This window comes from Symsagittifera roscoffensis, chromosome 7 (assembly GCF_963678635.1).
Source record: "Symsagittifera roscoffensis chromosome 7, txSymRosc1.1, whole genome shotgun sequence".
Lineage (NCBI taxonomy): Eukaryota > Metazoa > Xenacoelomorpha > Acoela > Convolutidae > Symsagittifera > Symsagittifera roscoffensis.
Genome location: NC_087068.1, coordinates 52,574,861 through 52,646,949, shown reverse-complemented (window position 1 = coordinate 52,646,949; position 72,089 = coordinate 52,574,861).

Sequence of the window (72,089 nt, the reverse complement as noted above, 5' to 3'; positions counted from 1 at the left end):
AAGTGCGAATTCTCTGGTAACCAACTAACTTGGTTAAGGTATGACAATAATGAGGACGGTTACTCTCCTAAATTTTCAAAGATCGAGGCAATTCAATCACGCAAACCTCCGTGAAATCTGAAACAACCTCGCTTGTTCATGGGAACGTTAAATCATTTAAAAAGGTTTATACCCAATTTACATACCCATACTGTTCAATTTCGGGCATCTTTAAAGGCCTGTAACAAACAGTCGTTCATGTGGGGGAGGAGCAGAATAAAGCCTTTAAAAGCATAATCAATTTGATTGCCAAAATCCCTAGTCTTTATCTTTTTGATTAGTCAAAAGAACTCAAGGCTAAAATGTGACGCTATTCATTATGGCTTAGGAGCTTGCCTTGAACAAGAAATCGAACCGGGAGTTTGAGCCCCAACCGTTTTTGCTTCGAGTTATCTTAATAATGCGGAGGATAAAAATAGTACCAATGAACTGGAATTGTTGGCAATTGCTTAGGCCCGCGAACTTTTTTGGTACCTATCTGTTTGGTACTCGTTTTAAAGTGTTCACTGATCATGAAGCTATCATTTCGGCATTAAATGAAAATTATAATACTAAGTCGTATCAATCTCGTCTTGCCCGATGGGCAGATCGCTTATTACCGTTCGATTTCGAGATCATTCCTGTTCCCGGGGTCACGTTGGGGATAGTCGATTACTTATCTCGTTGTCCTACGTTTTCAGCTCATGAGCCCTCTAAATACGACGAACTCTTCGTTGTTAAATCTATTGAGGCTTTTCATCAGTCCCTCCCTTTCATTAACTCTTATGATTCATCTAAATTGAGGGATAAAGGTTGTCCGCCTTCGCAAGAGGGTGCTCAATTCTCGTCGCAGTATGATATTGCCAATTCAATACCGCGCCGCTAAGGGGCGATGAAAAGTTTGCTCAAAGTTTCAGCCAATCAAATCGCGTTATGCAAATAGGTTGTTTGAACTCTTTACCGAAACAGGGCATTGGTTTATGCTCACAAGAGATTAACCAATCAGAAACAGGTATGCATATTGATAATAGTAGACCAGTTTGCGTTTCCAAATTCATTGTCTCCGATCTGAATCTTTACGAAACAGTCATCAAATTCCATTTTTATCAATTGCAAATCTAAAATCTATCGTCATGAACCAACCGCCAGGAATTAATCAAACTACTACTGAGTTGAACTCTACTCTCACTCAACTCGACTCCAAGACTTGACTCAATTCGGCAGCCAAACAGGCTGATTTACTATTGTTCGTGGAATCATTTTCACTCAATTCTTCGAACTTCTATCGACCAAGTCCGCATCCGCCAATGAGATCTCGACACTTGAGCCGAAACTCTCGACTGGATCAGATACGTCAGCAAAATCGGACCCGAGAACGAGCTGCCAAACTGGGAAGGTTAACACTGTCGCAAGAGTTGGGGTTCTTGTCGTCAATGGAGGCAAACCTCTTCTTTCGTCTTCAAAGAAAGAAATTGTGGGGCTGCCTGGACTCTTTGATGCGGATTTTTGACAGAGTTGACGGAGGAAGACCGTTTTCTGGGCCCTATGAAACGAGCTATCATCAACAAGGACATCACATGATTCAATAAGCTCTGATCTTATAAGCTCCGATCAATAAGCTCGGAGCTCGAGCGGCAAACAAGTGGTCGCAGTTTAAGCGAAACCTTCCAACGGATGGGGGGTAAGGTCCTCAAGAAACTAGCAACCCGTCATTCGGACCTCGCTCATTCTCTCAAGTCGGGCCTTAAGCATAACACCCTTCGTTTTCCGACTATAGGAACGAATGTAACGCCTCCGGGGGCACAAATTAATCCCCGAAGATTACCAGCTCTGCAACCTCGTCGACCGTCAAAAACAAGTAAACTAGAAAATCTTCTAATGTCTGATCCTAACCGAGTTAAAGTCTATAGGAAAATTATAGATCGCCAATCGGGGAAACCTCTTTATAAGCCGGCTAAACTCAAGATTGTCCGTATTACCGATCAAACTCTTGTTACTGACAATGGGAAAGTTTATCGAAAAAAAAATGTTTGCCTCAAACCTAATTCTCGAGATACCATTTCAACTGCTCCGAACACTCTAGGAGATCGCCTTCAAGCCTTGAATCATACCTCTCATGGTGTAGTTAAGAGGCCAGCTACGCCGTCTTAGCCTGTGATGCTGGAACAACGGCCTAAAAATAAAAACTTATCTGCCTCGATGGTGGACCTTACGGTGGACTCCTCAAATGAGAGTTCGGTTGGATCAAATGGCGGCCTACAACTTGTGCAGGACTCTTCTCCCGTGGAGAAACGACAGAGGCTTCAGTAAGACTCACCTCCGGTTAAGTTTGCTCAACAGCCTAAGCCCACATCTCCGCGTCAAACTTCGACAAGTGCTACCCCCTCGTCACTTGCCATCTCTATCGCTAGACTTCCTAGCTCATCAACTTCGTCTCATCCGCAGACCACACATTGTGCCACTTCTTCACCTACTACCGCTACTTTCGACAAACTTCCTGGCCTCAGCCCTGCCAATCCGAGGATTATTATTTCTTCGCCGGAAACTGTGTCTTCACAGGGCCCTGTTCATCCCTCTCATTCCGCGTCCTCAGAGCCCTACTCATCTTATCCGTCGCTATCTCTTCCTGCTCAACCAGTGGTTGACGACTCAGAGACAGTCAGGACTTCACTTCGCAGTAAGAAGCCAACTAAGTTCTTTGGCAAACCCTTACGGCATTCCGTCAAATCGGTCGATGAGGATCAAATTTTGCCCTCTGAAAGGGTGCTCGGATCTTCGCCCTCGCCACGGAAACCCCTCATTCAGGACCGGTTTCAAACTGGATCTACAATGATGTCCTCTCCCTATCTCGCTCAGGTCAATGAAACTCCAGAAAAGAATTGACTAGATTACAAGTATCAAACTCTGCTAAACTCGCAAAATCATTTTCTCAGATATATTTTGTTTCTTTTGTTCTACTACACGGCAATTGTGTGAGATAGAAGGGCTATCAACTTATGCTCGTCTGGGTGCAGTTATTCTAATTTTTGGCTGTTCACCAAATTTTTTTGTCCCGCGGTGAATGTCGTGAGGCGGCCTTCAGTACCTCGTTTTTCAACTTATCCTTTTGCAGTCTTGCTGCAGATTAATGTTAATTTCACTAACCATGGTCATAATTCTAACCTATACAAATTACCACGATGTGCGTGTTATCTCTTTGCTATCTACATCGTTTGCTAGATGTTCTTTATTCTTTCTCATCCTCATTATTATTCTGGATAAAATTCTAAACTCAAGAATAAATTGAAACTAAGCAACTATACTGATTCAAGTAACTAAATATTTTATTCAAGAAGACTATTTACTTCCTGTTGAACAACGAAACTTTCACTCCAAAACCTCGGCAAATGTCAGAATCGATTGTAATCGATTAAAATGGATTGTATTGATTTGCCAAAAAAAAATTATTAACAATTTTTATAAGATTAATATTGAGTGTGATTTTGATTTTTGTGGAGACTCACCATGAAAATTTAATATAGGTTGTTATTATCCATAAAATTTCAGAGGGGGTAGATAAGAATTATTTTTGATTCAAAACATAAAACTATTTAAAAACGCCTGTGTAAAAAAATTGTTTTTTTTAGCTTTTTAAGTTTTTAAAGCCAATTCCAGCCAAAAAATTAGCAAATCTTGGCGTTAAAGAGGTTTCAGAAGAAATCAAGTGTGGTGGTCTTGAAATTGGTCAAAATATGTCCTTTGGTTTAAAATGTAGTTCCAATCTCTGCAGTTAACATCGTGTTCATTGTCGCTTCTTTCGTTTTTTCACTCGAACTATTTCTTTTCACAATGGATAAAGTATTAAAGAACCAGAAAGTATTCAGTTTCCTGTGAACTATTAACGGGGGGAGAGACATTCATCTGTTAGTTAACATTTTTTAAAATTTTTTATCTGAAACAATTGATAAAACCCTGTTAACCAAACAGAATATTCTCTACTTTATCCTCTTCAGTAAAAGCTAACAATACTAACACATTAAATTCCAACGCCCGAAATTCTCTTTTGAAAATCTAAAACTAAAACTTCTGGCACAAAATTTAAGTGCATAGTTAGCATATTCATTTCACAAATCCTAATTCTGTAACTTTTTTGTTTTTCAAGAAATTTTTTGATAACGAAAGCTCTGCTGTAAAACTAATGAGTTAGGACCGAAGTGTAACTCATAGAGTAATTTCGGATAGAGTACACCGTCTGCTCGTCACGCTATCTTATTTTCGGCCGGATAGATTCGTGCAACTTCTTAGTCTAATACCGATCCTAATCTTACTCTTATACTATCTAGTCTCAGGTTGTTTAACTAGTCTCTGCTAGGCTCAATAGATCTAGGGTATACTGGTTTATTGCGGCTGCTGAAGTACTCGGGAGAGTCCAACTAATTTCTAAGTTAAATTCAAATCTCTCTGGTGCTGAAATTACAAGTATTTCTAGCACTTACAAATAAGTGGATTGTTAGTTAGATGGATCATGATTGGTTAATATTAAATACTTTACATTGGTAAAATATCTAATTTATCCAATCATAAAATGTAGTTTAGATCAGGTTCCACCCATCCGGGTTTTACAGAGTTTTTTAGAATAGTTCTTCTGTAATTCGAAGGATGGATGATGGACGTTGGTATTTGGCGAACATCATATTTCTTTTCCGTTTTCTCTTGTTAGAGAAGTTCCAGCAAACGTTGTGTCTTCTTGTGACAACGACTGTGTCTCCGCAACAAACTCAAATCTGTTTTCAGAATGGTTGGCTATGTCAGGTTTTTCTGTTTCTCGTGGAGAACTTCTTTTGTGTCTGATCTTGTCTGGGAATGGCGTGGAGATTGTGCGTGGAGGGGATGCCTGGTTACTCGGATCTGTACGTATACTTGAACATCGAGGTGGTCATTGGTCTAGTTCAATGAAGTCCTTTTCTGCGAAGTCAAGTCGTACTCTAAATCCTTTGAGTTGTGATTGTGAGCGGCATATTGATTGTAGTTGGCCATTCTTTCTCGATTGTAGTGGGGTCGTTTTGTCTTTTGATGTTCGTCCTTGGTGTTGTATTCTGATCTATGTATTGCATAATGTAATTTACATTTTATAAAACTTTTATTAGTTTAATATTTTTTTATTATGATTTTAGTTAGTTGTTTTCACAAAAGCTTTTTGTTTAGTTCAGTTATTTTGAAGAGTTACTCACCCTTGAGTAGCTCTTATTAAAAATAGGAGTGTGTGTCACAAAGCGTGGATGTAGCGCGGTGGGTTAGGCCGGCTATAGCATGCTCAGGACGTCCTCTTCTGGTGGGTTAGGCCAGGAGTGGGAGTATGATTGCATGCGGTTTTTGTGAGAGGTCCTGTTATGTGACAACGTTTTATGTTGGGTTTTTTGTGGTTTTTCTTATGTCTTGTTGGTTGTGTCCTTTTTTCAAAAATCAAATTGTTTGTGGTATGGGTTTGTCCTTCGACTTTTTTGTGTTTTATTATTTCTTTCTTAGACTTTATAATAGTCTTCAAAAGAATAATTTATCCAGTTTTAAACTGGGTTAATCCAGTTTGGGTACCGTTGGTTTCCTTTTCTTAGTCATGCTGTTATTCTATGATTTGTGGTATTTAGTAAGCTGCGTTGGTTAGTGTTGTTTAGTGTATGATTCCTTTCCAACCGGGTTAAAGGAAAGTTTGAAACGTGTTATCTTGTGTTAGAGTTGTTGAGTGTGAAAGCTTGAAACTGAAATTCATTATTTTAAACAATTCTTTGTGGGCGAGCTGTGCGAGTGTGGATAGAATTTCTGTGCAAATGAATGGAAATATCAAAAGGTTAGTACTGCATTTTCGTTTTATCAATTTACTACATAGAATTTTTAATTTTACTGCTATTATTGGGAAAAATTAAGTTACAAATTTTCATCATGATTAGATTTACTGCTTGTGGGAAAAATTTAAAAATTAATTTACTGCATTGGTATTAAATTTATTTAATTTGTTGGTGCAAAAGATTAATAGAATTTTTAAATTGTTTGAAGAAGTTTTCGATTTTTTATTTTTCTTTTGTGAAATTTTTAGATGATCATTGGATGAACGCTAAAATGCTAAAGAAAACATGGATAAAGAATGGTGAGTTTCTAATATTTTAATTAGTTAGTAAGATGTATAATTCATACTTACCTGTTAGTCGTCGGGGAAAAAACCATGGGGGAAGATGTCGTGGATGAGATCTGAAGTTGTTAGTAATTTAGCTAAAATGCGGATGATATTTTTAGTTTGAAGCAGTGGCCAAAGCAATTGAAGTGCTTTAATGGTGGTTAGTTCCTCAGTGCGAACTGCAAATTCATAAAGTGTGTTTTGGATTAGATTATATAATTTGTGATTGAATTTAGTGTTATGGATGAATTCTAAAATGGGGATTTCTATAGGTTGTACAAACTCGTGTGGGATAAGGAAGTGTCGGGATTCTTCGGCGTTGAAGGTCTTGGTTATGTGGCAGAAGATATACATTTGGGTTATGGGATCATAATTTCGAAGAATACCATGAAGGTTAGTATCTTTAATGCAATATGTGAAGTTAAGAAAGAATGGTGAGGTGTATTTGGAATTGATGAATTGAAATCGATGGTGTGGTTGTCTGGAGGGAGTGTGTAGGTCAAAGTGATTTTGGATGAAACGATAATAGGTATATGTGTGAGTTTGTTTAGTGCGCAACATAATATCGTGTGAGCAGTGCAAATCTCTTTCATGTGGTGCAAGGAAATGAAAGGTTAGTGAAAATATTTGGAAGCGTTCTTTAAAACTTTCGTAGGCTTGCGTGTCTGTTAGTGCTTCTGAAATAATGTGGTCAAACTTGCGATCGAAGATATTTAGTGTAAATATATATGGTGTTTTAATGAAAAATTTCTCGGTGATTTGTGGGTTAGCAAAGCGATCGTCGTCTAAGAATTGATCTTGGTTAGTTCTGATGATGTTATGATCGTAATTTTCTGGTGTGTATTCATTAGCTCGGGGTGCAGTGTGTGTTTTTAGTGATTTTTTATATCCAATGTAAGTAAATTGTCTAGGTGTTAGTGGTGTAGTGAGTCGATATAGCATGTCCTTATTTCGTTCTATATCGATGTGAGTGTTAGATAAAGGTAAGCAAAGGGGATTAGTAAAATGATAATATGATGTCCAAGGGAGTGTAGGCATTAAAACGTATTCGTCTACAAAGTTACGTGTTTCGTTAGTGTCGTGAGGGGTGTTTAAGGTGTATTGTGGAAATGAGGGTAGGGTGATAGCTAAAAATTCTTTTGTGTTAGTGTGATTTGGATGATTTATATATTCACGGGCTGTTCCTGGTTTTGCTGGGAAAGGATGGTTGGGGAACTTTCTTTTAAAAGTGCGATAAGCTCTATTAGTGCTGAGTGAAGATTCAGTAGATGTGGATGATGGTGCTAATGATTCGGTATAAACTGAAGAGGGTGTAGGGGTAGGGGGGTTGGATGAATCTATTGTGGATGAAATTCGGTTTATGGTTGGGGTGTCAAGGTGGTAGGGTTGTTGTTGTAGGGTAATAAAATTATCTAGTTCTGGGGAGATTCGGGGGGTGTCTGGAGAATGAAATGATTGGTCGGAATGAAGTGAGGAGTAGGTTGGAGTGACTTGGGAAGCATAAGAGGGTGTAGAATTGATTGGGTCAGGGTTATTTGGTAGTATGGGTTGAAAAGGGGGTTGGGAAAAATTTGAGGGGTTGGTGTGAAAATTATTGGATGGAGATGGTTCAGAGTCGGCAAATTCATCGGGGGTTTCAATATTCGGGTTTTTGAGTTGTGAGATGGAGTATATAACTGAGATGTGTGAATTAGTATCGGAATTCATGCCTGATGTTACATTACTGGATGTGAAATCGGGCGGCGGAAAAGCAAAAATAGGTATTATTGGGATTGGAGTGGTGAGGTTGGTTGGGTGGGAATTTGATCGGTGTAAGGATCCAAGTTGTCGGCTCATCGTGGGCTAAAAAAATTATTATTTTGAGACTGAAAAGCGGTGGTATGGGGTTGTTCAATAATTTGTTCATAAGTATTATCATCTTGTGATTGGTGTGTCATTATATGTTGGATGGGACTTTGTGATATGGTTGGTCGAAAATTTGGATTATGTGTTATTGCTAAATTTCGAAAATTACGTGGGACTAGGGAAAATGGATGGTTATGTGGTAGGGGTGGTAACTGTGGTGCTGTTGGCGTTGTGTCTACATTGTTATGTTCTTCGTCGTATGTGTTCTGTCTGGTTGCTATTTTTGTGTTATATTCTTTTATTTGTGCATCTAAAAGAATTTTGTTTATAGATGTAGAAAAGATTCCAAAAAATCCTGCAAAGAGTATGCATGCTACGCTTGCTTGTGTGTTTACTTGTGTGTGTATGGCACATGTGTTGTAGATTCCTTTTAAAAGTGAGAAAAGAAATCCAATAAAGTTAAACATTGCGTATAAAATAGTCAATTTTTCTAAGATGTAGTAGGGCCATCCTAGAAAATCAAGAATCTCATTCTTGAGTGTTACAAAGCTAAAAATATTGATGGGTGAAATATCTTGGGGACGGTATTTTTCACCGTTTAGATATATATAATCTTTAATGTCTTTAAAATATCCGCTATAGTCTTGCGTATAGATGTCTGCAAATCCTGCGGTTTCGGCAAGTTTGCGTAAGTTTTGGTCAATTGATTGTCTTTGTATTGTGTCCATTTGTGCTAATAATTCTTGGAATTGTTGTGTTCTAATGTGATGTTGAATATCTGATTTTGAATATATTCCTATTGATTGTAAGTCTATATTTGGGTTTCGAGCAATAGCGCGAATGCTTACTGGTGAAAATTTTTTGAGTGATTGCATTAATGTGGGGTATGGGGTGAGAAGGTAATATTTATCTTCATCAGGGTTTAGTTGTACTACATTGTGGCTATTTTCTGATCCACATGGGACTGCGGTATCCCAGAAATAGGTTCTTCGTGAAAGTGTGTCAACGAAATGTACTTTATTCTTATAAAAGATAGGTATTCTTTTATAGCATCGTTTATCTTCAAAAACGTATAGTGGTGATACTTTTTTAGTACAAGTATAAAACCATAAGATGTTTCCTTCATAGTCTAAAAAATTTGATCTATTTCCTGATAGTAAATATCCTGCGTAGGGTATTTTTAATACTGCTAGTGCAAGTGATTGTAATATTTGTGTTCTTTCTAATTCACATAGTTGGTGTAGTGTTTCTAATTCAGAGAGTGACATTTCTTGAAAAATTCGGCTAATCGTGTAGTCTAATTTCATATCTAAGTGAATATCATAGCGGATATTACCGAAATATGTACTATTCATTAGTGATAGTTCTTGTAAACGTGTGCTTTGATCGTCTTGGGGCTTTAGACTGTATTGACCTGTATTTTTTTGAAAATGAACTGGTATATATGATGTTCCTTCATTTGGAGGATGACTTGTGGCGTATGGGTCGACTTTTATTTTTCCAGTGGTCATGTCGAATACTTTTTCGTATTCAACTAGTATTTCGGAGTATTGTGTTTTGTGAAGTGGGTTTTTATATTTACATGCAAGTTCTGTTTCTTGATATACTTGAAAACGTGTTAATTTATTTTCTATATTGTGAATATTTCTAGAATTAGAGCTTATTTTTCGTAATGGATTTACTTGTTCATATGGTATTGATTGTATAAAATATTTTTCGTGAAATTTTATCATTCGAGCGTGTATTTTTGCTACTTGAAATGTTGTACATGTGTCTTCGGGGAACCAAACAATTGTTGCTTGTGTTCGTGTTGTAGGGTCACAATAACCTTGATCATTTTTACAAGGTAATCTGATTCCTTGATAGATCATTGTGTTGTCTGATAAATCTCGTGTGAGTTGTATTTTTTCGAGTTGTATTTTCCAATCGAAAAACATTATCTCTTGGTATCCTTTATTTTTTGTGTCTGCTTTGCAGTTTGATGGGTTATTTATACCAATGTGTGGTATCCAATGTTTGTCGTGTATGTCGTAGGTTAATCGTCCGTGTGCGCCGTTATATGGGTATTTGTCATCTAGTTTTATATGTCCTTGGTATCTTTCAAGTTGTGATTGATGTACAGAGTCTGAAAAAACTTGAAAGTATACTAACTTTCTTTCTGAGTTTTTATTTTGTGTGATATTTAGTCTGAGTAACTCGTTTTTACAATCTTTGGGATTTAGGTGTAAAAGTCGTTCTATATTACTCTGGTAAAATGATTCATGGTCAAGTCGATTTTTATTTCCGTTCGAGACTTGTGAACAATGTACTTTCTTTTCGGAAAATGTTGCTGTGAATTTATATCCTGTAACTGTTGTTGCTCGGGCTTTGGAATAAAGTGTTGCTATTACATTTGTAGTTTCTATTGCTTGGGGTTCTGTTTCGCATTGTGATACTTGATTTATTGCATACTTGTGTAGTGTTTTTTGTTCGTTTTCTTCACAATCGTAATGTGTTACTAATAAATCTTGGGGTCCTGTGCGGGGAGAAGGGTTTATGTTTTGATTTGAGATTACTAGAAAAAGGAGTTGGAGAAAAATTAATAGTTTTAGAAAATACATGTGTATGATAATCCTGAGTATGGGTTATAAAATGTGATGTAACCAATTGTCTTTTTGGTATATCTGTCGTATTTATATATTACTTCAGTGGTTATAAATGGTGGTGGTAGTGATTGAGCTGTTATGTTTGGTGGATTTAATGGGTAGGGATGTTGAGTAATGTTGTTTAATTTAACTGTGATTTCAAACTTTAATTGTAAACTGTTTTGTTGGAGTATTTGTATATTGTGATCACGGATATCGTCGTGAATGTCTTGTCGATATTGTAATCTATTAAGTGCCCAGTTGTGAAGGCGATTACTTTCTAGATGTTGTCCAAATAATGGTGGAGGTGCTGTAAATGTATTCCAATCTAGTCTTAAAGGGATATTTGTTGATGATTGTTCTCAATATCTTGCGTCGAGATTATTTGGAAAATTTAAGTTATAAGGCGTCGGTGAAACTTGACTAATTGATGGTGTTGATGGTAGTGACAATGTTTCTGGTAGTGATGAGGATGTTGTATCTGTAGAAATGTCTATTGGGTCATTGATTAAATTTGGTTCACCTTGTGTGAATGATTGTGTTGTCCAATATGGTAGTCGTGATGTTTGGTTTGGGGGGTTAAAGGGATTCTCACGTATTTGTTCAGATGTTGGTGTTGAACCTAAGTAATCTGAGGGTAGGCTTGAAGTACTTCGTTGTGAAAGAAGTGTAGGGGTTTTTGGTAAGATACCGGTTGGATTTTCTGGAGTGCTTTGTGATGGTGATTGAGGTATTTCAAAGTGAACTCGGGAAGTGTGAAAATTTCTATTTCGTCGAGGATGTATAATTTGTCTATTTATTTCTGTTGTGTTTTGGTTCTGACTAGGATTTCGTATTCTACTTAGTTCTTGTGGTAGTGTTGGGTATAGGTTATATGTTGGTTCACTTAAAGGTGCTTGTCGTTGAACTGGTTCTAGTGGTTCAGATAAACGAGCGTGTCGTTCTTCAAAAGTGTATGGGTTATCTTGAAAGGAAATTCGTGTAGATGTTTGAGGGTTTTGAGTAGTTGAAGGTGTTGTTGGGTTATCTTGGGATGATGTCGGTGAAGACTGACTTTGTGACTGTTGGGTAGCAATTTTTGATAGGTTTTTGATTTACTATTTTAGTGAGAAAGTTTATGTTTATTATAATATTCTTCTAAAAAAAGAATTAGGAGGATTGTTGCTAGAGCGAATGTGATGATTGCTTTCTTTATACATTTGCATATGGTCAAAATGAGGGATGATAAAAATGTTATGAAATTTATAAATAATAAAAAAATATCAGTTCTACTGAAAATAGTTCGTATCATTTAGACAAGTTATATGAATCGTACCTGTGGATATAAGCAAGGGTTTTTGAAAATTGGAGAAATAGTTCGAATATAGTGTAGAAAATTTAAAAAAATATTACAAAAAATGATTAAGATTATTAGAAAAGATTCAAGGATATCAAAAAGAAATATTATAAAAGTTTTAAGTATCGTAAAAAATTGTTTGAGGTTTATGATAATTTTAGTGACTGTTTGATAGAAGAGCATTTAAGAAATGACTTCTTGATCGAATATTTTTTGTTGTTTGGGGCAATTTTCAAGTGTGGTCGGATTATTTATTAGTTTTTTGACAAGTGGGTTGAGTTTGGTAAAAAATTGTTGGGGGCAATTTTTGTGGTGATCGGGAGGTCGTCTTTTTCTTTATTTTTGTTTGTCAAATGATCCGGGGTATGGTGAGATTTTTGTACTTTAGGCTAATTAAAATGTTCGTTTTGTTACTTTAGGCTAATTTAACAGATTTGTTTTGGGGGTATTTGAGGTCTGAGTTGGGGAAATATTGTTGATCTTTGAGTTATTAGATAAGGGAGGGTTATGATATTATGGTGATATTTATTTTAGTTGTCAAGTTGGAGTGGTTTGCTTATTTTTGACCTGGAGGTCGTAAAGTTATAGTTATAGATATGCCTGGAGTTTTATATGATTCGTCTAATTGGTCTGAGTTTAAGTTAGAGAAGGTGACGGATTGGATGAATCCTATTGGTTTAAATTTGAACTAGAATTATTGCGTGTTTGTCAGCATGTTATTTTGGAAAATGAAAATTGAAAATGTTCCAAAGTTGCCAAGACTGAAATATAAAGCTAAAATTGCTTTTGAAATTCGACTTTTTTTAATATTTTAGATTGGGGGATGAATATTTTATAAATTTTACGTGGTTGATTTCTAAGTCGTGAAGACTTTCTATGTTCTGATTTGTCGATTTGTTCTTGGGGTATTATTTGTTCGGTCATTTTTCTATTTTTTCTTTCTTTTTGAGATGTTTTTTGGTCTAGGTTTTTTGTATTGTTTTTTGTGGTGGTTGATTTTGTGTTTTTATTTCCGAGGTGAATATCATTTTGTTCCTTTGTTGTGTTTTCCGTATGTGGGTCATTTTGAATAACTTTTAAACCTGTAAAAGAATATAATTGAGTTAGTTCGCGGAGTGCGTATTCTTTTGGATAATAAGGTAATAAGTTATTTCGGTGCTGAACGATTTCTTTTTTGTCTGAGTCGGTGATTTTATATGTGACATCAGTGGGTTTTGCAATTATTTGGTATGGTCCTTTACGAAGGGGTTGTAATTTTTTAGAAATTCCTTTTGAGTATTAAAATTGGGTATTAAAACAAATGTTCCAATTTTTAAATCGGAGGCTGGTGTAAAGCGTGAATTTATTTGTTCATTAATGTTTTGCCTTTGTAACAACTTTTTTGTTATTTTTTGATAAATTTCATTGTGTTTCTTATCTCTATTTAAAATCCATTCGGTGTGTGTACCGGAGGCTAATTTAAGAATTTGTGGGTGATGAAAATGATCTTCATCGTGTGTATGTAAAGGTAGGTTATAACAAATTGAGTCTTTATTTGGTTGACAATAACCTTGTGCGTTTTTATGAGAGTTTGCTGTAAACATTATTGGTTTGTGTGGCTTTTGATTAAAAACCATTTCATATGGTGACATTCCTAAAGTTGTTGTGATTTGTGAATTATATGCTAAGGGAAATAGTTTTACATCTGCTGACCATTCGTTATATCTTGTATCATTTCCATTGATGATACATCTAAGATATTCTTGTAATGAACGGTTCATACCTTCGACTAAGCCGTTTGTCCAAGGTGCGTGAGATGTACGTGGTTTGTGTTTAATGTTATATAAATGACATAGCGTGATGATTTCATTATTTATGAATTCTGTACCATTGTCTGTAACTAAAATTTCTGGTAGTCCAAATTTTGCTATCCAGTGTTCATAAAGCGTTGTGTAAGCATAATAAGCGTTACAATGTGGTACTGGGTTAAGTGCTACATAATGTGTAAATGCGTCAACAATTACCATAAAGTAGGAGTTTCCTTCTGATGAGGGTGAAATTGGTCCTTTAGTATCAAATGAGATACGGTGGTTAAAGTACAAACTTTGTCCTTTAAAATCTTGTTTTTGTGCTATTTGTTTTTGATTTGGGTAAGGTTTATTTAATTGACATACTATACAATCATTGCATAGTACTTTTATCCAAATTTGTGCATTTGGGAAATAAAAGTTTTGTATAAAATTTGAATATGTCTTTTCTGATCCAGAGTGTCCTTTAATATTTTGTGTATGTGAAATATTAAAAGCTATGAGAATCATATTTAAAGGGAGACAGGGAACTGTAAATTCATTTAATTTATACTCTAAAAGGTCTGTATTTTCGTTAATTGTTGTGTTATTAAATTTGCGAAAGTATCGGAGGAGTGTTTTGTTTCCTAGTATAGTTGAATCTGCCTTGATAGGTTTAGTTTTATATTTGTGCCATGATTTCAGTTGTCGAATTACTGGGTCAAGATTTTCATATTGTTTTAGTGTTAAAATTGTAATTGTTTCTGTTGGAGGGAGAAAAATGTTTTCAACCTCTAAATTAGATAAGGGTATTGTATCAAGTGGGTCATGGAGGTCAAAAACTTGATTTATTGTGTATTTTGAATCGTTTGTTTGTGGTCCTGATAAGTTTATTTTATCAGTTAAATTTTCTTTTTCAATTAGTGGAAAATGGTCTTTTTTAGGCGGGTGTTGTTTTATCCTTTTTTGTTGGGTGTTATTTTTTATCCATTGTGAATATGGGATTGGTTTAAAAGTTGATGTTCCAAGTAGATCAACTTCATAGTGATTATTTTGACAATCTAAATAAAGTGGGAAATGTTGTAAACTATTTATTTGTGATTGTTCAATATCAGTTTTTACTGCATATTTGCATTCCAATCGGGGTGATGTTTCATTTTCTGCAAGATAGAATTTTATATTTTTGGGTATTTCAACTGTGGTTTTACGTGTAAGTAATTCAGGTGGCGTATTTCGACTTAAGGTGTCTGGTAATGCAAGGTTTTTTCCTGCGGTCCAAACTATATGTAAGTTTGGGAATTTCATTAAAATTAGTTGAAATCTATAAACTCGGTGGTTTGGATTAGACTTTTGTGTAAAAAGAAAGATGATTGGTTTATGGTCTGTGAATAGAACTGTGGGATGTTTTGATCCAAGTATCAGAAATTCATATTCTGTTAGTGTATATATTATGGCTGTACATTCTCTCATTAGAGTTGAGAGTCGTAGCTCTGCTTGAGTGAATAATCGAGAATTTGCTGATATGAGGTTCATTTTATTTGTACCATTATGTGATTGTAATAATGCTGCGCCGATGCCAAAGTTCGAAGCATCGCACATTGCATAAAATGGTTGATTTGAATCTGGAATTGTGTTTGAAATTTGTTCAGTTAGAAGTTTTTTAATTTCTTCAAATCGTGCTTGATGTTCTGTATTCCATTCAAAATTATTTTGTTGTCTAAGTATATTATAGAATGGTCGTAGATATAATTGCATTTTGTAAACATATTTGCTTAAAAAGTTTAACATTCCAAGGAATTCTTGGATTTTCTTCTTATTTGTTGGTGGTTGGAGTTTTTGAATAGCGTCAATGCGTGATTTTAATGGAGTGATTGTTTTTCTTTCTATATTATGTCCTAAGAATTTAACTCTTGTCAAAAAGAAGTGTGATTTATCGGGGGCGGCCTTCAGATTTTCGTTCTGAAGTATTTGGTGATATTGTTCTAAAACATTGAACATTTCTTCTTTTATCTGTGATTGCATAAAAACATCGTCTAAATAGGTGATTGCGTTTTTCTTGAGTATTAGTGGTCGAAAAATTTTACTCATAAAAGCTGAAAATGCTGCTGGTCCTATGGATATTCCATAGAATAAGCGGTTGAATTCATATTGTTGGTTTCCAATAACAAATTGTGTTAAACGTCGTGATTGTTCATCTAGTGGCATTTGATTATATGCACTATTCATGTCGGCGGTGGTAAAGTATTTTCCGTTTATTTTTGTTAAAATAACTTGTATTGGTTCAATGGGCCAATTACATTTTGATTCATCTATGAGTGAGTTGAGATATCTAGCATCGAGAACGATTTTTAATGATTCTCCTTTAGCTAGAATGATAACAGGGTTGATAAATGTGTTGCCTTTTGGTTGTTCTTCTTTGTTTACTGGTGATATAATGTTGTATTGTTCTAAAATGTCGAGTAATCTGTTTACTTTATCGTGTAAGTGAATTGGTACTTTACTTGCTCTTTGTTTTTTGAAAACTGCGTCTGGTTTTAATGGGAGATGTAGTGATGAGCTGATTTTGCCAACATCAAATTTGGATGTTGCATAGACTGATGAATATTTAATTAGCTGTTTGGCTAATTTTTCAAATTCGTCTTGTGTTATTTGTGAATGTTGGAAATTAAACATTGTTAAAAATTTCTGTTGATTCTCTGTGTAGTTACTTATGTTGAATGTAGGTTTGAAATATGGGGTTTTTGTGAAATAATCCGTATTTCTTTTTTCGTTACTTATTATATTATTTATAGATAATTCTTCATTAAGGATTGTGGATTGGCAAATATCTAGTAATTGGAGTATATTATTTACACGGTATGCTTCTTCGTGTATTGGTGATATTGTAGCGTTGGTTTCGCAATAGCCAAAAAGTCCTAAAGGTAATGTTACTTGGTAAGGGGTATTGTTGTATACATGTAAGGAAATAATATCTGAATTCGAGTTTTTCAAATATTTTATTGATGAGATTGTGATTTTGAAAAATTTATGAATAGGTTTGAATTCAAAATCTGACATATAAAATTTTTGTTTGTTTTGTTTTTTATCATATTGGTGAACTTGTTTGATTGAAAAATTATAGATGTTACCTGATAGTGGTTTCAGGTGTTTTCTTTGTTGGTTATATATTGGGTAGAATTTTGAAAAGAATGGTGGTTGCTTATTTAATCTTTGAAAAAATGTTAGAGATGTGTCTTTTGTTTTTGTATATTTATCTTTGATTAATATTTTACTATTTAAGATGTTGATTGTTGGTATATATTTCGAGATAAATGGTATTCCAATGATATTGTGTTTAATATCAGTGATATGGAATATTTGTTTAAATTGTTTGGTTAAAATTTTGTTTTGCTCCATTGTTCTTGTGGGGAGAAGAAATAATTGAATTTTTCCGTAGTTTATCAATGTTGATCCTTGTGCTGTTGCTAGTTTGCTGGAAGTTTCAAGAGGTGTTAGCTTTGGGTGTAAGGTTTTTATTTCATTCCACGTGGGAATGTTTATTATATTTGATTCTGCTCCTGAATCAATTAAAAAATCAATTTCAAGATCTGGTGGTTGAAATTCTTTGTTTCTTGGACTTTCTAAGAGAAATGGTATTGTCCAAATTTTTTCTTTGGGTTGTTCTTTTTGTATATTTTGATAGATGTGATTTGTATTCAAGCATTTTGTTTTTTCATTTTCAGTGGGTTGATTTGTAGTGTTTATTCCATTAGTTTCTTGCGTCGTTGGTGTGGAATGTATGGGTTTTGTATAATAATTGTGAAGAAATTCTGATTGATTTTCATATATGTGTGATGAAAATGGTTGTTCATATATGACAGGTTCATAGTCATTTTCGACTTTTATCATATTGATGGAAAGAGTGTTTTCTGCGTCGCTTTCTGAATCTGATGATCCACAGTTTATTTGATTGAGTTGTAACGTATCAGTTACTGTATCATCAATACCTGGAGGGTCTGATGTTATTTCTGGATTAGATTGTACTTGATTTATTTGTCTTTGATGTTTAGGTGTACTACTTCTGTGGCGATTATTAGAATTATTATAGTGATTATTATTCCGGTGTGGTGATTGGGAATAATTTCTATAACGATTATTATAACTTGAGTGTCGATTTTGTGAATTATTTCGCGATCTATTTTGATAATTACCGTTTGATCTATTATATGAGTTATTTCTTGATCGATTGTTTGGATAATACTGATTTCGGTTGTTGGAATAGCTTCTATTTCGATTATTGGAATAGTTTCTATTTCTATTATATGATGAGTTTCGTGAATAATTGTTTGGATAATATCTATTTCTTGATTGGGAATTAGATCTAGAAACAAATTGTGTTGTGTTTAAATTAGATCTGGAGTAGTTATTTCTACTATTTGGTCTATTGTAGTGATTTTGTGACAAATTTTGTGTATTTCTTCGTTCTGGCGATCTTCCTCTATAACTTGAGTTATGTGGTGATTGGTTTCTTGTATAATTTGTATTGTTCGGGAGTGGTTTTCCTGAACTGTTGTTGCTGTATACATTTTTGTTCGGTAGATTTTGATCTTTCTTCATGTATTGATAGAATGATTTATTTGGTTCTTTGTATTTTTGAGGTTTATTTTGATTATCTTGCTGTTTTTGTCTACATTCAGAAATACTATGTCCGTATCGTCGGCAATAATTACACCATTTTTTGAAAGATGGTTTGCCTTTAAAGTTTTGGTGTTTTTCGTAAATATTGAGTATTTCAGTGATTTTTTCAACGAGGTCTGTATCTGATTCCTGTATATTGTTTATATTTGTGGAAGCTGTTTCAATTCTGTTAACGTATTGTAATTTCAGATTTTCCGTTTCTTCGAGTTTCATTGTGATTTCTGCTTGTTCTAGTTTGTCTACTAGTTTTCGAAAATCTAAATCGGGTTCTCGAATTGAAGAAGAATGGGATGCTCTCTTTTTTATTGCTATTTTCCTTAATTGTGGTGTTAAGGTCATCATTGAGATTTCTGTCATCTTTGTGTTTTTATAGTCATGTGTATTTAATGAATATGCTTTTCGAACTAGTGTTTCGATTCGTACTGCTAATTGCTTGATGGTTTCGTTTGGTAATCTGCGAATTTCATTACATAAAACTCTTTGTTGTTGTTTGTTTCTTTCGGAGTCAAACATTTTTGAAAATTCTTGTGTAAACCTTTTCCAGTTTGAATTTATTTCTAGAGGCAATACTGAAAACCATTTTTGGGCTGCGCCATCTAAAGTTGTTTGTATCAACGCTGTGCGTCGATGTATCCAGTTTTGATGTAGTGGCGTATTAATTGGTTCAAGTCCTATATTTAAAATCAAATTTGCTGTTACTGCATTTAAATAGTCTTCTACAGAATATTCAGGGTCTGTTCCTGTGAATACCATTAAAGGTTTATTTGATGTTATTGATGATCCACCCATAAGGTATGGATTCATTGTCATTTGTAATGATTCTGCTGCATTTGGCATTTGAGAAAAATTTGAAAGTTGATTTCTTGTTATTTCGTGTTGTTGAAGATAATATGGGAGTGGTATTTCATTTTGCATTTGTGTCGGTTGGTACGAGTGTGCAATCATTGAGTTTTGTTGCTGAATTGGTTGAAAAGATTGTGTATTAATTGGGTTTTGTTGCTGAATTGGTTGTGGATTTTGTGTATCTGTCGGTTGTGCAGAAAAAATTCTATGATTTGTATGTGGTTTCTGTACTCCTTGTCCACGATATTCTTGATTATATGGTGCAAATATATCTGGTTGTAAAAAATCATCATCTGAGGATAAGTAATCCATTTGATAAGATGTTTGTTTTTTGTTTTTTATTTTGCTGAAAAAATGGATAATTTTCACTACGATCCTGTGGAGGATGTAAATTTGTCTGGAAATTTACTGAATTAGGTGGTGCCATTGAGTTATCCCAGTTTCGAGATCTTGTATAATTACTGAAATTTTTTCGTGGTTGATAATTTGTTTTTGATGGATGTGTGTAATTATAATTATGGTCTGCAAAATTGTTTCTAGTGAACGTTTTGCGTGTTTTTGGCGGTACTGTCATAAGTCTGTATGTTTGGTAATCCATGTGTGAATATTTTGGGGCAACCGAAGGTTTAACGGTTGATTGTAAGGTTACCTGTGTTTGTGAAGGGTTTGTATGTCTTGGTGTTGTTAAGTTTGGACGTATTGGTGAAATACTTTGTTGTGTAGTTGTTGTGTATACTATTTCTTCATTTATGAAGTGTGATGGTGTCTGGATATCTTGATGAGTAAGATTCCTAGTTCCATTGAGGTTTTCATTGTGTGTGACTGTAGAGTTTAAACTATTATTTTGCATATCGGGTAAAAATGTATTATAATTTAATGGTGTTGCATCAATGGTTAATGGTGTTACTTTTACATAATCTCTTACATAAGATATTGTACTTATTGCTTGACTGGAGATTGATTGTGGAATATTTATGAATGCATGATGAGACCATTCGGGGTCCCAAACATAGTCTGATTGTTCTGTTATGGCAGTATCATCGTTTGAATTTTGAGGTCTAAAATTTTTTCTTGCGTGTGAAATTAAATCTATATTATGTGTGAAATAATCTATTATAAACCATGCCAAAATTTTTTGTAAGTCGTGTTTTGTATGTTGTGAAACTTCATCTTTCGTGAAATTTTCTTTAATGATATTTAGAAAACTAGAGAGTAGTGTGATTTCATGTCGTACTCTTATATGTTTCGATGTTTCTGTCGGTGAGACATTTGGGAGTGGGATTTCGTTTTCTAATATCGAGATATGACTGTATATTATTGCAAAAACTTCATTGGTGAATATGGAGTTTGCTCTTTGTGAGTTATGATATTGTATGCTTTTTATATATTCGGAGAATACTTTTGAAAATTCGAAATCAAGGTCGTCTGTTTGAACTATATATTTACTGTGATTTTGGTTTGGTGAGCTGAATTCTATGGAGTAGATTCCGTATTGTTGTGTTAGGTTACATATATCTTTTAGATAGCGATCGATAATTTGTCTTTTGATTTTTACATCTGGGAACTCTGTTTTACATGGACTGATTCCGGGTTCAAACAAATTTAAGAGTAAATTTTTGCAAAGTATATGCTGTCCTCTATCAGTGGTTGCATCTACTATAAAGGGGAAGATATCATCATCATCTGGACTTTCTTCACCTGGGGTGTGCGTTGAGCTCATTTTTTCGTTCGATGACTGTTAATATGTAATTATCAATGTGTCTAATTGGTTGATTCCAATTGTATAAATGTACTGGTTTGTGTTTATACTGCTTTTTTATTCTTCTTTTTCCTCTTTTTGATGAATTTGAAAATGTTTCTGAGTCAGAGAAATATAATTGATCGTGAATTGGGCAATTTTTATCTATGGATTCTTTTAGTTTATAAAGTTCGTCTAGACTGTTGGTTTCTGATTCTGAAAATGCGTTTCGGTTTTTTGAAAATCTTTTTCGTGTTATTTGTCTTTGTTTAGTTATTATTTTTCTCTTTAGTGTTTGTCGTTTTGTTCGAATGTATCAACTGTTTGTGTATGAGGTGTGATTACAAGGTCGTATTTTTTGTTATCTATTTCACAGTTGTGTAAAACGATTGTCTGTTTATTTCCTAGGTTTTTAAATGACATAAGGTTTAGGATGACGGGTGCAAAAGGTTGTTAAATGATTTCTATTTGCTTAAACTGTTAGTTCTTACGATTTTTTGGTTAGCTTAACCTGGGTCTATTTGTTCAGGGTTGGAGAGAAAAGTATATCTATTCCGAACAATGATTTTTTACTTTCTCGTGACTAGTATAAGCTAAGGTGTTAACTTACTTAATCTTACTTAGGGGTAGTGATTGTGTTCAAGGGTTGGAGAATAGTAAATCGATCCACAAGGTTCAGGTATAATTAGAACGCGAGTAGTTCGTTAGATACTATTTTAAACTTACTAAGTCTAAGATTTATCCTGGGTCTGGTAAGAGGGGGGATCAAGTGAAGGATGAATAACCGAAGTTCTTCACTGTTTATCCTAATTTGAATGATTAGTTTTGTTTTGAAAATTTCTATTAGTCCTGGATTTTTAGAAAGGGTTGGATAGTGAATCGACGTTTGAGGTCGTTAGACACTAGTTAAGTGGGTGGGGGAGAACAAAGTTGTTCTTTTTGATCCAAGGATAGGCCTTGATGATCAAGTTTTAAATTTAATTAAGTAGAAAATGATTTAAGATCCAAGGATAAGCCTTGATGATCTGATTTTAAATTTAAGTGAATTTAAGTTTTAAAATGATTTAAATTTGTGTAAGAAAAAGATTTAGTGTTTTTATGATATTAGTGAGCTTATGAATGCTGTTATGTTTAGGTGATGAAGCTGGAACAACAGGATGATTTATGATTACTAACCATTTATTGTCATGCTACTAATTTTTATTTTGATTTTTCAATAAATATTTTTCAAACATGTTTTGTATAGTACTGCAGAATTTAGGAAAACGATCTGAGATCTTTTTATCAATCGTTATTTTATATTAATAATTTTGTTTAGCGCCTGTAATGATTTTGAAGATTGATTTCAAAATTTTAGGTTTGCAAATGAAAATCTAAATTCATTGCTAGTAGTATTCTAAATACAAAAGTTTGTTCTGGCTTTTGCCGAACTATCATATAACTATAGGGTAAGTTTCTACTTTGTCGTATGTCGTCTCTGGTTCGAGGTCTTCTTCCAATTCCGGGTAGTTCTGTTGTCGTTCGGAATATTGGTTCTGATCTATTGAGTCGTAGAGACATTTCGATTAAGTTATCGTCGTATAACATTTTGTTAATGTTTTGTCTAATTTCTAATCTATTATTGGTTAATTCTAAGCTATTAAGGTCTTGTTCGAGACTTATGGTCGCACCAGATGAGTTAGGACCGAAGTGTAACTCATAGAGTAATTTCGGATAGGGTACACCGTCTGCTCGTCACGCTATCTTATTTTCGGCCGGATAGATTCGTGCAACTTCTTAGTCTAATACCGATCCTAATCTTACTCTTATACTATCTAGTCTCAGGTTGTTTAACTAGTCTCTGCTAGGCTCAATAGATCTAGGGTATACTGGTTTATTGCGGCTGCTGAAGTACTCGGGAGAGTCCAACTAATTTCTAAGTTAAATTCAAATCTCTCTGGTGCTGAAATTACAAGTAATTTCAGCACTTACAAATAAGTGGATTGTTAGTTAGATGGATCATGATTGGTTAATATTAAATACTTTACATTGGTAAAATATCTAATTTATCCAATCATAAAATGTAGTTTAGATCAGGTTCCACTAAGAGCACTGCAGTGAAAAATCTTTGGGAATCATTTCAGTTGAAATTAAAAGACCGAATTCAACTTTCAGTGACGATTTTAGAGCTTGAAGACCCTTGAAAATATGGAACTCTTTGTGCGATGTTTAAGCCTCCGGTTTTAAAATAAGAAGTTCTTGAATTTTTGATCAAAAATTCAGCCGAAATTTGGCAGCATTTGAGGTCCATTAAACGCAACAGATATTGTTTTCGCTAAAAGCAGCAAACAACTTGGAACAGCATCTAGTAGCGTTGTTAATAAGTTTAAAAGCAGGAATGAAAGATCAAACAAGATAATTCACATAATTGAAAAACTTCAGAAATATAACGCACCAAAAAACCCTAATGGGCCAAAAAGTGTTCACCAAGGCAACAACTTTTCTAAATGGTTTCACTTGACCGATAATACTGTATATAGTTGGCTAGGTGTTTTGGCTCTATGTATTGTTGTTTATTGGAGCTTACTGGGTATTTTGTTGCTTACCCGGGTTGACCTCCATACACTAAAAATGCTAATCATACAATTCCATATATCAATGTTTTTGCGCAAAATTTTTTTTGTGTATATAACCTAGTCCTGGATACACAAAAGTTGGATCTTTTTTCAGTTTCTCTGGAGTTTTTTTAAACGCTCAAAACACCTCCTTATTTTGTATGGCATGTTTACCCGCACTGACAGAAATGGTTTCCGGTCGATTTAAACTGATTTTAAATCGATTTCAAATCGATTTAAATCGATTAACCATGTACATTTTACGAACTCAAATGGATTTTAAATCAAATGAAATCGATTTTTTTTGAAAATTTTAAATCGATTTAAGTGTCTAAAAAATCGATTTAAATCGATTTGGATGGATTTTCCGACTCACTAAAATCCATCGGAATCTCACTTAAATCCATCAGAATCTCACTTAAATCCATTTTAAATCAATTTAAATCGACCTTTTTGAACTTTTGAAATCGATTTAAGTGTCTAAAAAGTTGATTTAAATCGATTTCGATGGATTTTTTGACACACTAAAATAGATTTGTTTTTGGTAACAAGGCGAAAAAAAACATACCCTTTGAAAAATTGATGGAATTTTTTATTCTCGATTTTTAAATGTACAATCATAAGCAGTTGTAGATAAATGGCTATACTTTAAATTAGATCCAATTGTCTAGCTCATTTTGTTGGCTTTTTCACTCAATTTCTTAATATTTATACTCCTTGCGGGTTCCGCAAAACGAAAATTATCCGAAAAATTAACGCAGAGAAAGTTTGCTTGCAATTTCCAAAATAGTTTGAGAAGCAGTTTCTACTTAAAATTTAGAACTTTTTCAAAGATTTATCTCTATCTTCCAGCGTCCAACGCGCTTTAATTTGTGCGCATATCAAAAATCCAGTTTGTTCTCGTAACGTTAGCCGTAATAGCAACTTAAATTGTGATAAACTTTTCATATTTCCAATTCAAAAGAAACCTCGTGTCAGCCTCCACGCTTGGTAGCTGAAATGTGTGGGCCCATCACAGTGAGGTTATTGTTCCGACCAATGAAAAACAATTTTTGGATTCTGGTGGATTTTACCGTTTTTTTTTGTTTTCTGCGAAAAATCAACTACCACAAATTTTAAGTGACAAATGATTTGACTATTTGTCAGTTAGTCCTTGCAAAAGTTTGGCGAATATAGTACTGTTTTCAACAAAAACATAATGGAGGCCCCTGTCATAACGAACCTCTTTGTAAATTTCTCCAAAGATTTTCCATCTGGTTTGAGTGAGGAAAACGGAGGTAATCAGTCAATGCTCTATAGAAACATTAATTGATTTTATGTTAGTTTGTTACTTTCGGTAAGAAACGTTCTAAATTTACCTGGGTTTTGTTTACAATTTCAAATATGTAGTTTCATTTTATTTTACTGTTTGCAGTAAAGACAAATGTTCATATTCAAAAAAAAAAACGAAAACAGATGTCACTTTCTTGCTGACGCTGATTTTCAAACTGGGATTTAGATTAGGTAAACTGATTCAGCTTTTTTCCCATTTTTTTGGACCTTTTGTTAGGTTTTGCATTGTTTTTATTTTCTTATTCGTTCTGATGTTATAGATATTGCTCAAATTAGAAAATAACTTATTTAGTTGACTCTTTTACAATTTTTTTGCTTCTTCAATCCACATGACTGTGTTTGGATTGGACGCTATAAAACTTTGAATTCTTTAATCAATTAAGATTGAGTAGAATTAGAAGCAGGACATTCTAGGCGTCTTACTTTTGCTCAAACTTGTATCCTGTGTAAAGCTGATTTTATACTACAAGCAAACGGTATTTATCATAGTGGTGCAATTGGGACTGCCAGAAGCCAACAAGATGTTCAAGCACAGCGTTAAATTAATGATACCAGCCGAGAAGGTCGTGTGATGGTTTTCAAGTGTTGGGGTGAAAAAATGAACTTTGACCAACAATTTTATTTTACCTAAGCAACTTGAACGAGCATTAACTTTTCTGCAAATCCATAAAAAAATAATCTTATTTCCTTTAAATATACAAAAACTTTTTGCCCAATACTAAAATAAGATCCCATCGCTTCATGACAGGCTCGATTTGACGATTAGAAATTAAAAAGGGAATCAGGCATTGTACAGTTTGGCGTTTGAAGTCTGTGGGAAAAAATTCTTAATGAAACTACAAATTTAAATTCTTGTTCTATTTCAAGTAAATTGAACAATCAGAGAACAATGTTGACCCTGTGAATTTGATGAACCGCTTTTTAGGTCATTTTTTTCAAATGATAGAAATTTACTTAGAGTTTGAGCCCAAGAAAGACACAAAATTGGATATGTTTTTTAGGATATTCTCATTTATTTTCAAAACAACATGATTAGAAAAAAAGATGTAGGATTCCTTCCATTTACGATGTAGAAATTTTCCAGATGTAAGATACTTAAGATGTAAGTTTTCATTTAAGATGTAGAAGTTTTTTAAAGATTTATCTCTATGCTTGAAATGATGCGCGTATCCAGAGTCCAGGTTGTTCTCGTAACGTTAGCCATAATGAAATCTGAAATTATTATGAAAAAATAAAACTATAAAAAAACCTCATTTCAGCTTTTAAGCTTAGTAACCAAAAACTCTATGCCCATCTCAGTAAGGTGTTTCTTCCAATTTTGGAAATTGGGGGGAAATTTTGTGTTCGGGAATGTTATAACCTTTTCGTTTTTATTTGTTTTCCACTTGAATACCACAAATTATTGCAATGGGTCGAGTGATTAATATCTGGACTGAACGTCTGGACTATGTTTCAGAAATCTTTTGCTATAACTTGGATTAGATAATATCATTTTGAAAAAGAAACATATTTCACAATCAGTCAGTCTAAGCACAAGATGTTTAAGCACAGCGTTTAACTGAACGTCTCAGTCGGAAAGGTCATGTGGTCGAACTTGGTTTTCAGGAATTGTGATGAAAACACAAACAATCATCTCATGAAAGTGACATAACAAAATCTAATCTAAGCGTCATCAACTCACCTTTTTAGGAAACATGATTGAAAAAAAAATATTTTTCCTCAAAAAACTAAAACAAAAAGTACTATCTCAAGTCAAAGAAACTTTGCATCGTTTTTTTGAGGCAATTTAGTTAAACTATGCTCGAAAAAAAAATTGCGTCGTTCTGAACTTCATTAGGCGACGCTTTAGAAATAAGTGTTAGAAAAAAGACTGAAAATTGACTTTTTTATTTTTTTTTTAGTTTTCTTCAACGCCATAACAGGTAGCTCATTTGATTTTTTATATTTCCACCTATATACCAAGCTTCCTCTGTGTAGTTTTGATATTTATGATTACAAACAAAGAATTCTCCAATTTTAACTTCATTAAATTTAAGTTTTTTTTAAATTCTGAGTGAAGAAGCTGAAAAAAAACTTTCGATATGTTTTTGTCTTTTACCCTCCTTTCTCCCTCTCAGAAGTTCCAAGAACAAAATGAAGAAACAGATTTCTAATTTTTTTGTTTGATTCTTCAAAAAAAAATTTTGCAGTCGGATTAATCAAAACTACCTGCAAATGAATCGGCTCTTCACTCTTTTTGTGGACTTTGTGGGCTACTCTCTCTCTTAAATGAGGATTTTTTTTAAACAGTTTATAATTTTTTTTGTCCCCGCCTTTATTTTCAAATCATTACCCGGGTTGACAAAAAATGCTTATCATACAATTTTCATATATAAAGAAAATGCTTATCATAATCTTTCATACAATTTCATAGAGTAAGAGTGTTTGTACGAAAATAGCAAAAAAAGCATTTTTTTCACATTTTTTTCATACTATGAAATTGTATGACAAGCATTTTTTCCATAAATGAAAATTCAAAAAAGTTTTGTTTCTCGAAATTTTCGTGTTTCAACCGAAACACTAACCAAGAATTTTTGTCATGAGAAAACCCAGAGTGTAACTGGCAGTTGCCACGCAGATAAACTGCGTTTGGTGGTTTTAGCCATAAAAATTATTTATTAAATTTTCATATGGAAGTATTTACCAAAAAAGTAACTTTTTGAATATGTCTAGATAATTTTTAGCTTAAAAATTATGATTATTAAAAAAAAGGCCTGTTTTTTACAAATTTATTTTTATCTTAGCAAATGAAACAAAAGATAATAATCGTGTATACAAAAAAAAAACATTTTCATTTATATAAAAAAAAACATTTTCAAACTCATCCTGGACTACGTTATAATCACAAAAATGTCAAATTTTGCATGCAAATTTTTTTTCGTAAAAAGTTTATTTTAGCACAAATGCAAATTTGTAGCCAAAAAACAAATTAAAAATTTTCTACATCAAAATTTTATTTTTGTTTATGAAAAAAATGCATATCATATGAAATTTTTATGTTAAGCCTTTTTCTGACCGAAATAAAAATTATATTTTTGATTGTCAATACTTATTTAAATCAATTAAAAGTTACCGAGACAAGTTTTTTGGTGATTTTTGAAAATTTTATTTTTTCTATGACAAATTGACTATTTTATAATTTTCATACATGAAAATTGTATGATAAGCATTTTTTTCCGTAGACTTCATAAATGAAACTGTATGATAAGCATTTTTCTTCTATGGACGTAAACCCGGGTAAGTCAAACTGAATCAAACTTTTCGAACTCAATCAATCAAATGGTTTTTGACTAAAAATAATATCAAATACCGTTTTGAACTCAATGAATTAGTAAATTTGCAATCAATCAGGCAGTTTTTGACTTAAATTGTTATCAAGTACCCGACAATTTCATCAACACTTCGACATCAATAGCATTAGAATAATTAAAATGGGATCAGGCAGTGTAAAGTTTTGGGTTTGAAAGTAATGGTCATAATACACTGTACTGAATGATCTGCGTTATCCGACAAAAACATATACACAGTTAAATTTTAATTACAGTTAAATTACGGTTTTAAATTATACACAGTAATTAATTTTGATTTTCGAGAAAGTAAGAATTAACAAAATCTATCCAAAATTTTCCGTTTTTATCCTTCCATTTGTGTAATTAACTGGTTTTTGTTCAGTTCAGCGAGATTTGACCTAAAAATCTCTATTCAAATGTACAATAAGAGCATTATTCATTGAAATTTTTAGATCAAGTTCGATGATCCAACTGGTCCTCAGTTTTTCTCAATGGTTAACACAACTTGTACAAAAATTACAATTTCTTAGAAATTTTTCGTCTTTATAATCATAATAACAAATTTCGGACCATTGATAAAAATTGAGCAGTTTACTGCTAAAAATGACTAAAATTGGGGTTAATTATCGCTAAAAGTAAATTAGACTGGATGAAATTAAACAAAATCTTCTTCAAAACTAAAGTTTATCTCTTTGTTGCTTCTAAAACATCATTTTCATATTTTTTCAGAAAAAGTTTTTTCTAAGTTTTAAGAATATTCTTGCTTTCTGCATTGTTAAATGTTTGCGCTATTGAACTCACTTTGCGAGAAAAATTCGTCGGAACTAGGGAGTTTAGGAGGAAAATGGTATCAATTGAACGAACAATTTGCTGGCAGAGATTAAATTAGAACTGATAAAGTCTGAGTATTACTTTGTAGTTTTTACATGCTCTCCTTGAGGTTCCCTTGTTTACTTACTACATTGAACTGTGTAGGCAAAAGAACAACTAATTATCACTTTTCCAGCAAAGTTTTTATTGAATCGCTTTTCTTGATTTCAAGTTTTCTCAAAAATGTCTGAGTGAGAAAGAATCGGTGCTGGTGAAAACATTCAAAAGTACAAGTAAAAAGCGAGAACATAAGGCTGTAATTTTACGTTGAGCTTGATTATTGATAATCTGAAAACCATCTGAAGTAGAAATACGCAAGTGGGCCTGGTTCCTAACTTCTGCAACATCTAAAAACTTCTAAAGAACGCTTCTTAAAAAAAAAACGATTTAGAAAACGAAAATGAGATGCAAATTGTAACAAAAAAACCTTTGCGAAAGTTATTGAGCAAAAAATTTTATAGTTCTTCATAATTTTCTAATTGAAAAAAATTGAAGCTAATCAGAACAAAATCCTTACTGCGTGTCTGACTGAAACTTTTCATGTTAAAATTCATCTAATTAAGAGAACTTACATCTGGTTGCGCTAAGGTATCAGTTTGTTCAAAAATTTTCCGCAAGCTCTATTTTATTTTCTCTAGAAATTTTTCTTCATCATTTTTTTTCTTTTTTTTGCAAAATATTGAAATGTAGATCTTGAAAGCAAGTTTTCGATTTATGCTTCAAGTATCATCTTCCAAAAGATGTCGGAGTTGAGTTTACTTCACAAAAAATATTCTTGTTCTCAAAAATCTGAGTTTTCATATACATTTTTCTATTATATAAAATGATTTAAAAAACTTTCCATACATTACACTTTTATGTTGATTTATGTTTTTTTCTGAAGATATAATTTTAAGCTGAATTTTAATAAAATTATCTTAAAACTCCTAACGAATTAAATTTTCATATCTCAAAAAACTTTTTTCCTCAGTTTCTGGTTCATCTTCTATCTTCCAACTTCATCCAATTTGAACAAAATTCTACTTAAAAATTGAATTTTAGATGGAAAAATGAATAGTTTCAACGAAAAATCAACAATCCGAATTAGAATTTTTACCATAAAAGCTTCGCTAAAATGTTTTCAATGTTTTGCTTAGCCTGATAACTGTTTGTTGCTGTTTTAACTCTGAATTTTATATTGAAGTCAGTTTTTGGTTGAAAATGTTGTAAATTATTGAATTGAAGTTTTCAAAAATCTGCAAAAAATTTATGTTTTTAATATTTTCTAGGTCAGTTATCAATTTCCTTAATGAAATCGTCAAAAAATGTAGAAAACTTTATTTCTGGATAAATCAACCCCCATTATCTGCTTAAAATTACACTTCTCTGTGAACACTTTTACCAGAACTAAAAAAGGAAAATTTGTAAAGAGTAACTAGGCAAAACCTCCAAAATAGTCGATGTTTTGTAAATATCCAGTTTTTTATGATATTTCAACAAATATTTTAACACTCATTGGCGTATGTTACTCACTTTTACTACAACTTTATTGCAATCAAATCTCAGCAAACTTGCAACCAATGGAGTTTTTAGTGTAGATTAAATATTTTCGGATCGATTTCCATGGAAAGTTTCACAAAAAATTGAACTCGGTTGTTGCTGGTTATATCATCAATCAGAATTTATGAAAAAAAAAAACGAATGACAAATCAAGAACAGTGATAAAAACTTGTATTAATTTTAAGCGAAATTTTCAGATTCATCACAAATGTATAGACTTTTCAAATTCAGTAAAAGTTATTTTTCAAAGTAGTTTTTCCTATATGTTTATGTAAATTATATTAATTTTACTTTCTCTTGGAGTGTGTTTTGAGACTGCTGAGCACATAATTTATCATTATGTTCACAAAAATAATACTTTTTTATGATATGATTAGTGAGTTCCTTGCTGCTATATGTATAGAAGTTACAATTGGAAAACTTAAAAACGCCACAGTGTTTACGATGTTTTGAAGCATCTTTACGTGTGTATTCTCTGCCACATTCAAGACATGCAAATCTTTCGTATTCCATGACAGCATCCCAACCAGAAAATAAGAACTTGAGAAAAAATGGGCGCTTTAGAAAGTCCCAAGTTTTTAGAAAAGAAGAATTGAGTAGCCTCAAAAAAGTCATAAAAATAAATAAAAATAGTAATGTGATTTATTTAACCAATTGTTTTATTGGGAAAGAAAATCATAACCGACAAGCTATTGAGCCTAGCCGAAATAAAAATCAACCAACCTAACTATGGAGTTTTCAAAAGTTTTGCTACCAATCAATCACAATCGAGCATTACTTATAGGAACTTTTTATCTTTTTTGATATCAACGAATCAGAATCGAGCTTCAATGGTCCTGGAATTTTCAATAAGGTTAATGTGAAACAATCAGAATTGAGCCCTTCTTCTTATGGAAAATTCAACAATTTTGATATCCTTGGTAGATATCGAGCATTCTTTTACAGGTACTCTTTGTGTAAATAACCAATCAGAATGAAGTATTCACAGATTTCAAAATATTTTGTAGATCAGAACAAAACTAATTTTTTGAAACTTTGCAATCAATCAATTTTACTGGTTTTTTCTATCATAACTAACAGATACATATGACACCAAAACGAGAGAAATGAGATTTCTTCTCTGGTTTATACTATTTTCGTCTACATTTTTATCACTTTTTTTTCAGTATATTGTAATAAAAATAACCGGAAGTCTTTTAAATTTGGTGATCGATAAAAAGATTATCTGATAAATGTAAAGGTTTTATTGGTATCAAATTTAAAACTAAACTAAATGATGTTCCTTATCTTCCATTTTTGTTTCATGGGCATTTCTCATCCATTGTTTTGTTTTTTACTGATTGACCACTCAATTTGAGTTAACTCTTCTAAAAAAAATATTGTTGATAAATCTGGCAGGACTCTTCTTTTCTGAAATCTCCTCTCCATCTTCATCTTTTTAACAAAACTATTGAACTTTATGTTCTGTGTTTCTATACAAATAAAACTAACACAATTTCCATCAACGTCATCTGTCCACCACTCTTTCAGTTTTTTGTAGTAGTTCAACCTTAAAATTTGATAATATTTCATTTCAGACATTCAAAACGCTTTTGATAAAAAAATGATTTTCTCTGAAATAAACAAAGAAACTTGAAAAAGTCGAATGGTTGTATCATTTTCAATTTATTCTGAAAAAACAATCCCCATAAAATAATTTTTCTTTTTTTTAGAGTATGATTAGGTTTTATGAAGTTCATGTAACCAATCAGAACCTCAAAAAATTAGGCAAAATAAATTGATAGTAACCAGTGAAATTCAGAAATTCGAAAAACAATGATAATGTTTTCAACTAATCATACCTTTTTGTTTTTTATCTTGTGCAAATAAGACAAAGTTTACTTTTGTTTAAAAAAAAGGAAAATAAATAAATTTTTCAGGAATTTCCTACATAAATATTGGAAAATCAACAGATAATTGGCAAGTGCTTTATATCAATTTTGGTTAAATTGTATGTTTTGTTTGACTTTTCCTCAGATATCCTAGCTCTAAATGTATACTTCATTGAGAAAAAAGAGTTTTGAACCAATAATATTTTAATTACTAAAGGAACAAAACATCACAAAACATTACTGGGGTTTACAGTTATCAACAAGCATAAAATTCCCAAAAATTTGGGACAGTTCTTTGAATTCGTTCAAAGTATAGTTGACATAGGCAACTTATTTTATTGCTTCGTTTTCCTTTGCATTGAAAACCTAAATCTGAATGAAGGGCGGCTTGTTCACTTTGTGTTTTTTGATTGTGACACACACCCTCTTCATGTTTTAGGTTGCTATTTCATATACTCTATTACAGATGTCGAGCTCCTGATCCATAGTTGATACTGGTTTCACATATAGGTACAATTCCAACATTTTCAGCATCGTGAATAACGGTATTCCGGAATGTCGATATTGCTTCTCCTTCTTTTTCTCTAAGATACACTTGTTGGGCTTTTTCAAATTGTCTCAAATCACTAAATTTTTATAGTTGAAAGAAGGGTTCAATTTAAAACTGTCCCTTTCAGAATTTTTGGAACCAAACAAATCTGCCAATTCTCGTTCAATTTTTTGAGAATTCAATATAATTGGAACTAGTAACTTTTCATGATCTCCTTTTGAAGAGCAAACTGGTCAGATGAGGAGAAATGAGAAAAATGACTTTGAGATTAAATGAAAAAGGAAGTAAGCAGCATTGTGACAAACAACAAAAAACCATCAAGTATTTTTACTTGTGTACAATTTTTCTATTATTTTTTTTCTAATCTGTGTTCAAAACTTAATCTGTGTCTTAACATATGCAGGAATTTGGAGCTTTAAACTAAGTTGTATTCTATTTGTTTTTCAATTGTTTATTCTGAACTTCTCATCTATTCTCATAATTGAAATGAAATTGAAGAAAATAATTACAAAAAGTGAAAGAAATGTCGAGCATCAATTTCTTACAAAAAACATTCAATCTAAGAGCTGTCGAAAGTTCTGGAGGTTCTCTATAGAACGCAGAGCTGGACGAGGTTGTAGTGGTTGTCGTGGAGCTGGAGGCGTCTTTGTTTCTGCAAAGCCCTCATCTTTATCTATTGTGATGGGGTTTTCGGCTGATCCTGTTTCTCTCAAGAAAAGATAAAATCGCCGGCTAGTTGAGCCACATAACTAGAGTCAGGAGAGTCGGGGTAGTTCATTCCCACACGCACAGCCACTTTTTTCATCATTTGCAATTCTTCAAAATAGATCTCTGTCATGGAAACTTGCCTCATATGATGTTCGTTGGAATCTCTGCACATCACTTCCCGCATGTGCCAGACTTGAATTGGGATTGAATCTGTACTAGATCAGGCGAAAATTCTACAGAGTACATACAAAGGTTGCTGTTTTGCTCTGACACGATCATTTTGAGTAATAAGTTGAGTAAAAGATACAGAGTAAAAACAAGAAAGATTTAGAGCTGAGAAAGGGGGTAGCTGGCGGTAGATAAATTGAATTTTATGTTTTTAGAGCTGAGAGAAGAGGTAGTTGTTGGTAGTTTAAATGAAAATAAACTGAATTTTAGTTAGGAGTGAGGGATACCTTCAACTCGAATCTGTGGGTTTAAACAATCAGAACTGACTTTCCTTATTTGGATTGTAGTCGTGTCTAATCAAATTTTAGTTTTTTTTTATGGAATTTTTATGGAAAAATCGTGTCCAATCGGACGCAGAATTCCATTTTTGGTACTTTTTAGACGTTGTCATTTCCAATCACAAAAAAAATTTTCTGTTTGTCGTATCCAATAAAAGAACACTTTTAAGGACTTAAATCTTCCAAAAAAAATATATACAAAAGCAAATGCAAAAACAAATGACCAAAAGTTGTTTGTTGTAAAAATAAAAAATATTGATGATGTGAGTAAACAAGGAAAAAAAATTAGAACCATTAGCATTCCAAAATTTTTTTTTCAACAAGTTAATTGAATTCTTGTGTGTAATCAATAAGAAATTGCGTTTTGAGTTGATATTCCAGTTTTTGATTTTGAGGTTTGTTTGAGAGGATAACTCAATTGTGATGAAATTTTCGAAGCAAATCTTTAGAAATCTGACTCCAAACCTCATCATGCAGGACTTTGAACTTTGAAAATCCTTAGTGAAACGAAGAAATAACGAATTTTGCTGGTGAGTTTTTACATATTTCTATATCGATCAAGAAAAAAAAGATATGTTTGATATATTATTGTACGTTTTTCTGGTTAATTCCAAGTTTTCTAGAATGAATAAAATTTTTCTCCTAGTCAGGTACAATTCAACCGTAATTTTGAAGCTTAGATACGCAAAATTTGGATCAAAAGAAAACTCTTAGATTGAAAAAGAGTACCTAAATAAACCTTTACTTAGTCGGAAAACTCTATTTTGGACAAAATAAGCGTCCAAAAAATTGTGAAAAAGTAAGAGTCAACGCCTATTTAATCAATTAAAAAATCAAGTATAATTTTTCTTTTCTCTTGTAGAGTTTCTCGAGTAAATTCATTTGTTTTTTTTTAATAGACCTTTTTCAAAAATAAAATTGATTAACCAACTGTAAATTTGTGGTAAAACGATTATACGAAGCAGTGATTTATATACTTCAACTTGTAAAATTGACTTGTTTTCTCAAAACCTTGATTTTTTTCGCGAAGTTTCGTTACGTTTCAGTGTAACTTTAAATAGTTTTTTCATAGTTTCAAAAATATAAAACATTAATCAAAACAACAAAATTGTAGGAGTTAACTAAGAAACGCAAGTATCGGCAAAATCGAGCTCCGAAAAAATCGGGCGCCGAGAAAAATTTCTGAAACTTACCATCACACTGAAACCTTATCTTAATACATTACAAAACCTATTCCCTATCTTAATACATAGGAAATCTACTACCTTTCGTCATACTTAGGTTGGTGACCGGATGCTCTATTCCCTATCTTGAAACATGGAGTTCACCACCCAACAACCACCTCTGCTCACTCTTCTACTGCTTATTTATATATAAATCTATACAAGCGAATATTTTTATATATAAATGGTAGTAAACGGTATATGTACATGTTTATACTTCACTGTGCTCTTTAACTTAATTTGAAAAAAGACACAAGAAAAGTTATAGTTCAAATAAATCTCATTTAGTCTTAAGACTCGAAAAAAAATAAAAAACTCTCTATCATAGGTTTTTTTTCTTTTTCTAAATAGCCTAAATAATAAAGCAGATCTAGGCAAAAGGCTAAGTCTTAAAACCAATCATGTTTTACTCATATCGATATTCTTTTCACTCACTTTTTCAACCTTTCCACTCTTTGCTAATTCCGCGAAACGATAATTATCCGAAAAAACCCTTATGTAAATGAAGAAAAAAAGAACTCTGCTGGTGAGTTTTTTTCTTTTTTGAGTATCGGTCAAGGAAAAAAAGAGTTTTTGATATAATATTGTACGTTTTTTTGATTAATTTCAAATTTTCTAGAATGAAAAAAAAAACATTTTTCCTAGTCAGGTGCAATTCAGCTGTGATTTTGAAGCTTTGATACACAAAATACGGATCAAAATTAAAACTCTTTGATTGAGTAGGTTTCCCTAAATAAACCTTTACTTAGTCGGAAAACTCTAATTTGGACAACATAAACGTCCAAAAAATTTTGAAAAAAGTAAGAGTCAACGTCTATTTCATCAATTAGAAAATCAGGATGATTTTTTTTTTCGCTTGTAAGGTTTCTCGAGAAAATTCAAGTGTTTTTTAATAGACCTGTTTCCAAAAAAATATAGAAAGGTTTCTAAAAGAAAAAAGTGATCTTTTTTAAAAATACTCGATTTTGATTGGTTGATTTTGAAAGTGAAAAGCCATATTTTCGCTATACCAAATAGGAAAATTTTCATTCTGAGTTTTTTTAGGCTAAAAACATTTGATCTAACTTTGTAAAATTACTTGAAATACTTTTTTTTTCAGAAATTCAAACTAGGTATGAATCACTAAATAGACATTTTTGGGGACATTTCAAATCACCCGCTTTGGTTAGTAACAAGTGTTAATTTCTTTATCTTAATAATTAGTACAACTCCCAATTTTTTATATGCCATCGCTGAATAGAAACGAGAGATGCAATGTGGGACTGTGGAAACATGCAGCTCGACATCGCAAAAATTGTTAAGCAGAGATTATTTCTTCTCCTGGTTGTAAGTACTTCATTTACAATATGCAAGAAATGAAACATCACGTGTCCAAAAAGCATGCTCTATCAACTTCCAAGCAATCAACGGTTTGCTCGTCTTGCGAGAGGGAGTTTCCGTTTACTATTCTCTTCAACAACATCGGATAAAAGATCATGGAGCGAAACAGCGGAAACCAAGTGATACAGTGGCAGACTTCATTAAGATTGTGGAGGAGGAAGGGTAAGATGGAGATAACTCAATGAAGAGTTGAGTGCTTGTCAAAATTTTCTGCTGGATACAGAACAAGAAAGATACCAAATTTTTCCTGGAGAAACTAGAAGAAGTTTTCAATAAGCTGGTTCCGCTGCAACAACAAACACCGCTTTTGGATTTAATTTTGGTAATGTCGAAACGGGAGATTATTGGTATTTCTACGCACACGAAATCATTACTTTTTTTTTCGAAACATCGCTTTTACTTTGTACGAAACCTGATTTGATTACAATCCAGGGAAAAGTGTACAAGTTTGATATCGTGGAGCAATGCACCCAATAACGCCAGAACGCAAAGTGGAGGTGCAAGTTTATCACAAATTTCACTATTTTCGCTGCACTGCTAAAATATTTCAATGGGATGTCCAGACTCTGTGATACCCGATCCTTTACTAAAAAACCTTCGGTAAAATATCTTTTGTAAAACAACAAATATATGCTATGACATCGAATCAGACAAGATGAAATTTTGCAGCAAAGGAATGAGTACAAAAAATTCTAGAGGAATCCGGTGATGGCCCTATGGATTAATACAGCAAAGTACTTGACTTCAACAAACAGAGGATTTAGAACCAATAATCTTATGGTTGCTACATACGAGCAAACAAAGAAGGGATTGAGTTACTTTCACCCAGAAAGACAAGTTCATGACGACGGAACACACAAAAAACCTTTGAACTTGTGAATAATTGATAGTGTAATATCATTCAATTCAGTATTGATTAACTAATTGTAAACTTGTGGTAAAATGATTAAACGAAGCAGTGGTTTATGTATTTCATCTTCTAAAACTAACTTTTTTTCTCAAAACCTTGATTTTTTTTCTAAGTTTCGTTACGTTGAAATTGTATTACTTATTAAAGCTCCCAATTTATATGCCGTCGCTGAATAGAAACGAGAAAATGCAGTGTGGGACTGTGGAAACATGCAGTTCGAAGTCGCAAAAATTGTCCAGCAGGGATTATTTCTTCTCCTGGTTGTAAGTACTTCATTTACAATAAGCAAGAAATGAAACATCACGTGGCCAAAAAGCATGCTCTATCAACTTCCAAGCAATCAACGGTTTGCTCGCCTTCCGAGAAGGAGTTTTCGGTTACTATTCTCTCCAACAACATCGGAGAAAATATCATGGAGCAAAACAGCGGAAACCAAGTGATACGGTGGCAGACTTCAACAAGATTGTGGAGGAGGAAGGGGAAGATGGAGATAAACTCATTGAAGAGTTGAGTGCTTGTCAAAGTTTTCTGCTGGTTAGAGAAAAGGAAAACGTGAGACATAAGGTTTTAAACTTTTAAATGTCAAAACTAGGTACCAAAATTTTCATCGAGAAACTAGAAGAAGTATTCAATAAGCTGGATTCCGCTGGAAAAATAATATCGTTCTTGGATTTAATCTTGGTAATGTCGAAACGGGAGAATATTGGTATTACTACGCACATGAAAGCATTACTTTTTTCGGAAAATCGCATTTACTGTGTACAAAAGCCGATTTGATTACAATCCAGGGAAAAGTTGACAAGTTTGATATCGTGGAGCAATGCACCCAAGAACGCCAGAACCAAAGTGGAGGTGCAAGTTGATCACAAATTTCACTATTTTCGCTGCACTACTAAAAACATTTCAATGGGATGTTCAGACTCTGTATTACCCGAGCCTTTACTAAAAATCCTTCGGTAAAATAACTTTTGTCAAACAACGAATATATGCTATGACAACAAATCAGACAAGATGAAATTTCGCAGCAAAGGAATGAAAAAAAAAATTCTAGAGGAATCCGGTGATGGCCTTATGGATTAATACAGCAAAGTATTTGACGAAACAATCAACTTGACTTCAACAATTAGAGGATTTATAACCATTAATCTTATGGTTGCTACATACGAGCAAACAAAGAAGGGATTGAGTTGCTTTCACCCGAAAGGACAAATTCAGGACGACGCAACACACAAAAAACCTTTGATCTTGTAAATAATAACTCCCTTTCTTAATACATAGGTTGGTGACAGGCTGGAGACTATCTTAAAACATGGGGGTCACCACCCATCCCCACCTCTGCTCACTCTTCTACTACTTACTTATATATAAATCTATCGAGTTTTAAGATCAAATGAGATTTATTTGAGCTAAAATCTTTGTTGTGTCTTTTTTCAAACTAAGTTAAAGAGCACAGTCAATTATAAATGTGTACATATACAATTTACTACCTTTTATATATATATATATATATATATATATATATATATATATATATATATATATATAATGGTAGTAAATTTATATGTACATAATTATTATTGACTGTGCTCTTTAACTTAGTTTGAAAAAAGACACAATAAAGATTTTAGTACAATTAAATCTCATTTGATCTTAAAACTCGAAAAAATAAAAACTCTCATTCATAGGCTTTTTCCTTTTTCTAAATATCCTAAATTGTAAAGCAGATCTAAGCAAAAGGCTAAATCACAAAACCAATTCTGTTTTACTCATCATATCAATGTTCTTTTCACTCACTTTTTTAATCTTTCTACTCGTTGCTAATTCCTCGAAGCGATAAATATCCGAAAAATAAACGCTGAGAGCGTTTGTTTGCGCGCTCCAAGACATTTAAGTAAAAAATATTTCACTCAAGATTTGGAACATTTTCAAAGACTTGTCTCTATTCCCAAGTTCTACGGGAATATAGAGAATTCTACGGGAATATTCCCGAGTTCTACGGTTACGTATGAATGTGTATGTGTAACCAGAACACAGTTTGGTTTCGTAATTTTAGCCATAATAGCAATTAAAATTATTACAAAAACGAAAAATTTCCAATCTACAAGAACCTCTTTTTAGACTCCAAGCTTAGTAACCAAAAAAACTCTAGACCTTTTACAGTAGGCTCACTTTATTGTGGGGCTGTGATTTGCCGCATCCCGAGCTTGGATAAAAAAATTATTCGGAACGAATTTGAATGATTCCAACGTTGGCCTTATCATTTTATACACTAACCCAATTCCCTACCACTTTTAATAGTAAAAACATTGATTTATAGTCATTTTATCTTCTTCTATATATTTGTATTTGACGGTCTGTAAAACATTTTGTTGATGAAAATGAGAAAATGTGGTGCTCCGAAGGTTTTAGTGATAAAATTAGAAAAAAAAACATGAATGAGTTTAAGTGCTGTTCTGATACGTCATCTAAACATTTCCTCACGTTTACTTATTTTTCTACACTTCAATCCTTCTGTCAAAAGTCAAATTTTTTTGCAAGTGTCTAGTGTGATCTGATTCGTGACACAACTATCACAAACAAACTTAATTCGCTACACGAAATCAAGAGGCACTTTCTTTCAAAGCCAGCATTAACTTTTATTTGAAGCTCATACATTATATGAATAACTCAAGAAGAAAAACTTGAAAAGAACAACACTAGTGGACAAAAAACGCCAATTCAAGTTCTTGCTCTTTAAAAAGCTTGTTTGTAATTGCCTTTTTGAACATATTAAAAGCTGGCCAGTTCAATTTAAAAAAGAGATCTTGTGAATAGTTAGTTGAAGCTCTAAGTAAAGTGTGTCCCAAATGGTCCTTGGGCGTTTTAGAGCGCAAAAGCATGTTTGGCCTTTAATTTTGTCCCCAGGTGTAGTTCAGGAATGGAAATGAAGCAATCGCTTTTATTAGGTAAGTATTTATTAAATCTTAAGTTACTTTACCGTTTTTTCTTAAAAGAGCCAAAAATGAGTTGCCATCTTTTATCTGCAGAAATCAGTAATGTCTCCTAAGGAAACTGTTTTGGAGTGTTTTGAGGTTAATAATTCACTAGTAGTTCAAATTGACAAAAACTTTTTTTTTCAATGCTTGATGACTAACTATGTTTATCTGGCTAACATAATTTTTGATATTCGATCCTGATCTGACCAATTTTGTCGTAACGGATTAGCTTAACTAATGAACCGTTTCTTGAAAAATTTATTAAAACAAACAGTAAAAAATTTCACTGTTGACGAAAAAATAACGTTCAATGTCCAATGCGTAGCTATCGAAGTCCAACAATGGTGGAAAACTTGACCACTAAAGCAGAGTAATATTTCAAAAAACCAGACAATATAAATAAAATCTGAAAGCGCTTTATGCAAACTGAATTTAGACAAATTGGAACCAGATCTATGCTAGAATTTATTATTGGATATAATTCTGATATTTTATCTCTATAAAATATTGAATACTAACCAATCATACTCCATCAAACTAACAACCCACTTATTTGTAAGAGCTGAAACTACTTTTTCTTTCAGCACCCGAGCAATTTGAATTAAACTTAGAATACAGTTGTTCTCATTCTGGAAACTAACTCGCATAAACCGGTGTACACTGATCTATTGAGACTAGGCGATATAAGAGTAAGATTAAGATTGGTATTGGACTAAGAAGTTGAACGAATCTATCCGGCCGAAAATAAGATAGCGTGACGAGCAGACGGTGTACCTCATCTGAAACTACTCTATGAGTATAGTGTATAATACATAACTCGTCTTGTGCGACCAAAAGTCTCGAACAGACCTTAGCTAACCTAGATTTAGAAAAAATATATTAGAATTAGATAAATACAACATTTATAAAAATTTTATTGGACAAACATTTAGTAGAAATTTCTCTACGAGTCAATATATCAGAGCCAATTTTCCAAACAATACAAGAACTACCCCGCATTGGAAGAAGACCTCGAAAAAGAGACGACGTACGACTACGAAGAAATCTACCAATCGATTTCATGATTGTACGACAAAACCAGATCAAATTTTTATACTTAGAATACTTCCAGCAAAAATTTTGATTTTTCATTTTGTGTCATATAATTTTGGAGAAACCTCTTCAAAAACCTTTCATGGCGCCAAACCTAATAACTATACAATATCAACCGATAAAATTAACACTAGTCGTTCTCAAGGAGATCTAACCTCGAGAAATCTTCAGTAAATTAAAAACATATAAAAAAAAACATTTAATGTACAAAAATTACAAAAATTAGTTAGTATAAAGCATAAACTGCTAGTATATATAAATCATCTCTTCATCCCTGCTTTATCACCTAAAACATAACAGCAAGTCTCAAAAACTAACAGACATCAAAACCAAAAATTTAACCTTTTTAACTAAACCTTTATCAAAAAACTATCAAGGCTTATCTTTGTTTTCACTTAAATTAATTTCATTTAAAATAACAGATCATCAAGGCTTTCCTTGGATCTTTAAATTAATTTAAACTAAATCTAATTTTCTGATCTTTAAGGCTTCCCTTCGATCTTCAGATTAATTTAAACTAAACCTAAATTTCTGATCATCAAGGCTTCCCCTGGGTCTTTAAATTGTTTAAACTAAATCTAAATTTCTGATCATCAAGGCTTTCCTTGGATCTTTAAATTAATTTAAACTAAATCTAAATTTCTGATCATCAAGGCTTCCCTTGGATCTTTAAATTGTTTAAATTAAATCTAAATTTCTCATCATCAAGGCTTCCTTTGGATCTTTACATTAAACTAAACTAAATCTAAATTTCTGATGATCAAGGCTTATCCTTGGATCAAATAAAACAATTTTGTTCTCCCCCACCTAAACTAATTAGGGTCTAACGACCTCAAACGTCGATTCAATACCCAGCCCTTATTAACGACCCAGAACTAACCGAAATTTTTCAAATTGCTAACCATTCTAATTAGGATAAACAGGGAAAAACTTAGGTTACTTGTCCTTCATTTGATCCCCTTCCTCTCAAATGACCCAGGCTAAAACAGTTGAACTTAGTAAGTCATAAAATAAAATCAAACGAACTACTTGAGTTCTAATTATACCTGAAACTTGTGGATCGATTTACTGTTCTCCAACCCTTGATCACAAATTACAACCCCTAAATAAGATAAGGTAAGTCTATCTCAACTTAGAATTATTCATGAGAAAGTAGAAATCATTCTCATGAATTGATATATACTTTTCTCTCCAACCCGACAAATGCGCCCCAAATTAAGCTTACCACAAAAAATTGTAAGAAGTAACAGTTTAAGACACCAGAAATCACTAACCCTAATATTGCAGCCATCATCCCAAACTGTATGTCAAGAAACAATTAAGGAAGCAAACAAACAATTATATTACACAACTGTATAATAAACGACAAAAAGGACGTCGCAATCACACCACACCGACACTGCAATTTCAATTAACATGATACATGTTGAAAATGACTACGAACCTATTGAATACGAACAACCAATACATTCCCTTATCTATCAAAATCATGATCACTTCCTCCTAAATTATTACACAAGACCTATAAGCAGTAACAAGACAATAGAAAAAATAGTAGAAGAAACAATAGAAGAAAAACCCACAGAATGTTGAAGCACAAATAACGTTTACCAAAATATATCTAAAGAAACGCAAAAACTGAAATTAAAAGAGGACACCAATTAGGTTACAGATACTCCGACAATGGTTGTCCGAGTAACAAAAAAAAGTTTAAGACACAAATTGCACCGAAAAACCCTCGAAAAACTGGCCAAAAATGGCACAATTTTTAATGGACTTTGAAGGTCAAATTTTTCAACTTTTTCGAAAATCGTGAAATCTTATTTTGCGAGACGGAAGATCAGCCTATAAAACCCAAATTATTTAACAAAAGCAGCCCCAGAACATCAATATGAGAAAAATTCGCGTCTCAACCCATACCTCTGAAATCCACCAAAAAACAAGGAATTTGTGCATATTTTTCCAGTTTTTTTTCAAAACTAGTTTCAAAAAACTAAAATTTCAAAAAAGTTGGGTCCTTCAGATGACTATTGGCTATGACTAGGGTGAATAGTTAGATGAATACATTTCGAATTGCGATAGGGAGAAATTTTTCAAGATTTCAATATAATGAAAAACATAGAAAATGCAAAGTGAAAAAATTGTATACTAACAGAGTTTGAGCATAGCAGTACTTTGCGCCCCGATAAACACGCACTGCAACCTCTAGCGATCATATACCTACCTATTTAGTATTATTCAATGATTGTATAACATGCCAATTAATTAACCCATACCCAAACCAAAAACAAATTGCAGAAAAAAAGATTTTAACGGACAAAGTCTAAACTTCAATTACGGAATTTCATTTGATGCAAAAGGACCAATATCACCATTTTCAGAAAGAAACTCATATATAATGGTCATAGTTGACGCATTTACACACTACGTACCCCATTCTAATGCTTATTATGCATATACAACACTTTATGAACATTCGTAAAATGAGCAAAACTCGGATTACCCGAAATCCGAAATCCTTGTTACAGACAACGACACTGAATTAATAAACAACGAAATTATCTATGCCAATTATATAATTTTAAACACAAACCACCTACATCTCATGCACCTTGGACTAATGGATTAGTCGAGGGCATGAACCGTTCATTACAAGAATATCTCAGATGTATCATTAAGGGAAATGACACACAATATACTGAATAGTCAACAGATGTAAAACTATTCCCCTTATCTTATAAATCACTAATCACAAAAACTTTAGGATTGTCACCTAAGTATGATGTTAACAGCATTCAACATATCGCACACACAACATACAAAAAGACACTCAGGATGAAAAAAGACATACTCAAATTTTACACAAAAATTTTACTTTCCAAATGCATCAATTTGGATTAAAGTATTATGCAACGAGTGCATAATATGTCATTTAAATTAACCTTTTTTCTAATCAAAAACGAATAGCACAGAAACAAGATTTTAATAGACAAAGTCTATATTTCAATAATAGAATTTCATTTGACACAAAAAGACCAATTTCACCATCCTGCGAAGGAAATTCTTTTATTATGGTCTTTGTTGATGCATTTACGCACTACGTTTTACTCAACCCAGTAACACATTGTAATGCTTATTACGCATACACACCACTTTATGAACATTGGATAGCTAAATTCGAACTACACGAAATAATAGTCACAGATAACGGCAAAGAATTTATAAATAATGAAATCATCACTCTATGCCACTTATATAATATCAAACATAAATCACTTACATCTCATGCATCATGGGCAAATGGATTAGTCGAAGGTATGAACCGTTCCTTACAGGAGTACCTTAGATGTGTCATTAATGGAAATGATACACGATATACTGAATGGTCAGCAGATGTAAAATTATTCCCCTTATCCTACAATTCACAAATCACAACCAGTCTAGGAATGTCACCATAGGAAATGGTTTCCAATCAAAACACGAAAACCGATAATGTTCACAGCAAATCCTTCAATAAATACACAGGCTTATTGTCAATCCACTAAAGAATCAATATGGTATAATCTACTACTAAATACCCACGATGAAGATCAATTTCAACATCCACAAATTTTAAAAAAAGCTTCCGGTACACACACCAAATGGATTTTCAACAGAGGTAAAAAAAGATAAGGATATTTATCAAAAAGTAACAAAAAGTTTATTACAGAGACAAAACATTAATTCCCAAACAAATTCTCGATTCACACCAGCTACAAACTTAAAAGTTGGAATACGATTTGTTTCTAGATTAATTAACAAAAGCAGCCCCAGAACATCAACATGAGAAAAATTCGCGTCCCAACCCATAAATCTGAAATCCAAAAAAAAAAAAGTAATTTGGGCATATTTTTCCAATTTTTTTCAAAACTAGGGTCAAAAAATTAAAATTTCAAGAAGGTTGGGAACTTGAGATGACTATTGGCTATGACTAGGATAAAAAATTAAATGAATATATTTCGAATTGCGATAGGGAGAAATTATTTAAGATTTCAATTTAATGAAAAACAAGGAAAATGCCAAGTGAAAAAATTGTATACTAACAGAGTTTGAGCATAGCAATACTTTGCGCCCCGATAAACACGCATTGCAACCTCTAGCGAATATATGGACACCTATTTAGTATTATGCAATGATTGTGTAACATGCCAAACAAACAAACCATACCCAAACCAAAAACAAAATTGCAGAAAAACAAGATTTTAAAGGACAAAGTCTATACTTCAATCACAGAATTTTATTTGACACAAAAGGACCAAGTTCACCATCCTACGAAGAAAATTCTTATATTATGGTCATTGTTGATGCATTTACGCACTACGTAGCGCTCAACCCAGCACCACATTGTAACGCTTATTACGCATACACAACACTTTGCGAACATTGGATAGCTAAATTCGGACTACCCGAAATAATAGTCACAGATAACGGCACAGAATTTATAAATAATGAAATCATCACACTATGCCACTTATATAATATCAAACATAAACCACGTACATCTCATGCACCATGGACAAATGGATTAGTCGAAGGTATGAACCGTTCATTACAGGAATACCTTAGATGTATCATTAATGGAATAGATACACGATATACTGAATGGTCAGCAGATGTAAAATTATTCCCCTTATCCTACAATTCACAAATCACAACAACTCTAGGAATGTAACCATACCAAATGGTTTTCAATCAAAAACCACGAAAAGCGATAATGTTTACAGCAAATCCTTCAATAAATACACAAGCGTATTGTCAATCCACTAAAGAATCAATATGTTATAATCTACTACAACATACCCACGATGAAGATCACTTTCAACATCCACAAATTTTAAAAATAGCTTCCGGTACACACACCAAATGGATTTTCAACAGAGGTAAAAACATAATGAAATTTATCAAAAGTAACAAAAAATTTATTACAGAGACAAAACAATAATTCCCAAATAAATTCTCGATTCACACCAGCTACAAACTTAAAAATTGGAATACGAGTTGTTTCCAGATTATTTAACAAAAGCAGCCCCAGAACATCAAAATGAGAAAAACTTGCGTCCCAACCCATACCTCTGAAATCCACCAAAAAACAAGGAGTTTGGGCATATTTTTCCAACTTTTTTCAAAACTAGGTTGAAAAAATTAAAATTTCAAGAAGGTTGGGCCCTTAAGATGACTATTGGCTACGACTAGCATAAAAAATTAAATGAATACATTTCGAATTGCGATAGGGAGAAATTTTTTTGAAGATTTCAATATAATGAAAAACAAGGCAAATGCAAAGTGAAAAAACTGTATACTAACAGAGTTTGAGCATAGCAGTACTTTGCGCCCCGATAAACACGCACTGCAACCTCTAGCGAACATATACATAACTATTTAATTTTATGCAATGATTGTATAACATGCCAAATAAACAAACCATACCCAAACCAAAAACAAATTGCAGAAAAACGAGATTTCAAAGGACAAAGTCTATACTTCAATCACAGAATTTCATTTGATACAAAAGGACCAATATCACTATCCTCAGAAAGAAACCCATATATAATGGTCATAATTGACCCCTTTACACACTACGTACCCCATTGTAATGCTTATTATGCATATACAACACTTTATGAACATTCGTAAATTGAGCAAAGTTCGGATTACCGGATATCCGAAATCCTTGTTACAGACAATGACACTGAATTTATTCACAACGAAACTATCTATGCCACTTATTTAATATTAAACAGAAACCACGTACATCTCATGCACCTTGGACTAATGGATTAGTCGAGGGCATGAACTGTTCATAACTAGAATATCTCAGATGTATCAATGAAGGAAATGACACACAATAAACAGAATAAACAACAGATGTAAAACTATTCCCCTTATCTTATAATTCACAAATCACAACAACTTTAAGACTGTCACCTAAGTATGATGTTATTAGCATTCAACATATCACAAACACAACATACAAAAGGACACTCAGGATCAGAAAAGACATACTCAAATTTTACACAAAATTTTTACTTTGTAACTGCACCAATTTGGATTAAAGTATTATTCAACGATTGCATAAGATGTCAATTAAATAAACCTTATTCCAAACAAAAACAAATAGCACAGAACCAAGATTTTAAAGAACAAAGTCTATATTTCAATCATAGAAATTTATATGACACAAAAGGACCAATTTCACCATCCTCCGAAGGAAATTCTTATATTATGGTCAATGTTGATGCATTTACGCACTACGTAGCGCTCATTCCAGTAGCGCATTGTAATGCTTATTACGCATTCACAACACTTTACGAACATTGGATAGCTAAATTCGGACTACCCGAAATAATAGTCACAGATAACGGCACAGAATTTATAAATAATGAAATCATCACACTATGCCACTCATATAACATCAAACATAAATCACGTACATCTCATGCACCATGGACAAACGGATTAGTCGAAGGTATGAACCGTTCATTACAGGAACACCTTAGATGTATCACTAATGAAAATGACACACGATATACTGAATGGTCAGCAGATGTAAAATTATTCCTCTTATCCTACAATTCACAAATCACAACAAATCTAGGAATGTCACCATACGAAATGGTTTTCAAGCAAAAACCACAAAAACCGATAATGTTCACAGCAAATCCTTCAATAAATACAAAAGCTTATTGTCGATCCACTAAAAAATCATTATGTTATAATCTACTACTACATACCTACGATGAAGATCTGTTTCATTTTCCACAAATTTTAAAAATAGCTTCCGGTACACACACAAAATGGATTTTCAACAGAGGTAAAAAAGATAAGGTTATTTATCAAAAAGTAACAAAAAGTTTATTACAGAGACAAAACATTAATTCCCAAACAAATTCTCGATTCACACCAGCTACAAACTTAAAAGTTGGAATACGATTTGTTTCTAGATTAATTAACAAAAGCAGCCACAGAATATCAACATGAGAAAAATTCGCGTCCCATCCCATAAACCTGAAATCCACCAAAAAACAAGTAATTTGGGCATATTTTTCCAATTTTTTTCAAAACTAGGGTCAAAAAATTAAAAATTCAAGAAGGTTGGGCCCTTCAGATGACTATTGGCTATGACTAGGATAAAAAATTAAATGAATATATTTCGAATTGCGATAGGGAGAAATTATTTAAGATTTCAACTTAATGAAAAACAAGGAAAATGCCAAGTGAAAAAATTGTATACTAACAGAGTTTGAGCATAGCAGTACTTTACGCCCCGATAAACACGCATTGCAACCTCTAGCGAATATATGGACACCTATTTAGTATTATGCAATGATTGTGTAACATGCCAAACAAACAAACCATACCCAAACCAAAAACAAATTGCAGAAAAACAAGATTTCAAAGGACAAAGTCTAAACTTCAATCACAGAATTTCAGTTGATACAAAAGGACCAATATCACTATCCTCAGAAGGAAACCCATATAAAATGGTCATAGTTGTCCCCTTTACACACTACGTACCCCATTGTAATGCTTATTATGCATATACAACACTTTATGAACATTCGTAAATTGAGCAAAATTCGGATTACCGGATATCCGAAATCCTTGTTACAGACAATGACACTGAATTTATTAACAACGAAACTATCTATGCCACTTATTTAATATTAAACAGAAACCACGTACATCTCATGCACCTTGGACTAATGGATTAGTCGAGGGCATGAACCGTTCATTACAAGAATATCTCAGATGTATCATTAAGGGAAATGACACACAATAAACTGAGTAGTCAACAGATGTAAAACTATTCCCCTTATCTTATAATTCACAAATCACAACAACTTTAGGACTGTCACCTAACTATGATGTTAATAGCATTCAACATATCACAAACACAACATACAAAAGGACACTCAGGGTCAGAAAAGACATACTCAAATTTTACACAAAGATTTTACTTTCCAAATGCACCATTTTGGATTGAAATATTATGCAACGATTGTATAATATATCAATTAAATCAACCTTATTCCAATCAAAAACAAATAGTACAGAAACAAGATTTTAAACGACAAAGTCTATATTTCAATCCTAGAACTTTATTTGACACAAGAGGACCAAGTTCACCATCCTATGAAGGAAATTCTTATATTATGGTCCTTGCTGATGCATTTACGCACTACGTAGCGCTCAACCCAGCACCACATTGTAATGCTTATCACGCATACACAACACTTTACGAACATTGGATAGCTAAATTCGGACTACCCGAAATAATAGTCACAGATAGCGGCACAGAATTTAAAAATAATGAAATCATCAGACTATGCCACTTATATAATATCAAACATAAACCACGTACATCTCATGCACCATGGACAAATGGATTAGTCGAAGGTATGATCCGTTCGATACAGGAATACCTTAGATGTACCATTAATGGAAATGATACACGATATACTGAATGGTCAGCAGATGTAAAATTATTCCCCTTATCCTACAATTCACAAATCACAACAACTCTAGGAATGTAACCATACCAAATGGTTTTCAAGCAAAAACCACGAAAAGCGATAATGTTCACAGCAAATCCTTCAATAAATACACAAGCTTATTGTCAATCCACTAAAGAATCAATATGTTATAATATACTACAACATACCCACGATGAAGATCCGATTAATCATCCACAAATTTTAAAAATAACTTCCGATACACACACCAAATGGATTTTCAACAGAGGTAAAAACATAATGAAATTTATCAAAAGTAACAAAAAATTTATTACAGAGACGAAACATTAATTCCCAAATAAATTCTCGATTCACAGCAGCTACAAACTTAAAAATTGGAATACGATTTGTTTCCAGATTAATTAAGAAAAGCAGCCCCAGAACATCAAAATGAGAAAAACTCGCGTCCCAACCCATGCCTCTGAAATCCACCAAAAAACAAGGAATTTGGGCATATTTTTCCAATTTTTTTCAAAACTAGGTTGAAAAAATTAAAATTTCAAGAAGGTTGGTCCCTTGAGATGACTATTGGCTATGACTAGGATAAAAAATTAGATGAATACATTTCGAATTGCGATAGGGAGAAATTTTTGAAGATTTCAATATAATTAAAAACAAGGAAAACGCAAAGTGAAAAAATTGTATACTAACAGAGTTTGAGCATAGCAGTACTTTGCGCCCCGATAAACACGCACTGCAACCTCTAGCGAACATATACCTACCTATTTAGTATTCTGCAATGATTGTGTAACATGCCAAATAAACAAACCATACCCAAACCAAAAACAAATTGCAGAAAAACAAGATTTCAAAGGACAAAGTCTATACTTCAATCACAGAATTTCATTTGATACAAAAGGAACAATATCACTATTCTCAGAAGGAAACTCATATATAATGGTCATAGTTGACGCATTTACACACTATGTACCCCATTGTAACGCTTATTATGCATATACAACACTTTATGAACATTCGTGAGCTGAGCAAAATTCGGATTACCGGAAATCCGAATTCCTTGTTACAGACAATGACACTGAATTTATAAACAACGAAACTATCTGTGCCACTTATATATTATTAAACACAAACCACGTACATCTCATGCACCTTGGACTAATGAATTAGTCGAGGGCATGAACCGTTCATTACTAGAATATCTCAGATGTATCAATGAAGGAAATGACACACAATAAACAGAATAGTCAACAGATGTAAAACTATTCCCCTTATCTTGAATTTCACAAATCACAACAACTTTAAGACTGTCACCTAAGTATGATGTTAATAGCATTCAACATATCACAAACACAACATACAAAAGGACACTCAGGAATCTGAAAAGACATACTCAAACTTTACACAAAATTTTTACTTTCTAACTGCACCAATTTGGATTAAAGTATTATGCAACGATTGCATAAGATGTCAATTAAATAAACCTTATTCCAAACAAAAACAAAGAGCACAGAACCAAGATTTTAAAGAACAAAGTGTATATTTCAATCATAGAATTTTATACGACACAAAAGGACCAATTTCACCATCCTCCGAAGGAAATTCTTATATTATGGTCATTGTTGATGCATTTACGCACTACGTAGCGCTCAACCCAGCACCACATTGTAATGCTCATTACGCATACACAACACTTTACGAACATTGGATAGCTAAATTCGGACTACCCGAAATATTAGTCACAGATAACGGCACAGAATTTATAAATAATGAAATCATCACACTATGCCACGTATATAACATCAAACATAAACCGCGTACATCTCATGCACCATGGACAAACGGATTAGACGAAGGTATGAACCGTTCATTACAGCAACACCTGGGATGTATCATTAATGAAAATGACACACGATATACTGAATGGTCAGCAGATGTAAAATTAATCCTCTTATCCTACAATTCACAAATCACAACAACTCTAGGAATGTCACCATACGAAATGGTTTTCAAGCAAAAACCACAAAAACCGATAACGTTCACAGCAAATCCTTCAAAAAATACACAAGCTTATTGTCGATCCACTAAAAAATCATTATGTCATAATCTGCTACTACATACCCACGATGAAGATCTGTTTCATTTTTCCACAAATTTTAAAAATAGCTTCCGGTACACACACCAAATGGATTTTCAACAGAGGTAAAAAACATAGTGAAGTTTATCAAAAAGTAACAGAAAAATTATTACAGAGACAAAACAAAAACTCGCAAATAAATTCTCGATTCACACTAGCTACGAACTTAAAAATTGGAATACGATTTGTTTCCAAATTTTACCACACAAAAAGAAATTTCTGAAATATTACAACCATTTCGAAAAAGACCATATCAAATAATTGATAAACCCGCAATGTAACACACACACACACTTATAGACCTTAACAAAAAAGAAATAGTTCAACACCGGAACAATCTTTTACCCTATTATCAGAAAGAGTACGTTTTTCGAGAACTGACTCGATTATACTCCTTTACAGGACTCAAGGTAATTGACAATAGCTCCAATTACAAACAAAATCAAAGCACTGATATGAATTCTACCCAAAAACCATTAAGACGAAAAATTGAAAAAACCTTAACAAACAAACATCTCAAAGTCTAGACAACAAAAAGATAACTCAAACAGAAAGAATAAATCGAAAATTAGAAGAAAAAGTTATACCACAAGATCAAAAAAATCTCCTCAAGTCTCAATATTACAACCTTCCCCTATCAAGTAGAACAAAGATCAACAATATTGTCCCAACTTAGATCTCAAAACTCCCTCAAGCAAAATTATTAAATTAGCCTAAAGAACAAATTGGTCATCATCATTAAGCCTAAAGTACAATTATATCCTAGATACCGTCAATCATCCAATAAAAAAAACCAGGAAGATCCTTAAGAGCCCTCAAAACTTCCCTTCACCAAAACCTTCAACGTAGACGAATCCCGCCCACTAATCGTCCCACGCGAATTCCTACAGTTTGTTGAAATCCCGATCCTAGAATTCATAACAGCAGATATAACCAAAAATTTTATAGGCTCATCCAAAATACACCTTATGAACTCTCACCTAGCAATGAAGAGCACAACATCATTCAAGCATTCGAATTGCGTTGCCACTTCTGCAAACTAAATACATCATTCGTTTGATAGCTAAATTACTAACATCATCAGAAATCATCTACGACTATTTTCCCCACGAAATCTGCACAAACGAATGAGGTAATATGAACTAAATAAATAAACTAACAAATTAGAAGAAAAACTAATCATTCTCTATAAATGTTTTTTCTTTTTCTCTGCTTTTCACAGGCACGATCATCAATCATCTACAAAAAAGAAAACGAAACTTTTTCTTGAATCATCAAGTTATATTAACCAATTACAAAAAATGAAGCAATAAAATTTACCCCAAAACAGCAACAAATTGATATATAAAATCTTTTCCCATATGCAGTAAATATTCTTAAAATGAAAATAAATTGATAATTTCAACCCCCCAATAGCCGTAAAATTAATAATTTCAAAGTAGTAAAATAAAAAAAGTTGCCTTTAAAGTTATAGCAGTAAAAACTTTTTTAAAGACGCTTCTTTATAGTTTTAAATTATCACTCGCCCACAATCCTATCCACAATCGCACGGCTCACCCACGAAGAATTGTTCAGAATATAGAGTTTGAGTTTTAACTTTCACTGATAACAACTCTAAACAGTTTTAACACATTTAAAATTTTCATTTAACCTGGTTGGAAAGGAATTATATAATAATCCAAACTATCCAACGCAGCTTACTAAAAACCACAAACCACAACCTAACAGCATGACTAAGATAAGAAAACCCACGGTACCCAAACCGGATTCAAACCAGCTTAGAACTGGAAAAATTTTTCTTTCGAAGACTACTTTCAAGTCTGAACACAAAAGAACAAAACACAAAAGTCGAAAGACAAATCCACACTAAATGATTTGATTTTTGAGAAAAAGACACAATCAAAACGAAAAAGGAAAAAACCAATAATAAAAAAGGCACAAAAGGTTTGACACAAAAAGGACCCTCCAAATAAGAGAGCATGAATTTATACTTCACACCTGGCTTAACCCACCAGAGTGGACGTCCTGAGCATTCTCGATAGCCGGCCTAACCCACCGTGCTACATCCAAGCTTTGTGGTCCAAACTTTTTTTTGACGAGATTTACTCAAGGGTGAGTAGTTCTTAAAAATAACCGAACTAAGCAAAAACGCTTTTGCGATGAAAACTAATACGAGATCATAACTAAAAACAAAATTAACAAAAATTTGTATATGTAAATAATACAATACAGTATATAGATTACATACAGCCCGAAGACGAGCAGCAAGGAACTTGACAACCCAATCACACTCCAACTACGGAATGGCAAAACACACCCGACATGCTGCCTACAGTCACTACACTCAAAGGATTTAAAGTAGGACTTGGCATCACACCAAAGAAAACCCATTGCAACTGAACAATTGCCATCTCGATGATCAAATATACGTACAGATCCAAAGTCACCAGGCACAAAGTCAAACTACATGCCACATCCGAACGAGATTGGAGCATTGCTTTTCTCTAATCAACCAAGTCAACACTCATCACAACCGATCAGAAATCAAGATACTATCTCCCTAAACGATCGTGATAACAATCTTAATCCTTCTTCCTAATCGTAAAAAAGAATATGCTCTGATATTTTGATATAAAATCTCTATAAAATATTGAATCTCGATGAATCTCGATGAATTCATACTCCATCAAACTAACAACCCACTTATTTGTAAGTGTTGAAACTACTTCTAGTTTTAACACCAGAACTATTTGAATTAAACTTAGAATACAGTTGTTCTCATTCTGGAAACTAACTCGCATAAACCGGTGTACACTGATCTATTGAAACTAGGAGTCATAAGAGTAAGAATAAGATTGGTATTAGACTAAGAAGTTGCACGAATCTATCTGGTCGAAAATAAGATAGCGTGACGAGCAGGCGGTGCACCTTATCTGAAACTACTCTATGAGTATAGTATATAATACATAACTCAAAACTGTGAAAATCATGAAAAATTGCTTGCATAGAATATCAAGTTTTGAATGTTCGACTGACTTTTTATTGATTCCGAAAAATGTTTTTGATAATCTATAAATGGTTTGATAATCGATTGACAACATTTAAACCCCTATAGTTTTTTGAAAGACGACGACAAATAAAAGCTCCTTAAAATATTTTGCTTAGAAAAAAATGTTCGGCTGATAAAAAATCGTCAAAATAAGGATAAAAGTTTCATGTTAAAAAGTCGAAATTTTTTCGGATTAAAAAACTACGCCAATCACAAATATACCAGCTCGAGCAACACCCCAAAACTCAGAACAAAAAATGACCAATTAGCTTGCCTGAGTTCAGTTTGTGCAAAGATTGAAATTCTGATTACGCTATCAGCATCATAGACAAAGTTTTCAGAGTTTTGAACGAGCCTTAGACGTAGATTCAAAGCCCTTACAACATAGTTTGTAGCAAGCTTGCTTGAGAAAACGTAGATTTCAGATGTGATCCAACTCAATAGTTTTTTGGAAGTTCAAATGACTTTAAAAACAAGCCCAAACAAAAGTTTTTCTCCTGTTGCTCAAAAGTAGGTACAAATACCTTTGTTTATTGCTACAATTAAAATAACAAACAAATCTACTAAAGAACATTTACTTCTCGCTTCATTTGATTAGATTTTTTTCTCCTCTAAAAAAAAACTGAAAAAATAGTTTACATTTTTATTAAAAAAGTATTAGCACATCTGAACAAATTTCAAAAAGAGCTCAATGGATGGTAATCTAGAACGTTTTTGTGAGAACGTGAGCCCTGAAACTTCGATTTCGTAAAATTGGGGAAATACTAACTTTTCGGGGAAAACTGAACATAATGCCGCGGAGTAAAATCGTCCCTTCTCAACACTATTTTTGCGGCATCTCAGTGTTTTATATTACTATTGATTTTTCTGCTAGCGAATTTCTTCAAGTTTCCGTACATTGTTATATGTCAGATATGAAGTGTTATAACCCTTCTATTTCTAACTGTTGGCTACTTTTGTGCCGACTTTTCAATAAAGCGCAAACTATTTATGCTTGAAGTGTTTTTTTGTCAATTTTTGTTTTTTTTAAAAAACTTTTGAAGGAAACTTTCTCTACCATCTAAAATGTCCGGACTCTTTCCCACTTCTCCCCCCCCCCTTTAATTTTTTCTAAAACTCAATATATGGAAATCAATTTTAAAAGCTTTTACTCATTATAAACTGCATTAAAACGTGTCATCGTGAACAAGTGAACAAATTTTTACAACATTTCTTACATGCAAAATGCCGTGTGAACAATTTTTAAACAGCTTAGTTTTGTAATTTTCCGAGGAGGGGGGGGGGGGCTGGAAAAGAGCCAAAGCCCATATGTTCAAAGTGCAAATATCAGAAATCAACCGTTATTGTTTTCAGAAGTAGAATTGTGTAAGACTGGGACTAACTGGACGACTTCAATTCAAAATGGGATAATTAAAATGCAATATATTTTGTTCCACTGATAGATTAACCAACTAAATTTTTTCACTCATTTCCTACATAAAGTGTGGGGGAAAATTTAAGAAATTCTAACTGTAAACAATTGACTAATTTTTTTTGAATATTTCATAATATGGCATTTTTCCAGTTCCCCCCCCTTTCAAATTCAATTTTGAAAAGCTTATTTAACGTTGTCATAATGCAATGAAATTTGGCGTGGTGAACAAATCGACAACTGTGAACAGATGTGTTCTTCATACTTTACAGCGTAACATCACGCATTTAGCCGTAATAACACGTAAAACAAACATAAAACTCGGTATTTTGAAAGGGCGGAGAACTGGAAAAGAGCTCATAATATTAATTTTGAAGCAAAAGCCTGTGATAAAAAAGAGGGCAGTCGGAACAGTCAGGATTTTGCCCTGATCTGATCTACGGGACTAACAATCCTTGCTAGCTATCCTTGCTAATTCGAGGTAACATGTGGAATAATTATGCTTGGAGTGGTTTTTTGTTCAGTCAAATATTGACGATCGAAAACAAAGTGTTACGAAAGTTTTTGTACCCCATTGAAATTAATGACTCCCTGAGTTCACATGTGAAAAGATAATTTACCATTGTTTGTTTTTTTTTGCAAAGATCTAGGGGTTTGAAAATTGCACTACAAATTTGCTTTGAAATGTCTTGACGTAAGATACTCTCAAAATTTTACTCTTGATGTTTGATTTTTTTCAAAATATCAATTGTTTGAGTTTTTTATGGGTTTCCAATAATTTTGCCAACAACTATTCAATACCAATTAAGTTACAGTTCATGAATTCAATTTCTTTGAGGGTTTTGTCCTGATAAATGCCTTTCTGCAATGACAAAAATTGTAAAATTCTAGTAGAAAAACTTGCAGTTTTTAGGTTTGATGTAAATTTTTTTAGTATAAATTCCAATATATGGTTTTAAGCACCGATTATATTGCATTTTCTTTTGCAAAAATTTCAAAATTGGTTTTTATTTTTAGTTTATTTACTCTACAATTGCGTGGCTATACATGCAAAGGAACCCTGTGGCCCCGCCCCTGCCGAAGATTCAAGAGAGTGGGAGTCTCTGTGCGATAGTGGCCGTGAAGGGATACGTCTTGCTTGTCAAAACCAAAACCCCAAATCAAATATGGATGAATCATACTATTGCAATGTATTGAAAAGTGTTGCGGGATTGGGGAAACATTATAGGACGGATTGCGAGCTTATCAACAGCTGTATCAAAGAGACAAGTAATTGCACTCGTTTCGAAGTGGGTTTCAGCTAGTCATTAATTGTATAATTTAACATCCTCCAACCCCCCCCCCCCCCCCCCCCCAAAAAAAAATTGGCATTATTTTAGCTAAAAGATAAAAAGATTTTGATTATGGGCCGTTTTGTGCATAAGATCCCCATTTTAAATCAAATGAGCAACAAATGGGTTTTCGTCCAATTCGCTTTTTATGAATTTTCTAAATCCTGACGCTTACCACAATACGCAATTCAGAAAAGCAAAAGCTTTTTTTCTAACTTTACTGGTATCCTGGAGTAGTAATGTTGGAGAGTCGATTGTTTTCAATGCATAATTTTTTCAATGCAAAAATTTTGGCCAAAACGGACTATTTACTGCTCTGAGACAGCTCGGAAAATCAATTTGTTCGACCTAAAAAGAAAAGCTTCTGAACATCTCCCCCACCCCTCGAGAAATTTCTAGATCCGCGCCTGCTAATGTTCCTGGCTTTTTATTCAACTATTAGTCGTCATGAAAATCTTCAATTTATAATTCTTACTCTCAACTATCTCAACTAAACGCAAATTGAAAGAACAATTTAGGGAAAGATCACTTATCGAGGCAATTTTTTCATAAGAGCATGTCTCAAAAAGTGTTCAACTCATTTTTTATCAAAAAAATATATTGCAATAAACACTGAACACTAAACTAAGTGGTCAACACAGATGCGAAACAGCCCACACCAGACAAAAATATATAAACAGCCCACAGTGTTAGAACTCCGCATAGCAGCATGTGCTAAGATTTTGTGGCGGTTTTGTAGATTTGAGTGAGATTCTAAAAAGAGGTGATTTGAGACCAAAATATGTCTGTGTTAGAGGTAGTCACGGTAGCAATGTTGCTAATTGGTAAGTAAAGCGAAAAAGTATGAAACTGACTGTTTTTGGTCTCTGATCTGCTGGAAATAAGCCTGGAAGTTTGCCTGAACTAGTTAGTAATCAAATCGTTAAGTGTTTTCAAATTGCCGATTGTACCAGAATTTTTGAATCAATTTTTTTCAGAATAGCTAAGAAGTTGAGTGCCCTCCCCGTTTTATTTTCTTAACGACACAGGTATGTCAGCTCGTGTACAAAAAGTTAGCTCGTGTTAAAGGAATTAAAACGAGCAGTCTACAGAATACTGAATAGATCAAAGCACATTAAGAAGCATTTCTACTATTCGAGCATTATTTAATCAGACTGCTCGTATATCAAGGCGAAGCCTCGAACGTTTCGACTGCTCTTTAGGGTTGAGTAAAAATTGTTTGCTTGAATAATTGACAGAATATTCCAAAAAACTTTCTTTTTTTCATTTGTTTTTTTTTTACACTCCCACGTGCTATGTAAAATACAAAGTGCGCGTGCAGCGTCTCGAATTGCCTTAAAATGATTAAATAGCCGACTACAGTTCACTTTGGAACGCATTAATTATAAAAAAAACTAAACGAAAAACCCCAAGCATAAATACCACTTTTTTCTCGAAAGTCGGAACAAAAATTCACTGCATCAACTTAAGTAGGGTTTCTAAAAATAAAGAACCGTTGCTTCTCATGATATAAAGCTTATCAATTTTTTGATAATGAAAACGTTTCGTTTTCTTCTCAATATAGCTCCGGTTGTAGATTGTTTCGATTGTTTTCGAAGAAAAAGACGGAAAATTTGCGCTCTGAGTGGTTTCTTTTTCTGCAGGCTCAAATTGAAAAAAAATATTATGGGGTTTTAAACATTGACAAGTTGGGACAATTAACGCGCAATATATTTCGTGCTGTTAACGCGTATGCGGAGCTTTAATCCGTCTTAAAAATTATCCAAATGGGATTGAAGTCTGCTATTTGGTCTATTTGATTTCTGCATTATGAAAATCATGTAATTTGGTTTGTTACATAGTGTGTGGGGGTATTGTTTTAAAAGAAAACCTCAAACTTTTTTGAAATTTTGTATGATTTTTTTTTTGAAATTTTCATCATTTATTTCAAACTACTCCACAGAAAACAAGCAGTCTGAACATTCAATGCTTCGCCCTCATTTAAGCAGTCTTGTTGGTGTTAAACGCAATCTTCACATGTCTAGAAATTTCAGGAGCGAAAGTGTTTTTTTTTAAGATAGAATTTTTCTTTCACCAGCAGCGATAAGAAAACAATTTGAAATTTCAGCTTGAAATTTTGAGATCTTATGTAAAAATTTTGTTATGTAAAACATCTAGCAACTCAATTGTTCATCTCTATAGTGTCAGTGGTACAGTGCTGATTTCACTTAACTCAACGAACAACAGTTGAAATTTCATCAGATTTTTTCTCCATTTGGGTTAAGATTAGACAACAAATCAGAAGAAAAAAAATGCTTAGAATTTCTTCAGAATCATATATAGCGTTTTTTCAAAAATCTCATCCAGAATGCCACCCCAAAGTTTTTTTAATTATTCAAGAATTACGGGGAAAATACCAAGTTTATGGATTAGACAATTATATCAAAAGAAGCCTGTTGCATAGTCCGACAAAATTTTAGAAGGGCTCAAATTCCATAAACTGCGTAAAACGATTGAACTTTGTTTTTGAGCAAAAATTTTTCTTTAGTAGAAATGCCGTTTTTTGGTTATCAAACAAAAAAATTTTATCGTATATTCTCCAAACTAACGTTGTTGGAAATTTTTTTTTCCCAATTTTTGTTGGGGTATGTCAGAGGCTTCTTTTCGTTTAATTTCTTCATCAGTTTACTTTTTAGTATCAGCGCAGTTCTTAAATAAGTTAAAAAAATACTCCATGTCAAATCTTAAATTCCAGGCAACTTTTGTTCTCTTCAGTTTGAAAAAGAAGCGTTTGAAATTTGTTCGTTTCGTCTGAATGTTTTACGTTGTACCAATTTCTTTTTACATTTAGTCAGATGATCCAAAAAAGAATGCCCTCCTCAGTGAATTTATCTCTGGTATTTTAGAAACCAGAAAAAATGTATATCACATTAGCTTGCGTTGAAGCAAGTAACTGCAACCTGCTGAGCACTGAGGAGGTCAAAACACATAGAAAAGTACTTTTTGAAAGTTTTTTCTATGATTTCAATGTATCAATCTAAAAGCGGTAACAGTATTGCCCAAAATCATTTAAGATCTCGTCGAGATGGGCGTCTCATAACAAAAAATTTTTTTGGAACTAGTGATTTTTTGCCTGTCGAGTTTGTCTAATGAAAAGGGTTGTTATTTAAATCAGTGAACAAACGTTCTTCAGACTCTTTTACATGTCGCAATTTTTTTCTTTCGTTTTTTAAGAAAAGTCTTAAAAATTGATCCGCCTGAATTAATTTTTTTCACGGTTTGCTTTTTTCGTTTCTTTCTAAGTTCAGTTACTTTCCTTCGTCAAAAGGTAGACAAACTCTTTTATTGGACAGTTTTATTGAACGGTTTCTGCAACAAGCCAAAAACAGAATTGGCTTTTTTGATAATTTTTATCTACTTTGCTGTTTTGAATTCCAGTGACAGATAGCTAAAACACTGTACTGCTCAAAATTACTCCAAAAACAGGCAACTTTGCAGATTCCGCAACAAATTGTGGAATCTGCAACATAATTTTCGGAATCCGGAACAGTTTGTGGAATCCATAAACAATTATTAGTAATGTATTTAGTAATTCAGGCTGTCGTAGAATCCGCAACTAAAATTGGAATCTGCAAAATGAAAGCGGAATCCGCAAATTGTAAGCGAATTCCGCCAATTGTATGCGGAATCCGCATACATTTGCGGATTCTATATACATATGCGGAATCCACTTACTTTTCCGGAATCTGGAACAACCACTTATATTCGCTTGTTGTGGAATTCGCAACAAAATTAATGTGCCGGCATAATTTTTGTTACAAATTTTTGTACGCGGAATCCACCCACTTTTTGAAACATGTTTAAAGACTTGTATCTGAAATCCAGGAACATAAAAACACAAAATTGTGAGCCTATCCAGTGCACAGTTTGACCTCGTAAGGACTTGGTGATCCAATTTTCTCAAATTGGGTTATTCTTATCAAAAAAAGCCAATTATAAATTGTTTTAGAATTTAAAAGGCTTTAATGCTTTACCTTTTTTTCTTGCACTTCGAAAGTTGAGGTTGTTTCAAATCACAAGTCAGAATTTTTTTCTGTGTATTTGCGATCATTGACTCTCTTCTAACTGTTTGTTGGCTATGTTTAAAAATGTGAGTTTTAAAGAATCTGTCTTCGAAATATTGGATTACCTCAAGAAACTAAATGCAATTGGAAACTAGTCAATGAACTCGAGAAAATTGAAAAAAGTTATTTGACTTCAGATGTTGCTGATAATTTGAAATTTACCTATCGATCCTGTTTTCTCAAATTGGGTTAATTTCATCAAAAAAACCATAATCATATATATTGTTCTAAAAGTTTTTCCTTTGATATTTTATTAGTTGAGATTTTTCCGAAAAACAATCAGCGGTTTTTTTCTTGTTACTCGTTTAAATTGACTCTTTTCTAACTGTCTTTTGGCTATAATTTATGCTATCAACTCTTGAAAGGTTTTTGACAACATTATCACCTGCTACCACATGTTCATATACAGATATGTCCTCATGTTACCAATTTTTAGTTAGCATCCACAAGAAAACAAATCCGCTGTTTGAAGCAATTTCTGAAAAAAGTGTCGGATGGCAAAGCTTTCGAGCACATTGAAACGAAAAGTCAGCACAGCTATCTTTCATTGATTTTTTTTAAATTCGAAAGCCTGAAGTTTCCGCCAAAATTTCCAGCACTTTCGTTGGTCTGAAGCTCAGAAATGATGAAAAATTTGTTTGAAATCGCGACCTAAATTATCGCAGTCGGAGTAACTCTATTACCAAGTTTACTCGAAATGGGTTGTTTGTTATAATAGCACCATAAGAGTTTCAAATTAAAGATCAGCACCATCTGATTTTTTTTCAAGGAATTTCTCCGAACTGCTAGCTGCCTGTTTTATTAACTATCGCAGTATTCAACAATTTTTCTGTTCAAAAAAAACGTCGCGTTCAGCTAAACTTCCTGTTTTACTTTTCGTCAGTGGGCGGATCTTGTTGTCAGATTCTCATGATCTGAAGTCTTGACATTTGAGTGCAATATTAGAAAAAAAATACCTTTTTTTAAAGCTCTTTGCTTGGTAATTTTTCAACAGTGGACAAATACTGTTTCGTTACTGTTTCGATAGTGACAATTTTGTTCATTTTATAAATTTCATCACACTCGAAGCGAGATTTAAAATTAGCGATACTACTCTTAATAATCGCAACTAATAACCATTTAAACATTAAAAAATTTTCGTGAGTTAAAATAGGTTTAGGATGTGTTTATTCTGAAAGCTTGAAAGTAAATCTTCGGTTCGTTTCCTGGTAGTTTTTAGGTCTCTAGCTTAATTATGGCTTTAAGCTTTTTTTGCTGAAAGTATGTTACTATTTGACCCACGCAAAAAATCTAGAGGAAACTTTTTTTAGATACAAAATCAGAGCTGAAACTTCAATTCCTGCTATTTTTTTCCGTAAAAAGGACAAGTCTACGAAGGGTTTTAAAACATTGTGCCTTTGTGGGTGGTCGGAACATATTTGAAAATATAGTTTGTAACATATTTTTATAAACAAGGTTTGAAGCAAGCTAAAACTGAATGAAACCTCACTTAAAAACGAGCAAAAATTAGACACGAAAGTCGAATCCGCATCAGAAAGGAGTACTAACGAGGTTATTAACCAATGCACTACTTATAAAATGTATGAGGAACTTCCTACAGATGCCAAAAACCCTTCTAAGAAAGAATTCGGTTGCAGAGTTGGTTGTTACAGTCAGAAATCACCAAGTAAAGCGGCTGAGCTTTCAAAAGTTTGGACATCTTGTTTATCTGAGTGCCAAAAAGATGATAATGCTTACAAACCAGAGCAATCCGGCTATGCGGCTAACCGTGATGTCCAGGGGAATGACACCAACACAGACTCTTTAGAAGCCACAAGTGATGTCGGTAAATATGCAGCTACTAATTTTTATTTTTCCCAAAGACTTAAAATTTTAAGAACGGAACAGCCGTCTCGTATTTCTGAAATGCTCAAAAATTTAAGAAAGAAAAAAATAATAAAACTCGTTGTTTAAAATAATTTTGAAAACTCTTTGCATATACATAGAAGCTGATCTGCTTCACTTGAACCGAATTACGCAACAATTGTGCTGTCAAGAGTTCAAATAGTTTATCTAGCATTCAAATTGCAGTTTTAGGAAAAACATTTTCACCAATCTCGTAGATAAAAATTTACGCCTCCTCTGTCAAACGAGCTGTCCCCCAAAATTTTCAACGGCAAATATTTGCTCATTCCGTCCATACATTTTCAGTCATTAAAATATTACGAAATTCTAACTAGTTATGTATAGGTTAAAGAACAAAAGAGGTAAGAAGATATGTGAATTAAAAAGTCTGTTCTAAAACTAAGACGAGCTGAGAATGATCGACCCATGGTCGATTCATGCAATGAATTCACTGGTATCTAATCATGACCGAAGGTCATATTAACAAAATATTAAAAACAAATCGCAACATTCCCCAAAGAGAAAATTTTTAAAATTTGCAAGTATTAAAAACTTATTCTATGTGCACCCATTTCCCGCTTCAACGGAACAAACTTTACAAACTGCGCAGGAAAAAAAATAGGACAGAAAGAAGTGATGAAATCTGCAATTGAAATTTTGGAATGTACAAATATGTACAAAAAGGTTAAATTACAAAATGAACAATGCTGGTATCTACTGAGAAAAAAACAACAAATATAATCTACAAGACGTACACCTACCATGTAGAAACGAACAATAAAAGGCTAGTTAATATATTGAAAAAGAAAATTTTTAAAAACACAACGAGTTTCAATTTTGTCTAGACGCTTTTTGAGATATATGTCGATAGCTGATGAAATTTCACTTTCTTCGTCGGTATCTTCATTTAATGAAGTCGTAGGTAGCTGATGGGTAGGTGTGGGTCCACTGGGCGTGGTTGAAAGAGTAGTCTTGATCGGGGCCTGGATTGCGCGTCCCGATGAGATTGAATTCAGAGACGACCAAGATAAGCTGGTTTCCGCGACTAGATAAGCTGGTTTCCGTTCGTATTTGAAAATGAGTAACAGATACAGAGTAGATTAAATTTATTTTCTAGCAAATATCTTTCATGCTTCATTCGGCAGGTAGAAGTTTAAACAGCAGCAATATGATGAATTTGTTCTCACCATTTTTGTCGTCATCATTGCGATTGCATCCACCTTATTGTAACGACGTTGCCTCAATTTTTTAATAAAAAATTCGATCTTTGGAGTGCGCCGAAAATTTCTCTGATGCAGTAAACTCTGGTTATAAACAGGAGATTTATCTTAAACCCCCTCGGAATTAAATTGAGTTTCTCATTATGAATCAAACAGAGGTACTGAAGTGGTTAATGAGGTCTGATGACTTCGTTCAAACTTTCAATGCGGGAGAACGTTCCGTTTGTTTTGCCACATACAAAAAATTTTCAAATAACGACAAACCACTGACAATAGACAGCATAAAAAAGATAGACATCATCACAGTGATTGGAAGATTTTACGATGATAACAAGGACAAGAGGATATCTTTTATCATTGAAAAAATGGCTACGAATTGACGGCGAGTATATCGAATCGTGAAAAACATAAGAGAGAGGGTTTACAAACTGAGAAAGACTGGTAGTGACAATAATTCCACAAAATGAGACGCTAAAACCCAAGAAAAACTTTTTCAAAAGACAAAAAATAGAACGGGAGCATCTCAGCGAAAACTGACTAACGAACTAGATATCTGTCATTCAATTATTTGTGGCAAATTGCAAAAACTAAAGATTAATGCTAAAAATCAAAATAAACTGCCAAAATCGACAAAATTCGAATTGTCAAGTAGAAACAACGTTGATTCAAGCTGAGGAGATGAGCCATCAGAGCATAATCGTCGTTCGAAGTTGTGATGGACGAGGAAAACTAATTCTCTCTCAGTGGCAAAAACATGCCCAAAATACGCCCAATTGAACACGGCTGGAATATTCTTTAACAGAAGGTTTATGCAAGTGACTGAAAAGATAATATATCGCGCAATTTTTGACTAGAATCAAAGTGAAGAGTAAAAGAGAGTGTCATAAAATTTTTGACGGCCTCCACTCAAATATCCGAAAAGCGGTCGAGAGAGGTCTATAAAAACTCATGAGACAACATCAAATGGTTATTTACATATTGTGTTGAAACTCCAACTCTGAGGCTTCCCTAGTTCATGAGTAATTGCATTTCTCTTTTTGAGTCAATATTATTGCATCGCCCCTTATATAAAAAACTTGTTTTCTAGTTTTTGGGAAAAAAGGAACAAAAATCCTCACTTATTGACAAATTTGATTAAGAGTAATGAATTTAGTGAGTATTCTTAAATAGATCTTCTGATTTTCATGTTGAATACGCCTTGCTGATTTCAGGAAAAATCTTAAATTGATTTACGCTCAGTTTTTATCGCTAGCGGTTTCATTATTGAATTGTTTTGAAGTTCACTTCGCTTTCTTTGTTAAAAAGAAGGCAAAATCCACTATCCGACAGAAATAAGCAAATGTCTTGAAAAACTGGTTTGACTTCTATTTCGAAATCGGATTTTAGTTATCCAATTACCCAGCGGAATAAAAAAATTACCTATTAATCTAGAGTTCGCAAAGTGGTTAAAGTTTATCAAAAAAGGGGTCCAACATAAATTGTTTGATTTTCAAAGGTTTGTAGGAGCAAATATTTTGTCTTTAAATTTTGCAAGTTGAGTTGCTTCAAAAAACAAGTTAGTTTTTTTCTGTTTTCTTGCGTTCTCTACTATTTTTGAACTGACAGTTGGCTTTGGTTTATTGCTTCAATATTATTTTAGTTCAATTTACAACATCACTTTTATCAATAATTTCAATTTACAATGTAAAAATTGATTTAACGAATTTCTATACTGATGACAATTTTTTTTACGTAAATCACCGAACTGCAAGTTTTCATGTCGATTTAGAAGTGTCAGCATATTAAAGAAAAGCAGAAATCTGCAGGTGGCAGGAAACAGTGAAAGGTTCCACAAAAAATTTCCTATGGATTGCCAAGTGGTTTCCAAAGGTTTTGGTTTACGAGTTTTGTCAAAAAGTGACCAAACGGTCTTTCGTTGTCTTAAAAAATTTTTTTTTAAAATTTATTCATTCAATTTTTCTTTTTTTTAAGTAGATGAAAAATTATGAGCAAGCTTCAAGTGAAGGAAACCGCTAAGAGGTTTTTGATCATCATACAAAACTTCTATCGTTTTCCAGATTAATTCATTTTTTTTTTCCGCTAAAATATTTACTTTTTTTGAATTTCTTAAGAGAATTTACTGAGATTTTTGGATTTTTTAAGAGAAATCTGTGAATTTATTATAAAGACCTTCTGTTTTCAGACTAAAAAGCACAAATTTTATATATGTTTCAGGTGCTTACAACGCAGGATACAACTGTTTATTTTTTACAGTGAGGCTTTTTGGGACTTGTGGCAATTTGAGATCAGTTGCTGCCAGAGCGTTCAATTAAAAGCGGCCGTAGACAAAACAACAGCATGTCAAAATAAAACATTTAAACCGCTAAATTATCAAATCAGTTGTCTCCAGCTTTTAGCAAAATCGGATTAGACCATTGAAAGAATTAATTGTTATGAGCTTGTAATTACCGAAACAGATTAAATGTGTGCAAATGTGACTTAAATTTTTATGAAACTGAAGCCTATTTTTTTCAATGAAATCCCAAATACCATGGTAGTTTTATTTATTGATAATTTTAATGATACAAAGTGTTTTTTCATATTTTAACCAGAGAATTTTTAAATGAAAAGTTTATTTTGCCTCAAGTGAATTGGAAAATTGTTGCGTGTTCGCTATGGTTTCTGAGAAAAAAAAAACTAAAAGTTTCTTTTGGCACATAAAATTTTTGAACAAAATGTTGATATGATAACTTTGAAAAAATAGCAACCGGAAAACTATTTGCGTTTCAGGCGAAAATACTTTTTATTTGCTACATCATCTATTCACATAAAGAACATAAAAATATTCCATCAAAAAGTTGAAGAAACAACCAATCGAGAAAAAACTATTTGACAATATTTTCTAAGAGCATGGAAGATATTTATGAAAAAAATAGCGACACAATTTTCACGAAATCTGTGAAGTATGTACACGTTTTTTATATGTTTAAGAGCTTTAATTTTTAACTTATTTATGATTTCATGTTCCAAAGTATATTATAACTTGACAAAAATGCAATATACTAATATCGGAGATAAATTCAAGCAATAAATAGAATTTATTTACATTAAAGTTTCAACAGCTCCTAGCCGAAAATTGTGTTTTCCAAGTTTTTATCACTTAGGGTAAATTTTGAGCAAATTGTTCGATCATTAAAAACCTTGAAGTTTGAAAAAACGTCAATATGCTGCATTTTTTTTCTGTAAAATCATTTTTTAATTTTGATTGACTTTGAAAAAAAGTTATGATATTTGGGGGACAAGCAGTGATCCAAAGTGTTTTAACTATGCAAAATTTAATTTCATAAAAAGGTTTGAAAAGAAATTGATTCATTTTTTCTGAAAAAAATTCTGATATTTACAACTATCGTTTTTGGAATAATTTTTTGCGACCAATTTTTGCAGAAGAAGTTACAAAATATTATGTTTGTTAATTATTTTGGCAAGATTGCTTCTCATCAGTTTCTATGTAAAATTAACTCAATTTGAGAAAAACGCGTTTTAAAATTCAAGTTTTGTTCTTTTTTTCCGGATAATAACCGTTAATAGTAAAAACGATTAATTCACAAGGAAAAGGATCAAGATAAGAGTGTTCAGTTCATCACGGAGAACCGCTGTTGTGCCCCTGTTTAAAAACTACATTAATATTTTCTGGTTTGCTTTTCTTTCTGGATTACGTAAGATTGCCTCATCCTCAAGCTCCCCAGTTGTTGTGTTTATAAGCGTTATATTACAGGTCCAGTCAATACGAAGATCTTGTCGAGATTTTGAAGAACCTACAAAACTTATCTAAGATTACAAAGAAATTCTAGAATATGTGACGAATGATAAAACTTATCTTAAAATGTCATCTTTGACTTAAGATCTATATGATTGCGTGGAAAAACAGTTAGTTGGGCGTGATCCATAATATTTGTTTGCAAAAATAAGAAACAACACAAAAAAGCCCATGCATAAGAAAAGCCCATGCCTTTTTTTAAATATCTTTCAGGATTGCGTAATACAGCCTAATTCTCAACCTCCCATTGTTGTGTTTATGAGAGTTAAAACACCAGTTATTTTGGGAAACTGGCCATTCTCCAAATTTTTCCATCAATTTTGAGATTTTTTTCATATATTTTTATGCAGAAATTCAAGATAATAGTCATAAAAAATTATATTTGAAAAAATTTCGAAACTATTTTATTTTTGAAAATAAAACATAGGTGAACACTTAAATCTTGAGATGAAAATTTATGACAGATTTCAAGTGTAATTCATACAAGTTTGTTTTATAGTATTTCTACTAACACTTGTTTAGGGGACCGGAATTAAAATCAAATTCAGATAAATTGGAATTAAATCTATAGAGTGCTGACATGCTGAGATCCTCGATAAACAAAATAGGTCAAAAACTAACTTTAATTTTTTATTTCATCACTTTTCAAGTTCAGCTGCAGTTATTTAGGTTCGCATTTGCGTTTTGATTTTAATGCCAATTTGAAAATAAACTTATTCAGAAAAAAAACAGCCTTGCGAAAAAATGACGGTTGAATCTAAATTGAAAGTGCAATTTACTACTTTATTGTTTTTATCCGATTGACTGGTTCTCAATTGTTTTTGCGTACTCTAGTAGTAGATAATGTTTGATTTGTCAAAAATAGTTCAGAAATCAACTCTTTCAGATTACTTTTCATCAAGGAATGGCAAAACTGTCTGTTATTTATTATTGCAATCTAAAATCAGAACAACCTAAAAACTTAATTGACGGTGTGGTATAGCCATGAGAATTTTATACTCAGTTACCAGGAACCCTGGGAGGAAAAGAGCAACAAAGATATTGCAACAAAACAAGGGAGTTTCTCTAAACTTTAAAAATTCCGCTGCAATGGTTTCTCTGTCGTTGGGTCAAATTCTATTAAAAAACAGCTTTGATCAATTCACATGCGAGTTGAAGCTGCATTATATTGTTTCTTTTTTCATGTTTTTAATGGATAGAAGCAGAAGATCAGAAACTACATGGCAACCGAGGTTGTTGCACTTGTCGTTCATTAGTTGAAGTTAATAAAAAAACTTCGAAACCTGATAAATTAGTGAGTTATGTCTTGGGTGTATAACTCATAGAGTAATTTCGGATAGGGTACACCGTCTGCTCGTCACGCTATCTTATTTTCGGCCGGATAGATTCGTGCAACTTCTTAGTCTAATACCGATCCTAATCTTACTCTTATACTATCTAGTCTCAGGTTGTTTAACTAGTCTCTGCTAGGCTCAATAGATCTAGGGTATACTGGTTTATTGCGGCTGCTGAAGTGCTCGGGAGAGTCCAACTAATTTCTAAGTTAAATTCAAATCTCTCTGGTGCTGAAATTACAAGTAACTTCAGCACTTACAAATAAGTGGGTTGTTAGTTAGATGGATCATGATTGGTTAATATTAAATACTTTACATTGGTAAAACATTTAATTTATCCAATCATAAAATATAGTTTAGATCAGGTTCCACCCATCCGGGTTTTACAGAGTTTTTTAGAACAGTTCTTCTGTAATTCAAGGATGGATGATGGACGTTGGTATTTGGCGAATCATCATATTTCTTTGTTTCCTTTTTGTTTAGGAAGTTCCAGGAAACTGGAGTTAGAGACATAAGACGTTGTGTTCTTCTTGTGACAACGACTGAGTCTCTGCAACAAAACCAATTCTGATTTCAGAATGGTTGGCTATGTCAGGTTTTTCTGTTCTTCGGGGAGAACTTCTTTTGTGTCTGATCTAGCTTGGGAATGGCGTGGAGATTGTGCGTGGAGGGGATGCCTGGTTACTCGGATCTGTACGTACACTTGGGTCATCGAGGTGGTCATTGGTCTAGTTCAATGAAGTCCTTTTCTGCGAGGTCAAGTCGTACTCTAAATCCTTTGAGTTGTGATTGTGAGCGGCATATCGATTGTAGTTGGTCATTCTCTCTCGAGTGTAGTGAGGTCGTCTTGTCTTTTGATGTTCGTCCTTGGTGTTGTATTCTGATCTATATATTGCATCATGTGATTTTACATTTTATAAAACTTTTATTAGTTTAATATTTTTTAATAATGATTTTAGTTAGTTGTTTTCACAAAAGCTTTTTGTTTTAGTTCGGTTATTTTGAAGAGTTACTCACCCTTGAGTAGCTCTTATTAAAAATAAAGGTGTGGTCACAAAGCGTGGATGTAGCGCGGTGGGTTAGGCCGGCTATAGAGCATGCTCAGGACGTCCTTCCTGGTGGGTTAGGCCAGGTGTGGGAGTATGATTTCATGCGGTTTTTGTGAGGGGTCCTGTTATGTGACAACGTTTTATGTTGGGTTTGTTGTGGTTTTTCTTATGTTTCGTTGGTTGTGTCCTTTTTTCAAAAATCAAATTGTTTGTGGTATGGGTTTGTCTTTCGACTTTTTTGTGTTTTATTATTTCTTTCTAAGACTTTGTAATAGTCTTCAAAAGAATAATTTATCCAGTTTTAAACTGGGTTAATCCGGTTTGGGTACCGTTGGTTTCCTTTTCTTAGTCATGCTGTTATTCTATGATTTGTGGTATTTAGTAAGCTGCG